Genomic DNA, 72,089 nt, shown 5'->3' with positions numbered 1-72,089 from the left:
TGAAGGCAAGCGATCGTGAGACTCCGTGGACCTGTATATGTAAAGCCGGGAAGCCAATCCACGGAAACCTTCCACTGGTAAATATTTCACTGAGGTCCAGAAAAAGAGAAGAACCTTTCTCTGCTCTGCTGACATTCCCCCAACAATCTGCAAATTTTTTAAGCAAAGATAATTTAATTACCACAACAAATTGGGAACAACTATCAATCCATATTCATATAATTTTATTATTAGTAAATAATAGAGAGAACTCCAGCTACTACAAATTCAACATTGCTCAACTGTTTTGGCTCAAAGTCTGCTAAACACAGGTTGTTGACCTTTTAAGGCTTTCGATATCTACTTATCTATAAAATTGAGAGAATTGTTTGGAAATGCTACTGCCTTGTCAACAGGCAGGTCAGGGTCTTAAGAATTTACTAGTGGTGCAGTGCAAGTTACGCTGTCATTAATTATACCTTGCCATGGAGCCAGAGACAGTCTCACTTTGTAAACAATACACAAGATCAAACAATTGTCTACGCAAATTCAAGGTAAGCTTATTGATATTCTATCATCTGGGATTGGGCTACACATATCATGTGTTGTTACCATTTCTGGCCCAAATAACAATTCCTTCCTCCATAAGAATGGGTGAAATCCAAGTTCAAGACCTACAAGATGGGTTTCAACTTGGCATTAACCAATAAATAAATAAAATCTTGCAGTGTTGCTTGAATTTTATCTATGTCCGTCTCATTGTGGTTCTACATATTACAAGTCTAGGATAGTTATAAGTATGCTAGGCACCCAAAATATTCCAATAATTTAAAGCATTTCTGCTGAGGAGCTCTAGCTCAAATAGCATCTCCTTCCTGTGTAAGAGTTGGGTGGCGGGTGAGGCTGTTGGTATGAGACCCATCAGAAGCATGTGTAACACAAAGAATAAAAAAACAAATTAAATTAATTAATTCTAAAGAATTTCTGTTCATTCAGCCCAATCATTGGGTCAAACCCTGATTGAAAAGATACGATACGTTATCAGGTAGTATTCACCAATATGACAATGTCTTTTATTAATCTTCTAAATTCATCAAAAATCACGGAAAAAGAAAACAATCCCTTGTCCTTTACCCAAATGTTATAAAAGCAGTAAGTTTCATAATTCTTCTCAAAACTCACAGCAGAACCCTGAGAGCCTAATGGCATACCTTTTTTTTGGGGATAAAAACATACAAAGGCCTCATAGTATAACTTCTTTGTCAATTCCAAGCATAACATGGGTAAATATCTCTCTCTCATGCCTTTCTACTAGTCACCTCAATAAGATCCAATTCGAACACTTGAGCTTCAATTAAGAGAACATCAGTCTACCAATACAGGGCGGGCTGCCTCAGTAGCCCCAACTTGTTGAAATGGGCAGGAATGGAACAAAAGCACTATGACTGAAACCAAAATAGCTACCAACAAGCAATGACCAAAATTTTCAAAGAACTTCCTGGAACACTAAAGTTTAGGCATTCCTATTTGGGGTTCAGGTTCATCAAGGTCAAAGCCCTGTTAGGAGGAAGGCAACTAAGCAACTATTTGTGTGCCCCAACCTTGAACGGGCTACTAGATATCCTGCTAATGACAGTCTGATCCCTGCAACTCAACATGAGCAAAAAAATTCCTAAATAAAGTAGTAATTCACTATAATTCTCTTTGATGATGAAAAGTTGCTAGCTATTCCATACTAAAATGCATAGTGCAACACAATCAGTTTCAGCGACAATAGCAGATGCAACTTTTGAGTTTTATGACTTTATCTAATTCCAATTATAAAATTCCACAATATTATCATTCTTCTAAGTAATAAAAAATGATCGTGTTTGAACACATACAATGCTTATATGATTAACTTCTACATTCCTTTGTGTGGCACTATCGAATCAGATGTAAGCATGTATGCACACACAAGAAAACTCTTGCACCCTGCTTCTGTTATGAGAAAGGGAGCTCACCTTGTCAGAAGTGAACTCCCACATCTAATTCCCCTCTATATCCTTTCTTTTTTTTTGCTAATGTAGGCGTCCAGGACTTCTGTTTTTCCTAGGGTGCATCAGTTTGGTATCAGAGCAGGTCTGTCACTCTCAATCATTTGAATTTTCAACTACCATGGAAACACTAAGTGGAAGAGTTCACCAGAGAAGACTTTCTTTTTTTTGATAAGTAACGACAAATTTTTATTAAAAAATGAAGAACAGCCAACCCGAGTACATTGGGAATGTACTATGGGGGCATAAATCAAAAACTAAGATTACAACGATCAAGTAAAACAGGAAGAGAATAACAAGAAAAATGACAAAAAACCACACTCCAATCGAGGAGCGTGTGTAAAAAAAAGACTTAATCTCTAATATAGAGCATTCACAACTCTCAAAACATCTCGCATTCCTTTCGCGCCAAATACACCATAACAAGCAATGAGGCACAATTCTCCACAATTCTATATTTCTATGTCTTCCAAACTTACCTTGCCAAGACTCAAACAACTCAATAACCTTCTGAGGCATAACCCAATGAATTTCAAACAAGCAAAACACCAACGACCACAACTCACAAGCAATGGGGCAATGAAGAAGAAGATGATCCACCAACTCCCCACAATTCTTACACATATAGCACCAATCAAGAACAATCACACGTCGTTTACAAAGATTATCTGTTGTTAAAATCTTACCTAAAGAAGCAGACCATGAAAAGAAAGCTACCCTTGGAGGAACTTTCGATTTCCAAATCAACTTCCAAGGGAAGGATAAGGTGATAGGAGGGTAGAAAGAAAGATAGAATCCTCTAACCTCAAAACCTCTACTCCTTGCTGGCTTCCAACACAACCGATCCGGACCCAAACCCCTTACCGTCGAAGAGTAGACCATATCCATAAACCGATCAAAGGATTCTTGTTCCCAATCTTGTGGAGGACGACGAAATTTAGCATCCCAATGAATCCTTCCACCAGACCAACACATAACCTCCGCTACTGAAGAATCCTTTGTTCTACAAATACAATAGAGCTCCATAAAAGCCTCTTGAAAAGTACGATCTCCGCACCATACATGTTTCCAAAACTTCACTCGAGTATCATCCCCCACATCATACAAAATTAGTTTAGAAAAACTCATCCAACCACTCCTAATATGTCTCCGCAAACTAACGCCATAAGCACATGTCACCTTTTTTGTGTACCAACCACCCCAATCATTCCCATATTTCACTTCAATAACCCTCCTCCATAGAGCATTGGTCTCCATGCCATACCTCCATAACCATTTTCCTAACAAGGCAGCATTAAAACTCCTCAATCTTCTAATACCCAACCCTCCAACCTGCAGCGGCTTACAAACCTGAGCCCAACTGACCAAGTGTAATTTAGAGTCACCATTAATACCACTCCACAGAAAATCTCGTTGTAACTTCTCCATACGATTTGCCACCTTCCCAGGTAAAGGCAGAAGGGAAAGGAAGACTTTCAAACTAACAACAAGATGATTTGTTATTATGGATTGCTTAATAGCTTGAAAACCTCACTGATTGAGTTACTCATTTAGAAGTTGGAAAGACAACAGATTCTACAATATTGATTAATCAAGCTATGGCAGGTTACGAAGAACCTAGTAGGGACAATCCAGAGAGCAGCAAAGCAGGTGCATCTAGGAGATTCAGGTATCAAACAAAAGAAGTCAATCCTAGACGCTCCATTCACAACGACTATGGGGAGATAATTGAACAAGGAGTTTATAACATGGCCAATGATAACATTACTACATGAGAATTGATGTTCCAGATTTTTCTGGAAAGCTTGCTCCTCATTCTTTCTTTGATTGATTAGTTGCAATGGAAGATTATTGTGATTGGAATGGTATGAGATCGAAAAGCATGGTCAAGGCCTGAGCACACGGAGTAAAATATGGGGCACTCTAACAGAAAAGAAAAGAAGAAGATAGAAATCAGACATCAACCAAAATACAAACTATTTAAAAAAGACAATAGACATGAATCAAAGGCAGAGGACTGCAAAGAAGCCTATTCACATCTGAATAAATTGCCCACCATATGCGAGTGTGACATGAGCTGGATTACCAAGCATTCTGTCTTTAAAAATGTGGTAATTCCTTTGTCTCCAAGCAGTCCACATCAAGATTGAATAGCTCTCCAGATTTTCAACTCGTCCTTTTTCACACATAGAGCTGCCCAGCTTAGTAGTAGATCTGACATTCTCCTAGGCATCATCCAACTCACACCGATAAGACACAATAGGAAATCCCAAGCTCTCTAGCAACGCTACAATATAGGGATAGATGGTTAATGGTTTTCTCATCAGACTAGCACATGCTACACCAATCTGGCATAACAATGCTCCTTTCTGCAGATTAACCATAGTTAAGAATTTGCTCTTCATTGTAAGCCACATAAAGAATCTGACATGAGGAGGAGATTCGACTCGCCACATAGTTTGCCAAGGGAAATGTTGATCCCCTCCTTTTCTCAAAGCTTTATAATAAGTATTAACTTTGAAACCCAGAGCTCTAAAAATAGTCCAGGTCCTCCAATCCTCTCGAGACAAACATATCTTAAAAGAGTACAAATCTGTCAAGAAACAATCCATGGATTAGAAATCCCAATTATGCACAGCCCAATTAAAAGATGGGTTCCAATACAACCATTTGACACATCCAAATAGTCAGCCACCTTCGCCTCCTTGTCTAAGCAATTAGAAAAAGTTTTGGGTAATGATCCTTGAAGATCTCACCATCTTATTCCCAGTCCCCACCGCATATTTTTACAAATTTTGCACACTTGGAGCATCCCTTGCTTATGTATTTCCATAAACTCACACCATATGTAAGCCCCACACTCTCTGCACATCAACCATCTCAGCATATCCCATACTTTGTTTCTATCACCTACACCAGAGAGTTTGTCTCCACCCCACATAACCATTTCCCCAACAATGCTTGATTAAATAGCATCAATCATCTAATCCCAAACCTCCAACTTGATTGGGTAATACACCGAATCCCAATTAACTAAACGGAACTTAAACTCATCCGCCAAACCACCCTAGAGAAAGCCCCTTTGAATTTTCTACGTTCTATTTGCAACACCAAAAGGGAGGGGGAATAAGGACCTAAAATAAGTAGGGAGACTTAGGCAGCATACTTTTAATTGGGGTGAACCTTCCCCCTTTTGACAAAGACAAAAGTGGTGGCGCAACATTGAAAAACACATACTCATACTTGGTCAGCCTTCAATTATTCATTGGGAGAAAAATGAAGCTTACACGAAAAGAGATACCTTCAGCTTGATTATAAAGATTCTTTAAATGATCAGTTGATTCAATTGAAACAAGGATCTATTTTGGTTGAAGATTACACCAAGAAGTTCAGTACCTCCCAATTCACTGTCAAATTGATAATAATGATTTGTCAACTTTTATCAGGATACAAAGCTAGCCTTTTCCTGAAGTAAAAAGAGAAATGCCTATAGTTTGATTCCTTAGCATTGATGAAGTCTATCAAATGGCATTTAATTGAGGACCACGTCAAGCAACCATTGGCCAGGCTTTTTGGATCTCAATATGGAGAATCTGCCTCGAAGAAGCTGACTGATAGTTATCGTTCCTGTAGGCAGTATCCCAAGAAGCAGGACAAGTGCAACCAAGAATTTACAAAATAAAAACACGATTAGAAGTTCAGGTAAGAGGCTGGGGAAGGCGGCATTTTGCCCGTGTGTCCAGCCAAGAATCTAACTCTTTGAGACTTAAAAAAGCAAGTGCAAATTAGCAAAGAGAAGCAGAAGAAGAACTGAATGTAGAACAAGAAGCAATGCAGAAACCAGGATTCGGCGGCTCTCTTTAGTAGGCATCAAAGTACATTGAACAAGACAATTTTCCTGTAACTAGCATTGTTTCCAAAGGAAAAATTCTATTGGCCATGATTTGGAGGGAAGTTGAGAGATTCTTAATCATTGTCATATTTGTCAAGTTTCCAAAGGACAAAAGCAAAATACATGGTTTAATATGAGTATGGATTTTGTCCTAAGGCTTTTTGAGGTACATGCGAAAAGTAGGATCTTACAATCCTTGATTCAATCGCAAAAAGTAGGATCCCAATATTTTAACAACTTTGAATTTCATCTTGCCTACACGGACAAACACTGCCATGTTTAATTGCCAACTTAGCATGAAATTGCATTTTCGAGATGCGATTTCACTGGAAATGCCTTCTGAAGATGTCACATCTTGAAGATGCAAGTTTAAAAGGGGTTGTGTTCTTACACTATGTTTCAAGTAATGGGCATTTTAAACTTCTAAATTGAAGATACAATTTCTCACCAAATGACTCTTGTTAACATGAAAGGTGTAAAAATATGATCTGTGGAAAAAAATGTGAGAATCATGGAGCTCTTTGAACTCACATCTTCAAAATGGGAATTCAAGTAAACTCAGTATGTGCCTTAGAAGGAAATCATTTGTAAACATGGGAAAAAAACTAAGTAGAGGAAAACACAAATAAATTTAATAAATTAAAATCCTTCAAGCACATACCTTCCAGAACCAAAATATCTGAGGATCAGTTTCTTTGTAGCCATTGTACTCGGTATGTGCCTTCCAATCATCAACACAAATAGCAGTTTCACTTCCATGAAGCATCCAATCAAGATCTTCAAGCTCTAAACTTTGGAAAAAGAACTTCTGGAGCTTAGAGTTGGAAAGAATATCACCAAAACCTTGTGCAAATTGTGATACCTGGTCTGAGATAGATGTGACAAAGCGATGCTCAATAAGAAGCCTAACATATTCCTCCCTGTTCTGGCTATTCACAACCTTGCTTTTCCCACCAGGGCAAAGCTCCACCACTTTCCTGGATCCTAACTCTTCAACTTCTCTAACAAATGTTAGTCCTAAAGCATCTGAATCAATAAAATCAGAATCCATATCCAGAATCTGTTTGCAGCTATTATACAGGCATGGATCTGCATCCCTTATATCTTCCAACGAAATGTACTTCCCAGCCAATTGCAAGAAAAAGACACGATCAAAGACAATGCCTACTTGAACTTTATGCATCAAAGCTAATGCAATCACCCGACCAGAGAAGCTGAAATACTCAAGGTGCATGGGATCCACCCTTGATGCTGCAAACAGAAGGAAATGGATGAACAAATCATAATTGTCTCTGAAAAAGAGTTCTTTGCCTCAATATAATATTTACTTAAACAAATGATAAATATTTTTATAATTATACGTGTAGAACTCTTTTAGCAGAAATAGAAGCATAACTCAGGACTCTGAATCAGGGAAATTCTGCATGACGACACAATTCCCAAAAAAAATGAGTAATGCCAATATAGGTTCAATGGCAGTTTGATAGTGACCAAACTGAGTTTACAATCCAATATCAAACAGCTTGTTCCAAAAATTATTGTTTTGTAACTTGTTGAAGGGGGGCAATACAGCCTCATCAAAGGTAAATAATTCATTACGTAAAGTCGTACCATTTGCCCAGGGGACTCAATCTTGAGTATGATAACTGTGCATTCTACATACAGATTAGATTATTTGTATTTCTTAACCTACTGTTCGCAGGTCTGATTCTGTTATGATTATCTTCTAGTTTTCTTATTGAACTTTTGAGGCATATTTTTTTTGAATCAATAACATATCATCTAGCCAGGTTTACATTGACACATACCAGAACCAGAATATACAAAAACCACAACAGACTGAGAACCACTCTGTCAGTCCTCACCATCATTCTTCCAATCCTTCACAAACATCAACAAAACATACGACCAGCTCTAAAGACAAGAACTGACTTCTGTGAGACTCTTATCTCTCTATGCTTGCAGGTCTGGTTCTGTTATGATTATCTTCTAGTTTTCTTATTGGAATTTTGATGCATGGTTTTTTTTTATGGGTAATTAAATTTTTTTTGAAAGAAAATAACAAAGGTACATACTCCTCCCCTGGTCCACAGGTTTTGTATCAAGGGAAGTCAAAAACTATGCAAATGAACACAGATCTAGGAAATCCAACAGGGAAAAAATATGCAGACCACTCATAGCAATCATCCAGTCAAACAAGGAAAGCAAAAGGAACCATTTCAGCCCAATAATGGTAGCTCCTCCCCCTCAAAGGTTTGAAGATTCCATTCTCTCAAATAGTCCACATAATACACAACAGAATTGCCTCCCAAGTAACTGCTGCCCAATTTTGACCAACCCCTCTCCTCCAACAAGCCAGCAACTCCACCACATGCTTAGGCATCACCCAAGAGACACTAAACAAGCTAAAAACGAAATTCCATGAGCTCTATGCATAAGAACAGTGAAGAAGCAAGTGATTCACCAATTCCCAACTATTCTTACTCATACAATAGCGGTTAACAATGCAAATATTCCTCTTCCCCAAATTATCCAATTTCAGAATCTTACCTTTGGCTGCTACCCAAGTGAAGGGGGGAAAAAAACTCTGTGAGGAACTTTCACCTTCCAAATACTTCTCCATGCAAAGGACTGAATACCTCCATCGCTAAGGACTCTATAATATGATTTAACTTCAAAAGATCCCCTCCTAGTAGGCCTCCACGCCATTCCACCTCCCCCCTCCACTCAATATATCTGGAATACAAAAGAGCATGGAAATATTGTAGGTTCTCTAATTCCCAGTCATTAACCAATCTAGTGAAAAGAATGTCCCAATGGATATCCCCATTTTTCCAATGGATTTGATTTGCTACAAGCACATCCTTTTTCCAAGCAATACAATACTTTTGATTCATGATTTTTGTGTAGCAATAACACATCATCTAGCAGTTTACATATACTCATACCCTATGAAGCACCGACGCAGCATTTTGGCTGCCGAACTTGCGTCCAATGCGGCCTGACACGGGGTGCGGCGGGCGATGCTGCTGCCTACACGTCGGTGCTGTGTCCCTTTTCTTTTCTTTTTTTCTTGGCGCGTTACATGCCGACTCTGGCTGACGCGTGCGGAATCAAGTCGATACACGCTAATTCGGGCCGAATCGGTCCGTATGGGCCTCATCCACCAATACCGGCGCCAAACCGGCCCGAAATTCAAAAAAACAAAAACAAAAGGTGTGAAACGCACCGTTTGGCCGAAATTTTTTAAAAAAAAAAGGTGCAAAACGCACCATTTGGACAAAACCCTATATCTCAGTATCTCAGTTCTCATCTTCAAACTTCCGCTCTCTCTCTCTCTCTCTGCCTCTCTGGTCTCTGTGCTCCACGCCACGGCATCTTCCCTCTCTCGGTCTCCCGTCTCTCACACAATCTCACTCTCACTCTCTGTCTCACCTACTCTCCATCTCCCCTCAAGTATCAATCTCAAGCTTCCTATCTTAGTTTTTCATAGCTCTCACATGCTTTAACTTTTTTCATAGCTCTCACACTCTTAGTTTTTCAATCTTAGGTCTCTGTGATCTGATTTTTTATTTTATTTTTCTTATATAAGCTGTAATGTAATAATGTTGTGACTTGGATTTGATTTTTTATTTAGTTAATAATTATTACTCATTGTGATTTGTGATTTGTGATTGTGAATCTGTGACTTGTGGGTTGTATTTAATTTATGAACATCATGTTTTAGTTATTATCTACTGCTACTCTTAAATTTGGTATATGTTTATATAATGTGAAAAAGTATGCTTAGCAATATATTAAAAACATAAATATAAATATAAATAAAATATTTTTAATAATTTTTTAATCGCCGCACCCACACCCTACTTTTTAAAAAATTGCCGAGTCCCGCACCGCACCCGCACCCAAATCCGAAAACGCACCCGTGCTTCAAAGCTCATACCAAAGCCATAATATACAACTCCATACTGAGAACCAGTCTGTCAATCCTAACCACCATTCTTTCATTACTTCATAAACATCAAAAAACCATAGCACCAGCTCTAAAGACAAGAAAATCTTCCACAAGACTCACCATTCTATGATCTCCACTCTCCACAAGATTCTAGTTATCCACAGAAACTTAAGCAAACGAAAAATCAAACAATTAGACTCACACAAACATGTTGAAAATCTTCTGGCCTCATTACCTGTCATAATTCCAATTTCTACATAAATTAAACATATACGTCAAACACATGTTGATTGAAAGCCAAGTTCCAACACTCCAAAAATTTTGTATAACAAATTTATTTTTGTTCTCATAAGACGCAACTGAGAAAAATGAAGATTACAATTTAAGTATGATAATGATCATATATGGTTGTAAGGGATGATGCAACATATTACTGTTCTCTTACAGATACAACTTTGACATTTGATAATGTAATAAAACCAGACTGAAATCACGTGGGCTCAAACCCCCACCCCGGGCTGTGAAGGTGCAACCCAAACACACCACAAAGGATGGATAAAATTCCCTGCATGGGTTTTCCCCACCCTGAAGATAAACAGGGTGAGGACATGCTTTTTTGCTTCGTCTTGAGTGTGTGTGTGTGTGTGTATTATTAATATATATAATTTGAAATTTTCATAAATATTCTATTTTCATCCCCCAAAACACTTGGAGGCTGTTTGGTTCACCATTTTAAAATGTGTTTTCAAAAAGGGTAAAAACCAGTTTTGAAATAGGTTTCCATAAATATAGGTTGTAAATGTGAGAAACAAAAGAATTAAAAAATGTTTGGCAAAAGTATATCTCTTTCAAGTTTTTGTTAAAAACACAACCCCCAACCTTGAAAACATCTAATAAAAAGTTTCAGTCTAGGGTTTGCAGAGTAAATCTAAGGAACCATTTTTAAATTTGGTTTTTTGAAAACAATTCACCAAACAAGGTTTTTTTATGGGCCCCCACCACCTCATTTTGTTTTTTAAGTGATGAAAACAGTTTGTAAAATGACCAACCAAACCAGCCCTTGTTCTATCTATCTTATTACTCTCACTACTATCCCCACTTTTCTCTTTCATCTCTACATTATCAATGTCAAAAACACCTCATTATGGTTAGTAAAATATCTCCAAACCGCCTTGCCCAATTGCCATCCCCCCCCCCCCCCCACAGCACAGAAATTCTTGAATCTATATCAATATCAACAATTACAAAAACAGCAATGGAACAGAAGGTTATACACAAATGTCTGAGTCTATACTAATATCAACAGTTTCACAAACAGTAATGCAACAAAAAGATTTTGGTCGACCATTCATCATCCGTCATAATAACACTTAAATTCTTGAGTCTATTCCCATATCAACAATTACATAAACAGCAATGCAACAAAAGGTTTGAGTATATCATTCATCATATGTAGTAACAACCCCCCCCCCCTTCCCCCCTCCACAAAAAAATAATAATAATAATAATAATTCATCACATGTGGTTATACCCCCCACCACCCCCACTCAACACGTATTCATGGGTCTATACCCATATCAACAACTACACAAACAGCAATGCAACAAAAGACAATTCACAAATTCCTGAGTCTGTACATAAATCAACAATTACACTTAACAGCAACAACAAAAGGTTTTTGGTTGATCATTTATCATACGTCATAACAACACAAATTTTCGCATCTATACCCATATCAAAAATTATACAAACAAAAATGCAACAAAAGCATTTGGTTGATCATCCACAATATGCAGTAATATCCACCCCCTGCCCCCTTCCCCCCACCCCACCCCACCCAAAAACAAAACAAAAAAAAAACAAACAAACACAAAAATTCTTGAGTCTATACCCATATCATTAATTTCACAAACAACAATGCAACAAAAGGTTTACATAAATCATTGCACATGTGGTTATATCCCCTCCAAACACAAATTCATGGGGAACAAAGTTTCTCTCCAACCTAGTTTGGGGAGAAACCCTTCAAGCTTATCATATATCTTTTTTTTAGGTGTGAATCTTGAAAATCTAACCGTTGAATTTCATGTTCCTTATGTTCTTAACATGCATATCAAATTTCATTCAAATCAGATTTTATTTACTATTTGATCAATGAACTTATTTTTTATACACAATTTTAGATTACAAAAATTTCAAATTTTAACATTTGTTTGATGACATAGCAATTGATTTTTGATTTTCTTGAAATTTTGCAAGCATGAATAATATAATAAGAATATGCAATCCAACGGTTAGATTTTCAAATTTCACACTCAATATAAAAATATTTGATAAGTTTGAAGGGTTTCTCTCCAAACTAGTTTGGAGAGAAACTTTTTCCAATCAACAATTACACTAACAGCAATACAACAAAAGGTCTTTGGTTGATCGTTTATCATATGTAGTAACAACACACAAATTCTCGCGTCTATATCCACTATCAACTATACAAACAAGAATGCAACAAAAGCTTTTGTTGATCATCCATAATAAACCCCCCCCCCCCCCCCCCAAAAAAAAAAGAAAAGAAAGAGAAGCACAGAAATCAACCAAATTAAATACAGATCAATAAAAGAATCTATTAGAAGCCAACTGATGCTTACTTGGATTAGGATAGAATCTTCTACGATCATTTGGGCATGCCACAAAAAGAGCGTTTTCTGGGTTAAATATAGCTTGGCATACCAAAAAAAACCATTCCCGCAATACACCTGGACCTGTTGCTTCCTCATTTTTGAACTCCATAAAGAGACCAGCATGTAGAGATTCGGATTCTGCCCGTTGTATATACTCAAATGATTCCGCCAACAATTGAGACCTGTCAATGAGCATCTCATGCAGCTCCTCGTAGTCTTCTTTAGCCTCTGGAAACATCATCATAGCCAAATGCCTTCTAGACTCAAAATCGGTTACATCCTTCCGCTCAAGAAGCCACTGATGATCGTCGGCACGCTTTGCATATTTAATAATTAGAGCACAAAGTGCAGTTTTTGAAAGCCTCAAAACCGCCCAAAACTGTTCTTCAGCACCCTGATAAATTTTTGAAATGCCATGCAGTTCCTTCAAAATGGCAAGATACTGAGACCATCCTGAATATACAACTTCGCCTTCCCCCTTCTGTTTAACAATCAAGTTCCCATCCATTCCTCGTAGGCACTTATCCATTCTTTTCAACAAATCAATAAATATAAGATAAAGAAACTCAAGCTCCTGTGCCAACACTGGATGCTTATATCCTTCCCCCTCAACAAATGTCACCGGTATGAGACCCTCAAAACTCACAAGAACCATAATCATAGTCCTCAAGGGGAGGACGAACGCTGTGAAATCACGAACATCGCTCGACAGTGGCCCTGCAGTACCAGGGGTTTCCATACTCAATCCTAAATCCCTACACAACCTACTCGCCATCTCGCTAATAAACGGGAAAATCTCTTCCATCACAATGGCTCCACCACCCCTAACACTTTTCATCGAAGGTCCAATGGACTCTAACATCATGCCAAATGTACTCCGGCAAGACAAATACAAAGGGTCCTCATCTCCAGCTCTCCTAAGCAACTTACAAAACTCTAATACTATTGGTGCACAATAATTATGATGACTTTTTGGCAACGAATTTCGACTAATATTCAAGAAATGCCTAATGGCACTATCAGCACAGTCCCTGTTACCTTTCTCCATGGACATGTAGAGCATGACCAACGCGGCCGGAGCCGAAGACGACATAAATATCTGCAAATGCCCCGCTGCCAGCTGCTCCTCCTCTTTCGGAGTGGTCGACAAGTACTCACTCATCCTTGACTTGATGTGATTGGAGGCGGCAGGAACGGCTTCGCCGCGGCAGAGCCGGCAGACGACGGAAACCATCTCGTCGATGACTTGCCAAGCGTGAGGATGCTCGGTGCTACGCATACGGCCGACGAGCTGCAATCCGGCGTCGTTTTCGATGGAGCACTCGGCGAGCGAGCGTTCCCACTGGAGCTGTTTGCCTCCGTATATGAGCCTTTGCTCATGGACCGGGATGCCGGTGACCAAATGGATTCGCTCGTGGAGCGATTTCACGGTATCGTGAGGGTAGGCTTGGATTACCCTAGTCTTACCCTCGGAGATCATTCGGATGAAGAATTGCAAACGAGGCGACGCGGAATGAGTCGACTCGGCCGAGTCGGTGGCCGATTGAGCATCGGAAACCCTAGAGCTGAATTCCACAGTGGTTGCAGCCGTAGCTGCGGTTGCGGTTGCGGTTGCGGTTGCGGTTGCAGTGGCTGTGGGGTGAGGATGAGAATCGAAAGAGGAATTGACGGCGTTAGGTTCATCTTTCCTCATTCTAACGGAGACTAACTCTGCAAAAACGTCGTTGTCTTCGTCGTCGTAGTCGTCGTATGTGGGACCACCATAATCGTCCAATTTGCGCTTCGACGACAATCGCGGCTGATCGACGGTGGTGACGGCAGCTGGCTGTTCTTCAAACAAAGGAACAAATTCTAAGGCGATTGTGGTTGTGGTTGTGGTTGTGGTTGTGGTTGTGGTTGTGGTGGTGGCGGTTGTGGTGGAGCCGCTGCGCTGAGGGACGCAATCGACGGAGGGGGATTGGACGAGAGACATTTACGGTGGCCCCCGCCGCCGCCGCCGCTAGTAAACAGTGATTATCGAACGATAATTTGGACCTGATCACATCGGAAATTGGAAGAGGTTTTTGATTTTTTTTTTGATCAAAACTTAGAAGCTATATAGTAAGACTAAGAGAGAGGGAGAAAGAGTCTAAGACAAGGAGTTAGCTTAGACAAGAGAAAATAGTAAAGTTTTTTTTGAGAAGGTTTTTTGGGTTTGGGAAGGGAAAAAGGAGGTAGTTTGATCGGAATTGTCGTCTCGGCTTGTTTTACAGCCGTCATCAACAACAACAACAACAACAACAACATAGACTGTCATATTACGCTACTCCCTTCTTTTTTTTATTTTTTTTATATCTACTTATATAATTTTTTTTTCCGCTTTCTTACAAGGGTTTTTTTTTCCCTGTGGCGTTTACACTATTTTGACGGCTCGGATCTCTCTTGGTTGACGGTAGAGTATTTTGGTTTTTTATTTTTTTCTTTTACATGAAAAACATTTGGATTTTTATTTTATTTTTGAAGGTACAACTTATCTAATTTAATCCAATTTAGTTTTCTAATATTAGATAAATATTATGTTCACAATATTTTTACCATATTTTATTTTATGTAAGAAAAAAAACATTTATAATTTAATACAAAATTATATATAAATTTTATTATAAGTTTATTAACGGTCTATATTAAAATTAATTTTATTGTAATTTTGTAATAAAATTAGTAAAATCATCTATTTTTAAATTATATGTAATAGAGTACAAATCATTTGTTTCTAAAAGAAAAAGGCATAAATATTTAATTTCAAAATAAATTAAAAACAATTTGATTTAATTAACAAATGCTTGGAAAACTCAATATAGTCCGCTACTATTTTAAGTATGCGTTTGGGTACTACTTATTTTGCTGAAAACTAAAAACTTATTACTGAAAACTCTGTAACAAAATATTTTTTATTACTCATATTTACTATTCACCCGCAATTTGCACTTGGCTGGTCCATGAACAGTGCCATGGACCAGCCAAAAAACACAACTTACTCTAAACACAAACGCAATCAGCTATCCAAACGAAGCCTAAGATTAAAAAATATATGTCCACAACATTTTCACAACATTGTTACAACAAATTTTAAGTGGTAGGTTGTTACTGGTTGTTATTATTGGGGCAAAAAATTAATCTTATATATATATATATATATATATATATATTTAATTAGCTTTTGCTACTTCTAAATATAAAGAAATCTATCAATACTTTAACCAATTTTTAAGAGCACCACATAACAAAAACCTTTTATAATTTATATTGATTTTAAGAATTCTAAAGCTACTCTTAAAATAATATAATATGGTGATGAGATGGTACCCACTATAGGGTTGCATAAACCATTCTTATATTTTGGAAGGAATTTACATGGATGATAATGATGCCCTCGCCTTTTCTTTTCTTTTCTTTTCTTTAAAAAGTTATTTATGTTAAAGGTTGCTTAAAACTAAAGTCCTCTTAATTTTGTAAAAAAAAAAAAAAAGTCCTCTTTTTTTTTTAATAAGAAAAAAAGCCCTCTTTTAATTACGCATGGATTTTACCTTTAAACAAAATTACACATACAACTATCAACTAAACTATGCCAAGAAATAACAGTAGACTCATAAAAAATAAAAATAACAGTAGAGAAATGAACTTTTCAAAGAAGATGTAACTTTTCGAGAACATTCCAAGGCGTGGAAGTCTTCATCTGCCACCTCTAGGCTTTAGTCGACACTACATTGGCCATTTAACTTTCACATTAAGGATCAATTCAAAGGCTTTCAACTCAATCCCAACTTTTTTTCCTTAACCCACGATTGTTTCTCTTCTTTTTTCGTTCCCTTAAGAGAAAAGTCCCTTAATAGAAAAGCAGAGAAATACAACTAGGAGGGTCTATGATCATCTTTATCTATAGCATGAACTATACTAAGCGATAGGTTGGAGACAAAAGCTGTAGCAAGAACTATACTAAGGTGCGGTTTGGATAACTAAAAGCATTTCGCATTCAGCGTTTTCAGCTTTTTCTTTCTTTATTTTTTCCCCCTGCGCGCAGATTACAAAGAGGGACAAGAGATACTGTTTATTACTGTGTGATACTATTCATGCACCGTTTATAAACAGTACACGTACTTTTCAATTTTTTTTTAATTAAAAATGAGACATGCGACACTATTCATACATTTAAAAATTATTTTATTACAGTGTTTTCAGTTTTCAGCTGTATCCAAACAAAGCAATAGGTTGGAGATAGAGGCTAGTCCTGACCAATTCACAATAGCAGTCCATTGGGCTACCACGTGGGTGGAATCATTGTCCTCTCTTAATACAAAAGAAAAGAAAATAACTAAATACAAAATGTCCTCTACGGCAGTTTATTTCTCTTCTTTAGTTTGGGAATGTATACGATGTATAAGATATATGTATTTTCGCTCTCATAATATGCACTACAGAGAAATAATACAAAAATTCGGTAGATTGTGAAAATTGTGCCACATAAAACTTACTTTTTACCAACTATCAGCTCAGCATCCTCATCTTTAACGGCAAAAAAAAAAATGTTTCGACAACTAACAATCAGCAAATTATGTGGATGTGCAATAATATGTTACATTATTTGAGATGCGGAATAGTTCTTTTTTATTATGGCAAATACAACTATAGTCTAGCAATAAAATGCCTATTTGGTAGTGGTACTCGAACTACCAAATGCGTAATGACGTCTTATAGTTTTTTTTTTTTTTTTCTAATAAACAAATGGTATTGATTTTTGATAGAAACATTGCCGGAAAAAGTTTACTTTTTGATAAAGAAATAGAGCAATTAGATAAGATTTTATTTTCTTGTATGCTGAGCTGACCTAGTCCCAAAATTCTGCGTTTGCAATTATAGGTTATAATTAGCACATCATGCCAATCTTCTATCATTTTGTCGAGCCTTCAAGGTGTATGTTCTTGAACATTGCATAGAAAGAAAAAAGAAGAAATTTCAACTCTGTTTCCATGGGATAGTTTTCAGGAAAATTAAAAATTGTTCTTAACTCTAAAAATCAACCATGCTGCTTGCTTTAAAGTTCACCGAACTTTGCCCATAATTTAAACTTTATGATTTATCGGTGCCCCTTTTCATACATGATCTAAAGTCAACTTGGTTGCCCATAGTAGGTCGCAAATCACTCACTCTGTCATGTATGACTGCTTGTCGGTCCTTCACCAATGTGATTCACACAACAAAAGCGCGGATGAATCCTTTGGTGTAATGTATGGCGGCTAATAACACCTTCTTCTTCTTTTCTTTTCTTTTTTTGGTTAAGGAATATTACATGTTTAATACCATTAATTGGACAAGTCCAAGTGAACTAGAGATGCAAGAAACTGTGACATAGACTTGTCATGTATAATATAAATAATTATGAGAAAAGTTATCAAATGTCCTAAAAATATTATTTTTTGACATTTTTTTTATAGAAAAAATATATATTACCAACTTTTTAAAAAGCTTTCTTACATATATCATAAAAGTAGTATTAAAATTTACTTAAAATAGTTCATTAATAAATGTTTTAAGTGCATCCGTTAACAAGACCATATAATTGTACAAATCAGAAATTACAAATGCTTAGTAACTCGTGCAGGCAGGCATAATGGTCAAGGAAGTCAAGTGGGTAATACACGGTTTCAAATTTGGGAGTATTGAGGATTGAAATGCGTTGAATGTGGCAGATAGGCTCTTACTAGGTGAGCTAACTTCTGTACTGCTTCTTCTAGTACACCAGGCAGAACCCAAAGATACAATAGTTCAGAGCTCATTATGCTCTTTTCTTGCATTTTCTTCTCAAAATAACTCAAATTTGAGGAAAGTAGATTGTACTACTCAATGTTGTTATTTACTAATTTTTCATTAATACTTCTAGCTGAAAAAAAAAAAAAACCTCTTTTTTGCTACAAAATTAATCCATTTGTAACTTTGTAAGTTTTGGAAAGGTGAGGTTAATTTGTGTATGTCCCATGTAAGGTAAGTTAAGAACAACAGAAGCCCAAATTTTAAGCACCAATGTTTAATCAATCGTAGTCATGGAGTTCTCCTCTAGTCTTAATAATCCCACTGTTAGGTATTGTTGACTAAGGAAGACTTAACGGTGATGTTTCTAGCCTCAGAAGCAGACACGGCACAAGTACGATACAGTGACACAACATTTTTTTTTTATAAATGATATATGTACGGTGGAACACGCCTATTAAATATATTTTTATATTTTTATATATTTTTAAACATTTATTTTTAATATAATATTAAACATATATCAATTTAAGAGCAACAATAGATAATAAAATGAATTCATGACTATTATAGAAGGTTTAGAAATTAAAATACAAACCAGGAATAAGAATATTTATTAATTTTCGAATGCATTGTTAGTTTGTTACAATTAGAGCATGGGTGTTCTATTTGTTTTGTGAAAGGGTATTTAATTTCTCTTGTTACTGTGTCTAGCAAATTTTTTTTAAACAACCAGTTGGGACACACATAAAGAAATGTCACCAGGGTGTCTCGTGTTTGACACATGTACAATCCCTAAATGAAGTGTTTGTACTTCATCAAGGACTAGCTAACCCCAATTGTGAAGGTTGACTAGTCACTGAATTCCAAAATTGTTAAAGCTAAATCAATATGTTAAATCCAATTGGGAAATAAGCACCAATAGAGAATTCTTATCATCTTGCCTAATAAGCAGCTGCCGACAGAAGCACAATTATGCTTAAACCTACACGTGAAGTGAAGAAGGTTTTTACTTGGATGGCCGATCGTAGTTCCACTTCTGCTGTATGCACGGGGGCCTGTCTGTGTTACTTGGTGCAGCAATAACTTGTCCCTGTGCAGTTGGGCATCTCAAATTATCGCTTCGCCCCCAGATCGGCCCATAACGTTAAAAAGGGCTTCATCGAAGTTCAATTTCTAACATTCATTACCACACTTCTAGAGCTTCGTTGCACGTCTACCAGGCATGAATCATCGTTTTTTATAAAAGGCCACATCTTGCCTACCATGCAATGGCAATTTAGGATTTTTTTTGAAAGATCAATTAGAAACTTAAATTAAATAAAATTTGATAAAAAGAGAACTTGAATATATCAAGTTATTTATATATATATATAATAAAATCATGCAAATATATGACATTTGACTATTTTCATTTACAAGTTTTTATATTTTGACATCATTATGAGTTATCATTATCTATTGTAAATGTGAATAGGTGTAACAATTATATTTTGTAAAGTTTGTATAAATTTTTTTTTTTTTAATGCAATTGTCATTGTGTTTATAAAAATATTTTAATTTTTTTTTTTTTTGAGAATGAACTTGTGTGATTTTATTACTGAAAATCAAACTAAATCTGAATGAAAAAACAAAACAACATGTGGTGGAACATCTTCCATCTATAATTGAAAATCTGGTATGCGTATAGCATGTTTCGCTAGATTATGAGCTATACTGTTTCCATTTCTCTTAATGTGAGAATACGACAAACTTACAAAAATATTTGCAAACAACATGACATCCTCAACCAATAAACCCAATGAGGACAGATTATGGTCTTCTTCCTTCAAAGCTTGGATTAGACCCAGCGAATCCCCTTCGAGTATGGCATTTTGGAAGCCGAGGTCATACGCTAACTGTAATGCTTTCAGTGCTGCCAAAGCTTCTATGTCCTCTGCCTTGTAAACTTGATTTAATTTTTCTGCATAAGAGGCCATAACAGCTCCACTATGGTTCCGAATTAAACCTCTTCCCACTCTTGGAACAACCCATCTATGATCAACCTCTAGCCTTGCATCGTCTATAAGTGTCTCCGCTAAAAACACCACAGTGAGATCTTTTGCCCGTATGATTTCGACGAGCTCCCTCCCTGTACATAGGTTCTCAAAACTCGACTCATGTGCATTGTATTAATTATCAACCCAAAGACAAAGAGCCACACATATCCATACATATGTAAATAATACATTATGCATCCACTTAATCAATCAAATGTTTGAAGAATCACTAACTTTATGACAAATACCAATCTTCTGATAGAGAAAAGAGATTCATGAGAGAGAGATTTGTGATTTATGTTGTTGGTTGGTTTTGGGAGGGACTGATTTGTGTTGTTGTTTAGTTTTGAGCTAAACTAATTTACGTCAGAGTGTACAAGATTTAAGTCAAGGTGTGCAAAAATATTTTAAAGTTAAATTAAACTAATAAAATAATATTTTATACATATATTTTATAAAATAATAAAATATATGTATAAAATTATATTTTATAAATATTATACATATATTTTAAAGGTAAATAAACTCCCTAAAGCATAAGTAATGCTGCTCTACGACCAAGGAGTAGACACCTATTTTGCTCCTCAATTATTATACATATCATTTCGCGTGTATATCTTCCCAATTTTATATATATATATATATATATATATATATATATATATATATATATATATATATATGTAGCATAATCAGTACCCATTATAGTCTTTTTATCCATTGAATGGATTTCCTCTTTGCCAAAGAGTTGACTAGTGAAGCCAAATAGTTGACTAGAGAGGGTAATATTTGGATTATTAGCATGGCTCCTATGAGCCTCATTTTTTGAAACAAAGTTAGCAAGGTAGTTAATATAGGTCTCATTTTGAGCAGTAAGGTCAGCAAGGTGGCTTGTGGAGGCCTCATATTGAGCAGTAAGGTTAACAAGATGGATTTCAAGTCCTTGAATAGTTTTTTGGAAAAGGGTGCGCTGGTTTAAAGTAAAAGCAGTTTGGAGGTCGTCAAGAATGGATTGAATGGATTTAATGGAGTCTGGTAATTCACTGTAAACTCCACTATGGAACTATAGTGTTCTAGACAAAACTTCCTGCAAAGCAATTACCACGTCACCACTGGAATATGTCACCTCTGCCGGGACAAATTCCTGAAGGGATATTGCATTACTAGGTTTTACCCTAGAAGATGCGCCTTCATGCATTATAAAAGGATAACCCTGTGCAGGTGCTTTCCCCTTGTTCTTCTTCTCTGCCGAAGAAGCCATTATATTCCACCTACTAGTAATATAGATAATCTTAATCCATTTGTTAGTGGAACTTATACTATATATAAATATATATATATATATATATATATTTGAAGCCAAAGTTAAGAAAATTTAATTAGATTTCAATTGGATTTTAATTTTACGCCACATCTCATTTAAAATTTTAATTTTTGTGCCAAGTAAGTTGTTAGTGCAAAACCAAAAGAATTTATATAAAAAACTATACAAATGCTATGCAAAACCCAAAGTGATTATATCAAAAACTATATAAATGATGTAATGGAGATACTGGATTGTCACAAAAGATAAACTATTGAATTCTTCCTCTTTAATGGAAACCATGAAATATTTGTTGAAGAAATTTTATACAAAAAAATTAAAGCAAGTAACTTTGTTATTACTCAAAGGTTTTAAAGAAGTTTGTTGTCTTCACTGCACCAACATTCTCTACCTTAGGTCCATTCTCTCTCTCTCTAAATAGTTATTTATGTTCAATTTTTGTCTATGGATTTGTTTGTTTATTCCTTTCATTGTTTTATCATTCTCACTAAGGTTCATATCTCTCTCTCTCTTTGCAAATTTCCCATTTAGTTTTGATTCTCTTATTTGGAACACTAATGAGTTTGTGTCAATTTAGGAATTTTGCAGCTTCAAAAATTTAATTTTTATTAATTTTCATTCTTTTTTATCACTGTTGTTTAATGTTCCTACGAGTAAACAAGAGTTACAAGCTAGTGAACAAATAAAAGGATGTTGTCCTCTCTCTCTCTCTCTCTCTCTCTCTCTCTCTCTCTCTCTCTCATTTGTCTTTTTAGCTTTGATTTTGATTTTACTTTTATTCATGGTTTAACTTTTATCTATATATATAATAATAGGTGAAGCTGAGAGAAACTCAAATTAGAATTCCAAATTAGAGTTTAAATTTTGCGCCATGTGTCCTAAATTATTTATTCTTAAATAGTTTTATTTTTAAATTTTAGTATCAAATGTGGGACTACATTATAAATATTCATTCAAATGAGTCATTAAGTAGAAAAACCAAAGAGTCTAGAATAAATGAATAAAAAAAGTTCTTCACAATAATAAATAAATAAATATGGACAATTTTCATTTTATACCTAATAATATCCTTACAAAATTTTTTAAAGAGTTAACAAAATATCAAAATGACTATCAATAGTATTTAAATTATATATATATATATATATATATATATATATGAATTATATCATGCATTTTGTTGTATATCTTTAAGTTTATCCATGCATATGCATGGGGTTACAAGCTAGTTATTTTAAATACATGATGCAATTTTAAAGTTCATTATAAATTAAATTTCAATTATGGGCTAATTTTGTGTCATGAGTTCACTTAAGTTTTTTAATCTTTATGCCAAGTTAATTAATGAGTGTAAAATACTGAGTCTAATATTAATAAACTAAAAAAAAATCATATATTTATTCAATAAAAATCACCACACATTTTATCTTATCAATTATTAGAATAAAAATAATCATAATTAATAATTAAACTTAGGTAGAAATTTTAATATGAATCTAATTAGGTTTATTGTTTTAATAATTTGATTAATTATGCATATTTTATGATAAAAAATGTGTTTATTTTTAAATGCATTCATGCATATACATGGGTTATAATCTAGTTTGTGTAATGCATGGCAAAATACTAAAAGTTAACTTTAAAAAAAAATAATAATTTAAAGTTAAATTTTTTATAATAAAGCTAAAACAAAAAGGAAGGTGAGACCTACAAACTGCAAATAATTTAATAAAAGAACTAACTTTGCCAAAGAACACTTTATATATATATGTGTGTGTGTGTGTGTGTGTGTGTGTGTGTGTGTGTCTCAATTTTCATCTCTATCTCATCAAAATTCTCAATTCAAAAAAGAATCCAAAAAATATTATTGTATTATTCAAGGCACAAAGAAAATCCAATTGAATCTAAATTATATTTCAATTAGAGTATAATTTTAATTCATGTATCCCAAATTTTTCCCTCAATTTTGGTGCCAAAGGTGGAACCACAATAATTACACTATCCTAGGTAGGTAATATCAACTCATTATCACTCTATCAATCTCAATAAACTCAAATTATTATTATTTTTTAATTGAAATATTGTCATCTTTGTTAAATAGATAAAAAGAATACTTCAACTTTTTTTTTCACCATCTTTGGTTAAGACAGAATACTTCACTAAATAGTAATTTAAAGAATATTTTTCCTCAAATTATTATTGTATTAAAATTATTGGATAAATTTTTTAATTCTTTTAATAAGAAAATTAGAGTGAAAGTGGGATTGGGTGTCTTAGATCCTATTAGGACATATGTGGATATTGTTAGAGACATATGTTATGTAAATTGGCTAATTCTTTGACAAAACGCACTTTACTTGTAATTGGGTAAATCTAGAGTGGTTTAGTACTTCAAGGAACAAAAGTTCAAGTTTAGTATTGAAACATGTAAATCTATCCAAGAAACAAGTGAAAAAGTGATATTCATTAAATCTTGACAGATAGCTCAACAGATTCATATCAATCGAGGTTTAATGACTGATGCTCGACAGCTGCTCGACAGAAGCTGTATCTGTCGAAAATTACGAATTTTAGATTTCCAAATTAGTTTTCACGCATATCCAAGTATATTTGTGTAGGGTTTATTTTCTCACAACCCTAGATATATATATGGATTATTTTAAGGGCCGTCAAAGGTGATGCAAAATGATGCAATTCAATGCAAATTGATTGTGCATGCAAATTGTGATCGGAGATAAAATTTGCCTTAGTTTATCATATTCCTTGTAGAAGCTGTTACGTCTTTGCGCCAAGGGTTTTATATCAAGGAACTTCTTGATCTTCATCGTTTGGATGAATTGAAGAACTTTGCAGCCAACATCTTTCTCAAGTTGGTGTGTTAGTCACGTGCTTGGATCCGTGTATCGATTGGTTGGTCACGTGCTGGGAGCCGTGCATTGAAATGAGAGATTGTCACTACATTACAAGTCCAATTGAGTATTGGGGTAAAAGTTCAACTGTAGGTTGGTATTAGGTACTAGGATTTCTTTTACTTGTAACCGCTTGTTTTGATAATAGTGGAATCTCGAGAGTGATGACCTTAAATTCACTTGGTGGGGTTTTGCTTCGATGGTTTTCCTCATTCGTAAACAAATCACCCTTGTCAAATTTATTTTTCGCTGCATTTAATTTAGTTGGTGATTTGTTTGTGCTATTATGTTTATTGCATGCAATTAAATCTAATTAATTCACTTGGCTAATGAATTGATTAATTTACCAAATAGGTCAATACATTCTTGGCCTATCAGATCCAATTAAATTGCGAAATTTTTTGACAATCTCTCAATTTTTTTCAATGGTGATAAAAGGGCCTTACATGCATTTATCATGATTAAGCAGATAAAAGCCAAATTAAAAAAAAAAATCTAATTTTATACAATATGTCCAATTTAACCTTTTAAATTTTTGTGTCAAATGAGTTATTAGTTGCAAAAACCGAAAAGGCTCTACCACACCTAACTCCATAATCCTAGAAAATGTCTCGGTCTTATCTATTGAGTAGTAGAGATTATCCGTCTCCCCACCAAACACAAAATGACAAATCTCTCTCTCTCTCTCTCTCTCTCTCTCTCTCTCTCTCTCTCATATATATATACACACACACTTTTGCATTAAATTTAATTCACTGTTTTCAGCCCTATTTTGAACTTTGACGCTATCTCTTTCAACTATTCCTCTCCACATCAAGATTCAATGTCACCCCTTTGGATTTAAAATCTACTAATTTATATATACATTTTCATTTGGTTTCTCCCCACCTCTATAGAAGTCGCCCTATTACAGGCCGAATTGGGGAAGTGTCTTTGAGGTGAGTTTTTTTCTTTCTTTTTCTTTATCTGATCTTATATAGTTTTCCCTTTACAATTTTGATAATTTGTGGTTGATTTTGTTTTGTGGGTAGGTACCAACAAACTTTATGCTAAGATTAACAACCATCACCCTCATTCATTGTTACTATCACAGCATAAAATCATGCATCATTTTGTCCCATGTCATAGGGTAAAACCTAAGGAGTCTTGGCCAAACAATGGCCACCTCAAAACTTTATTTTTTTAGCTTATGCAAGTTTGAAACTAAAATAATTCATATTGCATCACTACAAAACACGCGGGTCTTAGGTCGCGTTTTTTGCAGCCGCATTTGAAAAAATGCGGCCTAAGACCCTTGTTTGAGCCGCATTTCACTAAAATGCAGCTTCAGACGTTAAGTATAGCCGCGTACGTTGAACGCGGCCCAAGATAAGGTCTGTGGCCGCGTGAAGGTGTGTTCCAGCTGCGTTTTAATGGGTTGTGCTGAAGCCGCGTTTTTAAAATGCAGCTTTAGACCCATCTAAAATGTTTTTTTCTTTAAATATATGTCCTGAAGCCGCGTTTATTGAAAAAAGCGGCCATAGTCATCCCTGAAGCTGCGTTTATGTAAACGGGGCTTCAGCACCAAGTATAAATAATAATAAATAAAAAACCTTAAGGCACTAAATATCAAACACCAAAAAAAGAAAAACTCTCTGTCTCTTCCCTTCGAACCCTAAGTGACTCCCACTAACACTCACCACCGATCCTACACACCGGCGCCGACAAAGCCCAGTCGTCCATCGCTCCCACGCCTCCCACCTCCACCACCTCCACCACCTCATAAGTCTCCTTTCTCTCCCTCTAGATCTCGATTTTTTTTTTCTCGAGAAACAATCAGATTTCTATGTATTTGTTTTTTGGGTTTAGGGTTTCGATTTTGTGTTTAGGGTTTCGATTTTAGGTTTAGGGTTTCGATTTATTGTTTTTTAGATTTGACAAAAACAAGGTAGGAAAAAAAAAAAACTAACGAAGTCTCTTTCTCTCCCTCTTTCGCACTTGGCTTTTGTCGTTGGTCTTGGATTTCTAAGGGGGGAGAGGGGTTCGTTGATTGGGTAAATTGCATGTATTAGGAGTGGGCCACGGTGAAAATAGTTTGGCTAAAAATTGAGGCACCACTTCCTTATATCCAAATAATAAAAAAATTAAGGAATTTGTAGGTTCGTAGAACAGATGAACCAGAATTGGGAAGCTTGACCTCCCTCTCTTTCACTCTAGATTTTCTTCTTGCTCATAATTGAAAACCCATTTCGAAGATTTTTAGTTTATTTTCACTTAAATGGAAGAGAAGCTTATAGGGAGTATTTCTCTATTTGTTAAAATTGGGTTGTCTGAAGTTTTGTTTAGAATGTTATTTTCTACTATAACAAAGTAACCGAGATAAAATTCACATAATTAAACCCAGCTGATTTCATATGTGTGAGAATTTAGTATGTATATATGTAATATGTTACTGAATTCAATCTCAATGTGTTCTAATTAGTAAAACGTGTTGTTAAAAGTGATGTATAATTCAATAATTTTCTTTATTTTGTGAAAATTTACATTTTAATTGGACCATAGTCCACTTGTGACTTGTCGGTTCCAATTAACCCAACTGCTAGAGTCTCTCTCTCAATCGTGTCATTGCTTTTACGTGGTCTCATCCAATGGCATTGTTCATAATTCATTCATAGCTTTAATAGATAATAGGAGGTTAAGCATCTAAATATTGACCATAACTATTGCAAGAATACATCAAGAAATTAGAAATAATTTAATTTGAAATGAATTCATTTCTTGATTCAAAGTAAATAAATATAAATCTAAAAGCATATATTAACACTTAATTTTAAATTTTAAATGATATAATTTCATATACACTCTTATACCCACAGGTTCTAAAAATCAATTAAAATGGAGATGGAGGGTAAATTGTATGTATTAGGAGTGGCCACGGTGTTTGTTCTAAGTTCGTGGGTTTCATGGGTTAATTTTTGTTGGGTCGTAGTTCCAATTTGGGTCAGGGTGGCGGTGGTTGGTGGTTCCGATTTGGGTTTGGTTTGTGGCTTGCTTCGTGGTTTGGTTTGTGATTTATTGGTGGGTCCAATCATTGTGATTGGCTGACATTAGACATGGTGGTTGATGGGTTTGGGTGTTGTGGATTATAGGGTAAATTGAGTACACCCCAAACAATTTGCCTCCACTGCCGAAACCTAGTTAGCCTTTTTATTTCCTCTTTTTTTTTTTTTTTTAATCCTCTGTTTGGTTGGTGAGAAAAAAAAGGGAAAATGAAAGAAATTACAACTTGAAATTTTAAATTAACTTAGTTTTGGTGTTATGAATAGGTGGGATTCTGAAGGGCCATTTAAGCCATTGCATGTGATGAATCCTACAAGACTTGCTTTCATTCGCTCCACTCTTTGTTGAACTCTCAGGTAAAATGCGGCCATAGTAATGGGCTGAATCTGCGTTTTGAAAACATGGCCATAGTAATGGAATAAAGCCGCGTTTTTAAAAACGCAGCTTTAGCTCACAATTATGGCCGCGTTTTGAACGCAGCTAATCTTTCTTCCTGGCAATCAACATTTGATCTATAGCCACATTTTAAACGCGGCTATAGATTGACCCTATAGCAGCGGTTTTCAAACCGTGGCTAGAGTATGTCCTATAGCCACATTTTATAAAAACGTGGCCATTGGTCCTGGCCTATATCCACGGCTATAAAAATGTGGCCATAGACCCCTCAAGCCTATAGTTACGTATTTTAGGCCATGGGTAAAAACATGGCCAAAAAAAACGCGACTATAGACCAAATCGTTCTATGGCCACGTTTTAAAAACGCGGCTATAGAACCTTTTTTTTGTAGTGCATGGGGAAGAAATAAGACATTACAAGTTCAATGATACTACATCTCTGATGGCATAACATGCTATTATATAACTGCGTTTACTAAAAGAAGCTAACAATAGTGACTCGACAAAAATCTCACTTGCATTTGTTCCAAAAGTGTATGTCCTCTAAAATGATTTTTTTCTGAACAAAGTTTCTCTCCAAACTAGTTTGGAGAGAAACTCTTCAAACTTCTCATATATTTCTTTTTTGGGTGTGAATTTTGGAATCTAACCGTTGAGTTTCATGTTCCTTATGTTCTTAACATACGTATCAAATTTCGTTCAAATTGGATACTATTTACTATTTGATTAATTAACTTATTTTTTATATACAACTTTAAATCACAAAAACTTGAAATTATAACATTTATTTGATGACATAGCAATTGATCTTAAATCTTCTTGAAATTTTGTAAGCATTAAGAATGTAATAAGAACATGCAATCTAACGGTTAGATTTTCAAAATTCACATTCAATATAAAGATAGAAACTTTGTTCTTTTTTTTTTTAAAGGGTGAACTTTTAAAAGCATGTTAATTCTCTTTTTGTTTTCTACGCCCAATATAGGGGAAGCCCATACATAAATATCAGGCCCAAATATTATTATACCCATTCTTTTGTCTTAATCTTCATCCAGTGCCCCAAAAAAATGTACGACTCTAAAATGAGACACCCAAGAGAAAGGAATGCCATGAAAAGGAGGGTCTTTTTCTAGGTCCCAATAAAAAGCTTGCAAAGTAGGCTTGACTCTTGAGCTGTTGCAGTACCCATGGCCATGAGTGGCTCATATGCAAGCCAATTAGATCTGCAAAGATGACTCCAAAAACTTGCTATATTACCATAATTCTTCAGTCAAAATGTCCCTAACCATTTATTGTTTGTTTGCCATCATTTAATGACTGACATAATCCGTTAAATTTAGCAACTTTACGAGGGACCAATTTCTTTGGAGAAACAAATTAAGGGTAATTTGGCAAACCAATATACCCAAATTTGCATCAAACTAGATTACCTCAACCTCCCATGAAATGCACTACTCAAGGTTACCATCACTTTAAAAAATAGCATCCAAAAACCATCCTTACTGCCTAAAGGTGAATCTTAGATGTCTTTTTGAACTTTATAAGAGCATTAGCATTGGGGTATAAAACCCTCCAAGTTGCTGTTTTTCCCACCAAATCTACTAAAACAAGTTCCAGTTGAGTTGCTGTATCTAAAAAAATTTGCAACCCAACTACAATGAGGTTGTATAAATATAACCTCACTATAGCAGTTGCTTGGCTTTTTAAATTATTTTTTTGCTTCTCAATTTCCCATGTTTCCTTCTCTCATAACTAGCTCTTCTTATTCTATATAAAAACCAATTAGTTTAGACAAACCCTAGTAAATTACTATTGTTGTTTAGTCATTAGTGTTGTTTGCCTTTAAGGAGTTACATTGATACTAATCTTTGAGTTTTTTTAATATATTTATATTTTTTTTTCTACTCAATTTAATAATAATAATAAAAAACAATTTGTCCAGCCCATGGGTTCAACTCGACCCAACCTGACCTATGTGGGTTGGTTTGGGTTGGATTTATGTGATGGGTTGGGTTGGATTGAATTTTTTTGACCCACCACGGTGGGTTGGGACAAAAAATTCTTTCAACCCGACCCATGCACACCCCTAGTGGCAGTCGAATAAAGTTTCTCTCTAACTAACTTATCATATATTGAGTGTGAAATTTGAAAATCTAATCATTGAATGGCATGTTCTTAGGGTCTGTTTAGATAGAACATATTGCTGAAAACTGAAAACACTATAACAATTTTTTTTTTAAATGTGTGAATAGTGCTGTGAGACTCATTTTTAATAAAAAATTGGCTGAAAAGTGAAGTCTATAGGTCCCGTGAACAGTGCACGGGACACACTTATGCATTGAAAAGTGGCTAAAAAGTCCACTATTGCGGCTACTGTTCATGCACAGTGCATGAATAGTAGCCTTTGTCCCTTAAAAGCTGCAAAGCTGCGCAGGACAAAAAAAAAAAAAAAGAGCTGAAACGTGAACATGCCAAATGTAAACGCAATAATTTGTATCCAAACGGATACTTATTATATCCTTCATGCTTGCAAAATTTCAAAAAGATCAAAGATCAATTGCTATCTCATCAAACAAATGTTAAAATTTCAAGTTTTTGTAATCTACAATTGTGTATTAAAAATAAGTTCATTTGATCAAATAGTAAATAAATCCGATTTGAACGAAATTTGATATACATGTTAAGAAAATAAGGAACATGAAATTAAATGGTTAGATTTTCAAAATTCACATATGAAAAAAAGATATATGATAAGTTTGAAGGGTTTCTCTCTAGACTAGTTTGAAGAGAAACTTTGTTCTTGGCTGCCCCTTTCTTGTCTCCTTTTCATCTCTCTCATCTCTCTCATAAAGGTGTTTATATTATTTTATTTAATAGTTATATTATTTTATTGAGATATATGTAAAAATAAAAACTAGAATGTATGGTGAGTTGTAAAATATGTTGGTAAAATAGATAAAGTAATGTTTAAATATGTAAAATAAGGTTTTTTTTTTTTTTTGGCATCTCCGGATGCTAGTGATCTAAGCATATCCAAATGAAAGTATCAACAAAGTTTCAACCTAACCTCAATGAACCACATGTATTCCCTCAGTTAAAATTAGTTCCCCACTATACATACATCATATTCAAGTGTAGACTTTTGCTTCCACCCCCACCGGCCCCTTCCCCTTTTCGTATATTTTCAAATTTTCCCATTAAATAAGCGATAAAAGACTTTTCGATTGTCGAGAATGAAGGGTTAGTTCCTTGTCCATGAGTTTATTGTTTTGAGTGAGTCTCAAAGGCATACCACTAGCCATTTCCATTAAAAAGGATTTATGTGAAGAGTGAGTATGGCGCTCATCTTAGACCTGAATCCAACGGTCCTACAAAGCTTAGACGCTGCTTCTTATACACTGAGCACTAGCGAAGAACATTACAAGTTGCAGCTTGGTCATTCCAAGTAAAAAAAAAATATTGATGACCTAGGTAGAGAAGACATCATAAATGAACTTGTAAAGATCGGTACAACCAATGCCATGGAAAATGTCACCATACAGCTGTATCATCATTGTTTTTCAACTTGAATAGTAACTCTATTTCCATGCTTGACAGTATACTCAAATTTGTTTTCTATTCCAGCAGTCAGTGGATACCTTTGACTTGTGAGTCTGCCAGTCATGCAAATTGAAATCAACATAAGTAGAAGTACGTTTGGATTCTTCATTAGCTGAATCAGTTTTCTGTTGTTGTGGAAGGTGTATCATTTGCATCTTGTTGCTTGTTATTAGCAATTGATTCAAATTGATCAATTTGTTGTAGTACAACATTTTGAAAGGTAGAATGTTTTGGCCTTAGTGCATGTTTAAACCATAAAACCAAAAAATAATAATTAAAAAAATTAAGTTTTTTTATTTTTATTTGAGAAACACACATACATGTATAGGGGAAGAGAGACAAAATAAGGGAATACACTCACATAACAATATTCGTAGTAGAATGTTTTGAATACCGTTTCGAATCTTATTCCAATTTGTAATTGGAATAGAATATTTTGATACTCACTTATTTTAGTGATTTTTTTTGGAATTACCCTTCAGGGCAAAACATAGATACAGTACTTAAGTATTATTCTCTAGGTTCCTCTTTTAAAATTTAGTCATGTGACTGTACTTAATTAAAAATATACTTCTATCCCATGAGTAAAAAGTCATATAGTTAAATCTTAAAAAGGAGAATCTAAAAAACAACATCTAAATACTGTATCTAAATTTTGTCCCACTCTTAAATATATATATATATATATATATATATATATATATATATTGATTTTAATATAGTTTTTCCTTTCAAAAAAATCTCAAATAAAGTGAGCATATCGTTACTGCCCTATGTCCTATATATCATCTATTCCCACATATAATGCTCCCTCTTTCTACCTCTCAAAAACATTTTCTCTAAAATAGACACCTGCCTTAGGAATTCACTTGGGGCCGCTCTGAAAATAGGAATTCCTACTATCCTATGTCCTGGTCCAAGGTCTGTAAGCCTACAGATAGAGGGGGGTTTTGGGAATTAGGAGGATGGAGGAGGCAAACATTGCTTTATTAGCCAATTTGGGATGGTCTGTAGCCTTAAACCTGACAAAGCTTGAGATATTCTTCCTACCAAAGCCACCCTCAATAGAAGATGGGCCCAATCAAATATGTCTTGTATTCTCTTCCAACATGATATAGAAACAATTGATCGTATGCCCCTTCACAGCTAGCATCTGGTCCTTTTCACCATGGCCAATCCGCGCAGCTACTCTTGGGCCCATGTCTCCAAGTGACATAGTTAGATTTGTTATTTCCCCACAGCATTTTTTGAAGCTTTCTACAAAAGAAGGGCTTGAATTCACCTAAATTGCCTCAGTTTTATTTGATAACATATGGAGAATTCGAAACCAAATCACCTTTGCAGCTGCAGGGCACATTCTAGATCCAAATGAGATATTCAATGTGTATCAGTATCATGACCACTTCTCTGCATGGTCTTCTCTACATTGCACTTCAATCTCATGTTGGCTCCCTCCACACGCTAGGTGGATGAAAAGAAACTTTGATGTTGCCATTAGACCCCATCACACTTTCGCCTCAGAAATTTGTAGAAATGAGTTTGGTGATATTGTGTTTGCTCATTCAAGTCTCCTTCCCCCTACAGACCCAACTCAGGGAGAAGCCCAAGGAGCCTTCCAAGCCATTAAACGCTGCCTCACAAGATTCAATATATTATTTTTAAAGGGGATTCCAAAGGTGTCATTGAAACCCTAATGAACCTATATGTTTCATTGGTTCCTTGTTCCATTGTTCTCTGATCTAAAAGCAACTCTTTCCTTTTTATCTTGTTGGCATTTCAATTTTTGTTCTTAGGCCTGTAAATTTTTTGTTTCACAATATGATCCGTTGGGCAGCCTTTTGTAATTGGGATGGGCCGTATCCATCTCTTTTCTTCCTTCTGGTTACATTGCCATAAACAAATGAGACAATACGGGTAGCCGCTCCATTGTCAATTTTTAAGTTCATAATGACAGATCGGAAAAATATAGGTATCTATGCCAACAAAATGAAATAATATCATGCACTAATAAGTGCATCCAGAACACCATGAAATAATATATGCAACTAGATCTAAAATGAATTATACATATTTTTCTTAACTTGTCCTAGGTAGAAGAAGATAACAAAATGTTAATGATAGATAAATTAAAGATCGCTAGCTACAACCAATGCCAAGGAATAGTCACCCTACAGCTGTATGATAATTGTTGTCTACATTAACACTGATATCTAATTTAAGGATGTGCGTTTCTCTTGAGGAATTGAAGAATCATAAGATATATTTAGTTCTTTTTGGTATGCATTGTGATCCTCATTGTAGATCACATTGGCATGATTGACTTTGATTAGGGATGTTTTTTTCTTTTTCTTTTTTTTGGTTCTAAGAATCATAAGGAATAAGTTGATTTTTTTTTCATTAGGGTTTGGCAAGCACTCCCTGAGTTGGGCTTAGTGCTTGCAAAACCCAAATATATATGTAGCATGCGTTTGAATTGCGTTTCCGGTACCACATTTGTGCTTTTGCTTTTGTTTTATTTTTTATTTATTGAGAAGCGCGTTTCACGTGGGATTTTGTTTGTCAGTGGGTCCCATGCACTGTTCATAAGATCCACAAACCTTTGTTTTTAACAAAACTTTCATTAAAAATAGGTCCTAAGATACCATTCACACATTTAAAAATTATTAAATTACAGTGTTTTCAGTTTTCAATTTTTAATTTTCAGCGAAATAATCTGTATCTAAACTCTAATTTGCTCATCCCCAAGAATGGTCTTCGACACAAAGCAAATGGGCTTTTAAAATGTGCCGACATAGAGCACTATTTCCTAAACTAAAAAAGAAAAAGAAAAAAAAGCCTTTAGGCCTTGGTGCTTGTAAAACCCATAAAACCGAAAAGAGAAAAAGAAAAACATTTCACGAATACCCTTTCCAAATAACAATAATATTCTAACAATTTCGTTAGTTGCCCGGGTTTGAAAGAATGTGTGAAACTAGCATCTCGAGTTTTAAAAACTCGAGATTTAATTAGAAATCGAGTTTCTGAAGCTTGAGTTCAGTGGTTTTTGCTCCCCTTAGCTGGAAAAAATTGCCACGTGGAGCCACGTAGAAATCGAGTTTATAAGACTCGAAATCTGCAGCATAAAAACAAATCCACAGCACTTTCAAACGGCTTTTTACAAAATCCTCTTCAAGTTCAAATCCACAGCACTCGAACACCCTTTCGCTCTGCCCTCTCAAACTCACTCACTCACTCTCAAGCAATCGTAGCCCAGTGCTGAAGCAAAATCGTAGCCCACTGTCACGAAGGTAGTCACTCTCGAGCAATCGTAGCCCATTGTCACGAAGGTAGTCACGCTCGAGCATTCGTAGCCCATTGTCAACGCCGTTCGTAGCCCACCGTGCCGAAGGTACTCTCTCTTTCTTCTCAATACTTTGTCATTTTTGTTTCTTAGATTCCTCTGTCTCTCTCTCTCTTTCTCCAATTTTAGATTTTGGAATTTCATGATGTGACCTAGGGTTTTTCGTTTTTCAATTTCGGATCTTTTCGGGTTTTTTTTTTTGTGTTTTTTTTATTGGTGTTCTAAGAATTGATTGGTGTTTTGAGAATTGTATGTTTTGGCAATGACATTAGTTTTTATGTGATTGTTAAAATTGAAAAAAAAAAAAGAAGAAATTTTAAATGTGGTATTTCAAGGAAACCCAAGTATCCATTTTTGGATTTGATTCAAAGATGGCATTTTGGAACTTTGATTCACTTTTGAGGCAAATACTTTGCTGAAATATTGTTTACTAAGCTTATTGGGTGTGGATTAATTCAAGCTGTGTAGAGCTTGGGAATTGATCTTACACAATTTTGGCCAAAACTATTAGGCTATTGGATGATTGGGTGACAATATTTGGTTAAAACCTTTTTTACATTTCATTGGAAACTCTTTCCTTTTCTTAACTTTTCATTGGAAGTGCTTGTTTGGGTTTATTTATTTTTTATTTTTTTTATGCTTGTTCATTTCTAATTATTATATTGTTCAGCGTTTTTTTTTTTAAGACTAATTCATCTTGCTTGCGATCGATTATTCAAGTCTTTATCTATAAGATTTAGGACTTTTCTATTTATTTTATAGTTATCATAGGATTTGAAACCATGACACCTGCTTACCACCGGACCAATACGTCAATGGGTTTTTAAGTATTGGTGGGATTCAAACAAGGTCCCTTTGTCGATTGCAAGAGACTTTACTAATTGAACTCTCTGGAATCTACAACTTTCCAGTGTTTTTGATTAATTAAAATGAATGGTTGGTTGAAGGGTACATATATTTACTTTTTTTAATTGCTTGGACATTGCAGGTTCTTGGAGTTTCTCTTTTTTTTTTTTTTTTGGACTAAAATTTTGTATTAAGTTTGTGGAATAAGGCAATGTGCCTTTTATCCATCTAGAACCTAGTTGATTAGTTGGTGTTTTCCCCCTTTTGTTTGTAGTTTTGCTGTTGTCATTTGGTTCTCCCTAGCTTGTTTCCAATTTGGTTGTTTTCTCTTGGAATCCAATTTTTCTGTCTCTGTTCTTAAATTCCTTTTGATATGTGTTGATAGTTTCCTCAAACAAACTACTGGGTTTTAATTTGCAGATTTGAGACTATTTTTTCTCTTTAATTAGAGGACTTATTGGTTAGTTAGCATGTTTACATGGAATTCTTAGTTTTTATTTATTTTCTTGGAGTGGACTTGTTGGTATCATTTTGTGGGATACATTGTTCTCTGTGTGTGTTTTAGTTAGGATTATGGTTGGTCAATGATCTTTTTTCCGATTCCATCAATTTTATTGTTTACAAACTTCATTCTTCTTGTTTCTTGTGTTCAATCTTAAATAATTCCAATTTCTTGTCAAGTTAAAATTTTGAAAGGTTTACTCTATCTATTATTTTGTACTCTTGAAACTGCCATTTTTAATTGTCCTCTCTCCTATTTCTTTTTGTACCAATGCTTTTAGTGTGTGTGTGACAGATGTATGTTGCATGTTTCCTTGATTATGAGTGTTCTTGCTATGGTATTCTTCTATAGTGTATAACAAATCAAATACAATTGGTATTGATGATAAGATTCTTGGTTCTCATAAAAGTCTTTACATTCAAGTCATAAGTTCTTGGGCTATGTTACCTATCCAAAAAAATTCTTGGTCTATGTATTGCACTTTTGTATTTGATTTCTAGTTAGGAATCTTCTTTAAGGTTTTTTAGAATAAAATGGCAACTTTTGGTTCTCTTTGTTAATATATATATATATATATATATATATATATATATATATATGTGTATGTGTGTGTGTGTGTGTGTGTGTATTTTATCACGTGATGTACTGCGTTATTTAGAGATGATACTTACCTAAAAGGCTAAAACAAATAAAAAATATAAAAAATTCTAGAGATGGTATTAGAAGTTGAGACGAATTCTGATACGCTTTCTCTTTTTCCTTGAATTGTACATTTGTTGTTAGCTTGTCCAATTCAAATATTCTAGTCATTCATAAATAAGTGCTCTCTTTCATAATTCTTGCAAATATATTTTTGATTTGAACTTTATAAAAAAAAAATCATGACTTCAATAAGTAGACCTAAACTTTAGTAGCCTGATGGATGGCTTAACACTAACAAAACAAAGTTCTATAATTCACAATATTAGTAAATTAAGTAAGTTATGTTAACTATCTACAAAATAAATAGTCAATCAAATTATGCAAACCCTTACCTGAGATATGAATTTGCTGAAAGGGAAGAGCAGTGAGAGTGGACAATGTGGTTTTGTGAGAGTGAGAGGCAATATGGTGTGAGAGTTATGGGTGAGTGAGAGTTAGTGAGGGTGAGAGTTAGTGAGACTGGGAGACTACTGAGGATGCTCTGTTTTTGGGTTTCTCTGTGAGAGTTAATACGAGCTGAGTGTGAGAGTTAATATGGGCTGAGTGTTGAGTTTTTATTATTTTGTCCCGTGGAACTTGAGTCTATAAGACTCGAGTTCTATGAGTTTTTATTATTTTGTCCAGTGGACTCGAGTTCTATGAGTTTTTATTATTTTGTCCAGTGGAACTTGAGTCTTATAGACTTGAGTTTTATGCGTTTGATAAGATCTTTTTGCCTATAAAAATCAAGTCTTAAAAACTCGATTTTTATTTGGCGCAAAACGAGTTTTTAAGATTCGAGATCTAGGTGGCATTTTTGTCCACTTCAACAAGCACAAAGCGAGTCTTTGAGACTCAAGTTTTAACATGGATCTTGAGTTTCAAAAACTTGACATGTTAATTTTCTTTATTTTTTCAAACATTGCCTAACTTACTACGTAGATAGCCCCACACAGCTAATCTGCACATTCCCCCACATTTCACGGTGTCTGATCGCAGACACTCACACAGTCACACTGTACCTGTTTGAAAGGAATGAAATTGAAATCTGGAAATAGCAATCCCTAACCTCAGAGCTCAGCATCACCATTGTCACCTTCATGATGTCGCATCTTCCGATAGAGATAATCAGTGAAATACTCTCCCGATTACCAGTGGAGTGTCTCTTACGCTTCCTCTGCATTTCCAAGTCATGGTACGCCCTAATCAAGCAGCCAGATTTCATCAAGTTGCATCTCCACCGCTCCATCGAGACTAACAGAGATCGCACCCTCATCCTCGAGAAAGTCACTCATGGTGTGCCTCGTTATTTCTTCTCTGTCCATTTCCCAACCGAGAATCACTTCGACAACGCCTTCAAACTTTATCAGCCGCTGTACCGTCGAGGTAAGCTAGTTCACATTTTAGACTATTGCCACGGCTTGGTTTGCATTCATCACTGGACCGATGAAATTGCGATTTGGAATCCATTGATCCGAAAGTATAGGGTATTGCCAAAGGAACCGATTTCGATACCTTCTGGTTTCACGTATTACAAATCTAACAAAATAGCATTTGGGTACGACTTGTGTAATGATGACTATAAAGTGTTGAGGGTTACAGCTTTTTGCAATAGAGGTCAGCCTCTAAAGGAGTTTGAAGTGAAGGTATATAGTCTTAGGTCTCATTCTTGGAGAAAGATTGAAGATCAATGGCCAAAAAAGGAATGCACAATATCTTCTAATTCGGTGTCGTTGAATGGAGCGTTGCATTGGTTAATAGCTGAGGATACTCCATATGATACGGATTCTCCGCTAGGTGCAGAGTGCCTTCTTGCTTTTGAACTTGCCACCGAGAAATTCCGGGTCTTTAAAACACCGGTTCAACAAGAAGTTGAGTTGGGGACACGTTTGGAAGTGTTGAAAGGACAACTCAGTTTTATTGTAAGTCCTGATCTGGAGGCTGAAATAGAGCAGGACTATAATGATGTTTGGTTGATGAAAGAATATGGGGAAGCAAGTTCTTGGACTCGGATTTATAAAATTGAGCGACCGATGCCTTGGGCTTTCCAATATTGCAAACCTTTAATGTTTTCAGAGAATGAGAAGAAAGTTTTATTGGAGATGCGCCAGTATAACCAAACAAAACTTGTTTGGTATGAAATAGAGACGAAAAGGTGCCAAAGGGTTAAGATTCAGAATCTGCCCAATTGGTTTAGGACAGCAACTTGTGTTGGGAGTCTTCTTCTGCTTGATGGTGATAATGTGATTGATCCGGCAGAGCAGAAGAACAAGAGAAAGAGGTAAAATGATAAGAGTCCAATGAATTTGTTTTTGTTAGCTTAATTGTTGGTGTTAGTATTGGCGTCATCATTTTAGGTTGTATAACTATCTTGACGACCAGTCGTGGGTATTGTTAAAGTGTAAGTTAAGTTGTGTTGTGAATAATGCAGATGCATTATGTAATCTTCTGGAGAATTTTGTTTTACACATTCTGTGTACATGAGGTATTCTGTGTACTCATTTTCTAACACATTTTGGTCTTTGTTTTTGCCAGGAATGAAAGCCCATCAGAGGTTCCTAATCCTAAACTGTTAGGGAAAGCAGTAGATGAAAATGAAAAGCAAGAAGGATAAAAGGTGATTGTAAAATCTACTTGACTCTTTTAAAAGTAATAAATACTGTTCAATTTGTCAATTCAATGTGTTGATCAGACAAACTTGATCATTTTTACCCTTATATAACAGAAGTTGGATTGCTTATCTTCTAGAATATTTAGCTGTTTTCTCATTTTGTAACGTGTTATGAAACTTGTACACATATTAGTGTGTTGCATATCTCATATGACAAATTTTTTTTGTGGAGGAATATTGTTTATCAGTTGTGTCTCAAGTCTTGAGTAGTTCTTATTATGCCTAGATGCTTAGTGGCAATACTGTGGTGTATATTAACTGTTGTGGTAGTTATTAAGCATCCGTAGGGGCTCATGACTGCATTGATACTAGGAGTTTCCAAATTGCAGTGCTAATATTTAGCTTGATAAATTCAGAAAGTACTAATTGTATTTAGGAAACAAGTTTTCGGCCATCTTCTTATAAATGAGTCTGTAACTTATGCCTTGAGATTTCTGAATGGTTTGCTTCCTTCAAATCCTTGTGTATTTGTTTCCTATATTAGGGGATGTGAATGAATTTTACTGGATTTGAGGTTCTCTTAACTTAATGAACGTCTATGTATGGTGGTTTTCAAATTATAATTGTCTAGCCATATCAAAAGGGTTCTCTCAAGTGTACATGTGATAATATGTATAATGCTGCACAGTGAAAGGTAGAAGCTAATCTATATGAGTAAATATGATTATATCTAAAATGCTGCACAATGAAAGGTGGAAGCTAATCTATATGAGTAAATATGGCCTAATGTATTTCTAGTTGAGGTGTCAATGTTTAAGGGGAATTATGGCTTATCGATATTGACTAATTGTTCAATGTGATCATTTTCTAGTACTTACAAAAATGATCATATTTTGAAATTTTTAATTGGAATTAGAATAACTCAAAGTTGCATTATTTTCTTAGCTAATCGTACTTTACAGAACTATGCAATTTTAGTGTAGACTAATTAGCAGCTTTTCATCATCGAAAAGAGGTCCAGTTAATTCCTTCTGCATTAGGTAGGAAGTTATTTTTTCATGTAATATAGGGGTGGTTCTAGGGATAAGAATGACCTTCATGTAGATGTTCTTCAACTTAGAAAAAGTATGTCATCGGATCTGTGTTGTGATAATGTGGTGGTTTATATATATTTATTATCAGTTATTGACATTTCTCGTGTAGATGTGGCCTTGTGAGCTGCTTAAGAAGTACTAGAAGAGAGCTTGTGAGCTGCTTAAGAAGTACTAGAAGATAGGAAAAACTTTTAAATACAACATTCTTCCATAGATTAGACTTTTTTTTAGATCACGTCATTGATCAGGAGGGTCTATTTTTTAGTTCGTTGTGGGAGAAGTTGCTAGATCAATGAGATTTAGAGTTTCTTTCCAGAAAGTTGTGACATATTTGAGTAACATATAGATCAATAATTCAAAGGAAAAGTTATGAGATGGATTCAAGAAGTTTCTTCCCTGGGTATTTGTAACTTTTTTTTCCTTGTGAGGTTGGATTAATTATTTTACAAGAAAGTCTGCAAAAAAAAATTTCCCTGCTAAATCATATTCGTAGATACTTCATTTGCGTCTGGTTGATTGTGTTAGATTGGCCCCTTAAGGTTAAGTATGTATTGGAATTGATCATTGCATTATGGGTTTCTATAAGATGGTAGATCATGTTGGATTCCTTGTTTTTTGCCTCTGACATTTAAGGTTCTAGTTGTGCCTGAATGGGATGACTTGGGAGCTTCAGTTCATTCTATGTTGGTGGAAGAATTTTTGAAGAATGACTCATGAACTTTTTACTTTTTCATTTTAAACGTTTGGGAAGCTTGAGCATTTTTTAAGAATTGCAATCATCTGTTCAAGGTGGTGCCTTTGGCCAACGCCAATCGCCTTTGGGCAAGTGGCATCTCTTATAAGGACAGAAGTGGTAGGTGATTTCATTGATTTTTTTGGTCCCTAAATAGTCAAATCTATCAATATTTATAAATTTTAAGAGTAAAACAATAATATATAGTGACATGTGGTCATGCAAAATAACCAGAAATATATTTAGTAAATTGGTAGTGAAAACCATAAAGTTATGGAAAACTTATGTCAATCCTTTTTAAATATATCTTATTGAGGGAATTTATTGAAGAGAATGTAACATGGCGTTTCCGGTACCTTAAACTCAATGCATCAAGTTTCTTTAGTGAATTTTTTGTATATATTTATCATTGGGGGTTATTGGCTTGTATATATGTTTTGTTCTTTAATGACCTTCTGATCATATATTTTCTTTATGCACATGAGTACCCTTGCAAATAATGATAGGAATATAGGATGTGTCCAAGTTTCATAAATTTTTCAGGCTAAGAAGTAAGAGGAGCTATTAATGTCTTTTGTTCTATTTTTCTTTTATTTGTTGAAATAACTTCTTGCTGCAGCATAGTTCTTATGTTTTAATGGTTGAATATTGATTATTTTCAAAAAAAATTTGCTGGTGTTTCTTTTTTATGCTAATATTCCCTCATATCTCTACAGCATGCTGGATACGACTTTTGGTTTTATAAAGAACTTGCTAGAGTGTTCTGGTGGAGGAATGAGAAAGGCTATCAATTGTTTACCAGTAGCATGGCATGTATCTTCAAGTCTCTTCAGTCTTAGTTTCTTTGTGGGGTTTGTAGTTCCCTGTCAATGAACTTGACTTATAATCATGTAGTGTAGTTATAGCTTACATGCTTTTGTAACTCTTATAACTTCCCCTTCTTCAGATTGGTTCAAAACTGATTTCAATGCTGCTTGAAGTCATTTGGATGGAACTTAGAAGTAGGTCTTTGGGTAGGGGCTCAAGTTTTTGATGTGAAAACTGCCCTGTTTACAACTTTGACATCCTAGTACAGTGTGAATAGGCTACCACTAATGTTCTAATGAAGGTTTTTCACAATGTAAGGAAACTTCTTATAAAAAACATGTCTAAACTGCTATTTTTCCTTTTTATTTTATTTTTAATAATGTTTGCCTTGTTGAATGACCAGTTTTGGTTAATTTATCTATTCATCCTGTTCTAGGACAACAGAAAACCAATTGATGCAATTAACATTTTTAACATATACTATACTTTTTTTGGTCATGCAAAATGTTGATTGTTGAACTCTAATTCATATATTTGAGTGTCCAAACTCGCTTTCCAATGGGAGTTTGTAATCATCATATGTTCAATTATGATTCTCAACTATTGCAGGGCATTGTAGTCCAATGATTGTGCTGGGGTGTTTATAGGTTGGTGTATTGTTCAATCTTGCTTGTTTTAACAATTTTCACATGTTCTGGATGTCTGGAAATTGTGATTTCAACTTCCTTTTGAAATGGAAATGGCTGCAGCTAGTTTTATGAAACTCAACATAGGACTATGGTGTTTATTTTGGTAAAGGAGGGTCTATTCATAGCGGCTGAAGCTGCTGGTGTTAAAGTCACTCCCACTTGAATTTGTCTTCATGAATGTGCCCAGTCTAGAATTATCCATTGACGGTCACAAATGTTATGTGATTTTCGTGGATGATTTTAGTCATTATTGTTGGATTTTTCCTCTCACCTTCGTTTCTTAAGTTCATGAAGTGTTCCTTAGTTTTAAAAGACTGTTTGATGGTAACATTAAATCATTACAAGGTATGATGATAAGAGTTTTCTCTCCACTTGCCATGCCACCATACTGTATTGAAAGCAAAGTTATTTTGAACACTGTATTGGAGGCCCATTTGGATTTGTTTGAGAAACAAAATATTTTGGTTTTGGTTAACATTGGTGTAACGTTTTGAAGTTATATATACGTATATCCACACACACATAAACATAATAACATATAAGTAAGTGGCAGCTCCAGAAATTTTTTCCAAAGTGGTCATTAAGAAACTTAAATTACACAATATTTAATAAAAATATAATTATATCTTATTATCAATACTGCAAACTATATCTCTTTCAAAATTTTAGTTAAATAAAATTTTTCTTGGATTTCTATTTTTGTTTGTAAATGCCCAATATATTGTTAAAAAAAATCAAAATTTGACTATAAACTTAGTTGTGTCTTAAGACTATAAGTTTCACTAAACAAATTAACATAATTACATATTTTGAAAATCTAACCGTTAAATTGTATGTTTTTTATGTTCTTAAAATACATGTCAAGTTTCATGTCAATCGGATGTTATTTACTGTTTGATTTATAAACTTATTTTTTTTAGTATAATTTTAGACTACAAAAACTTGAAAATTAAACATTTAATTGATGTCATAAGCTATTTATCTTTAATCTTTTTGAAGTTTTGCAAGTATGAAAGATATAAGGAAAAAAAAAATGTAATCTAAATTTGGAATTGTTAAAATTCATATTTAATAAAAAAATATTGAGTGGAGTTGTAGCCTTAATCTATAACTAAGTTTGTTGTTAAACTTAGTCTGAAATTTAATTATATTGGACCTAAAAAAAATTTAGGGGGGTCACACATTTTTTTTAAGGTAAAAAAATCATAAATTTTTAAATTTTATATATAATGATGACTTTTTTTTCCAGGTTATGTGACCACCCTGACTCTAACTTGGAGCCGCCAGTTTATAAGTATAGTAAGTTAGCGACTCTCAAATTAATTATATTTATCACCTCATTATAGAAATAATAGACACCTTGAATCAATTTAAAAGAATCGTTTTCCTATAGTGTACGGCAAAAACAATTGGTACGAAACAATTCAGTACTAAAATTATTGAATAATATGACTAGAAGTGTGCATGTTTAATTTCAATGCAAACAGTGCGTAGAACTGAATAATATTACTTTCTAGCAAAGATACAATTTTGGTTACATTGCCACCCAGACACAATACAAGTTTTAGCCGCCCCATTGTCAAATTTTCAAGTTAGTGATACAGTGAGTGGGAGAAAGAGTAAATCTCTACAAGTCTCTTTTTCTTCTTGAGGGTTAAATGAATCAACTGGATCTTTCTAGCTAGCATTATTATGCCTATTAATGTTTGATGATACCACTCTAATCTTGGGATTCAACCGGTTCTTTTTGGCCTGCATTTTCATTGTCACTTCTATTACTTTGAACAACATTCTCTCTTTCATTCCTGGCTTCATCAGCATTGGTATCTGATTTATGGGTGTGTTTCTATTCGAGGATGGAACAGTTAGAAGAAATATTTGGTTCTTTTTGGCATGCGTCTGTGTTGTCATTTGTGTTGCGCTTTGTTTAGTATTGTAGCCCACGTGAGCATTCTTATCTATGTTTGTGGATGCATTTTTTTCTTGGTGGAATGAAGAATTAGAAAAATCAACTTGTTCCTTCCTTGTGATTATTGTCAGCATTGTCATTTGTGCTCGAGTATAAAATATTTTTGCATCTATATTGATAGAATGCACAAATTTGTTTTCTATTCTAGCAGATACTTGGGCTTAACAGTCTACGTATTTTGCACATTGGAATCAGCTTTAGTATTAGTATCTATGGTGCATTCTTAATTTATCATTTAGGTGTTAGTAATTTAATAGTTACAATGAGAAAGAAAAATCTAAATTATGAACGTTTTTGTTAAAATTACAAAAAAGTATCAATTAAGCTCGTCCAATATTCATATATATATGCGTACATAAAAGTAGTTCTTACACTACATTATATAGAAGGTATATTACTCAACTGTGGTGAAGATCTCCCATTTTTGTTGCATTTGATGATATATCATATACATGAATTTCACGTTGTAAGAGCATTCACAATAATTTATATAAAAATTCATATTTATTATAGTATTAGAACTTACTTTTCTATTTTATATAATCACTTTTAAAACACTATATATCAAATTATCTATTTTACATTATATTTCATCAAAATCTCATTTTTATTTATTTTTAAAGTTATTTATCTTTCTTAATAGACAGCAACCATCATTCATTTTCTTTCTACATTTTCAGGATACGTAAAAAAAGAATAAAAAACTAAATATAAAATAAATAATATTAATGTAAATTTATACAATTATACATCAACTAGTATAAGTCATATTTAGACAAAATTATATAAATTTTACGCATTTTTCTATTAATCACCCACTGTGTGATGGACTTAATTCTTCAGAAGTGATGCGCATAGAATACAGAACTAACAGAAGAAAAAAAAAAATATAAAAAAATTCTGTTTGTAAGTCCTTTTTCAGTGTCTAAAAAAACAGCAAATCGCTAGGAATCTCTAGGTAAGTCAACTAGTCAAGCCGCATCAAAATTATTCTGTCCTGCTGACGACTAACATGTGATCTAGCAAAGTTCTCATATCAGTAGAGCTGTCATAGATCTAAGCGTACTCTTTTCATAACATGCTTGTTTAGAAAGAGCAGAGCTTATAACTTTCACAGTGAAACGGTTCACCACTTTTGATTGGCAATGGCATGTGATCCATCCTCTCTTCCTTCCACCCCAAGTCCCCCATATATTCTTATCAGTCTTCTTTTGATCTGCCAAAAGGGTCCTGAGCTAGTTACATTAAAGAGGCTTCATGGGAACCAGGGATGAAGGAGAAAATGCCAAGTGCTTGCTAGCTGGTGAATACTTAGCAAATTGATGGTATATATTTCCTTCCAAATTTTCTTTGGATAGGATAACAGTTAAATCTGCAGCTTTTTTATCCTAAACTTGCCAGCATTATATTGTTGTATCCTGTTAGATTCCTCCCCTCTTGCTCTGTACAAGGGCATGTGAGAGATCTACTTCTAGGAAACTTCGTCTGTTGCATCCCTCAGGCATAATCAAAGCAGCCAAATAAATTCAGAAAAAAGAACATGTAAAACAATAGGATCAAGTCTGTTCTATTGCTTTTTATCCTCGAGCAAAAATATCAATCGGTTTTCGATATAAACGAGATTTTTACTACGAGCAAAAATATATTTTACCACGAGCTAACTGGATCTCTCAAGAAGCAGTAAAATATAAATCTACTTTATAGTAACAAAATCCTGGGGGGCAAAAAACCATAAAGTTCATCCTTTTTTTTGTTCTTTTTGAGGAACACAAGGTTCATCCTCTAAGCAAGAGAAGAGTCTTGATTTCTATGAAAACATTAGCCGTACCAGGTCCCAAGATGTCAACTCCTTTTGTCTTATCTACAGCAACAAAATTGATGATTAGTAAAATTGCTACATCAACAAGCATCAGACATCATGTAATTGAATATTTCTATCAAATAAGATTCTTATTTGCTGTTGCATCTTAGCTTCTCCAAACTTTGGGACAGAAACTATCTCTAGCTTTTACCCCTCATCCATTGTTTTGGAAAATAATAATGATAAAACGAAGAGTAATATTAAAGATACAAACTTTTTTATAAGAAAATTTACAAATTGCTCATGCGCGGTGTAGTTATTAGTAAATGAAAAAGTGATGTTAATAGTAAATTTAGATATTTAACTATAATAACAATTTACAAAATGTTGTAAGATATTTTGTGATTTTAGCGTTACTCTTAAAAAAAGAAAAAAGAAGCTAATATTCAAAATATTACTTGGCAAAGATGACATATTTTTACCAAATATACATTAGAAGTAATAGTTCAGGCAGAGTTAGAAGTTCACTGAAGATCCATAGCTTAAAAACCATGATTAGACAATGAATCTTTTTTGTGTATAATCTCAAAATCCACCTGTAGCTATCCCCCAACTTCCCCGGGAAGTAGATGCAGAGGGTGCATAACTATGGTAACTGTTCAGCAACATAAATTAAAATTTAAAGTAGAACACCAGTCACTTACCTCCTTGTGACTGTTTCACACCAGGTCGTGACTGTTACACACAAGCAATTGATCAGTTATCACTTGTGTAAACATAGAGCATGAGAGACAGAATGAAACCTTGAGCTAAACAGTAAACAGGGCATGAATATGACACCATATTATCATTCATGAGAGATTCTACAATCATCAGAAGTATGCAGTTTGAGAGTTCTATAAACTGTTTGAGTAAAAGCTGTTCACAAGTGCATCTATTTCAAACCAAAATTTCATCACAGCCATAGTTCATCAAATCGACAAAGAACACTCAGTTCCAATCAAAGATTCAAAATTCTTGCAAGATGGAATAAATGTGAAGTTCATTAATGGCAAGTGTTGATTCAGTCATTCGTAAAAGTGCCCCAACAATCAGCTGCTACATTTTTCAATCCTGAGGGGGAAAACTCAGAAACAATAATGGCATAGTACTAAAAGTACTATAACAGGAAACAAGAAAGAATCTTTGTCCTCCGAGATTCAATGTATTTATTGTATCAAATAACTTAATTCTCGCACTACTAAAACACCTTATATTTTGATAAACTAACCATCAAGAAACTAATTCTCAATTCAAGTATTATGGTAAAAGTTTACTACCTTGTCACTCTTCACTTTGCACCTATTTGTATCCTTTCTTTGTTTATAAAGTCAGTTTAAAGCCTTTTGACAAGAAATCATCCCTGCAAAATGGTGACCAATACATCGAAGTTGTAAGTTAAACGAAAATAAAACTAATAACATATCATCACAACCATCCAATTCTTTCAAATAATAGATATTATAGACTACCCTCAAACACCAATATGTGAATCAAATTAAACAAACTTGTAAGCTGAAGAGAACCAATTAAAGAGACCAGCTGCTAACATGATTGGTAACCTATCAAGTTATTTAAGAAGGATAAATTCACACATGACAAAACTTCGAGAAACCAGGTAAAGAAATTGGCTTGAACTAAAAATAAATAAATAAATTACTCAAGTTTATGTTATCTCACATCTTCTTTCTATAGCTTTTCTTCATTTCCCCTTGTGGTTGCTGCCTCCTCTGATCCATTCCATCACAACCTACAGGAACAAGACTTTCCACATAAAAATCCGCACCAAATGATTTTGGAGCCCCTTCAATCCTCACTTTCTCGGCTCTCCTCTTTCTAATATTATACCAAAACAGCTTCCTCTTCTCCACTGCCAAAAGAACCTTATCACCACTCTTAGAATAAGCTAGAGGCACAATGTGTCCAAGAGGCCTTTTCAAACTGGAATCTGCAGAAACCTTGAATAATTTGGTCCAAGATTCCTTCACCCCATACTCTTTCATTACCCATATATCAAGATAGACATGCCTGTAATTCAATATCATGCAGAGCCTTCCTTCCAAGACCCCCACATCCATTTCAAAACCATTATCAACCTTACCAGGCAGTGGTACATTTTGAAACCTCTCAACCCCAAGATCAAAAGCAACAATCATATAAAGTCCAAATCCTACAGATGCCACCCAATGTACAGAACCACAAGCATATACACCATACCCTCTTCTATAAAAAAGCAGATAATTAAGTTGAAATAGAAAACGAACATAATAAGGAAGGTCATTGATTTTCCTCCATGAATTACCCTTCAAGCTATAAACTTTAACCTCAGCATAAAAAAACCCATCTTCATCATCACCAACTACATCTCCCTCATCATCTTGGGCAACAAATTGCACCATCCTCACCACCTTGTAATCCTCACTAATGGGGCTGTACCCAAATCCATAAAACGCAAAACGACGAAGCTCAACACCACCTGGGTGCTCAACCGGCTCAAAAGGCAATCTCTGTGATTTCCTAGTCGATGGGTTCCACAAAGCCATTTCGTTCTCAGAATTGCAAACAGCAACCAAGCCATTACATGACCCAAAAACTTCGGTTATACCCCAGATCACTTTCAATGGAGGGCTGAGTTCTATGGCGATTTGAAGCGATTCGAACTCCACCATGTACAAATACCATTTCTTGAGAATAACGTTGAGATTTGTTCGGGTGGCTAGGGAGTGGCTAAGCTGTAGCTTGATGAAATCTGGACCGTCTATTTGGGAACACCAACGTTTGGATACGCATCTGAATCGTACGAGAGTTTTCACAGGAAGTTGGTACAGAATGTCAGAAATCACATCAGATGGGAAGTTAGCGTTCAGAACCAGGTTAAGGTTAGGTATCATTTGGCCAAGGTTAGGATTGGCTGCCATTGATAATACTGATAAAGCTTTTTTCTTTCCCTTTTCCATTTTCTGGAATTTGGGTTTGTGGGTGCGAGAGATTTTGGTATTGAAAATACAAACGAGAGTGAAAAATGAGAACGGGGTTTTTTTTTTTTTTTTTTCAGAAAATGTTAAAGTCGAGAATTATTTTACAAACAGTTGATTTGGTGAATTTTATTAAAAAGTAAAAAAAATAAAGTTAATGGTATACTATCTAAATAGGGACCCGTGAATAATTTATAAAAATATTATAAAATTATTTATGCTCACTACATTTTTCTCCTTGTTTGCCTTTTGGTTATTTCCATATCTCTTCAATCTATATTTGATTATTTTTTCCTCTTTTGGATGGATATCCATCTGGACAACTGTCCTTTCTGTACTTAGTATATGCATTTTAGTTTTTCGATGGTAAAATTGTTTATTCAGATTTCAGAAAAAAAAAATTTAGGATAGCTTAATGAAGATTAAAAGTGTATTTATTTAAAGAGAAATGATATGTCCACAACATTTTTACAATATTTTTACAACAAATCCTAAGTGGCAGGATGTTACTGGTTGTTATTGTTGGGGCAAAAAAATAATCATAGTGTTAGGTTCAAATTTGAACCAATAACAACTAACCACCTATGATTTGTTGTAAAAATATTATAAAAATGTTGTGGACGTAGCACCTCTCTTAAATACCACTTATTTGTTAAAGAAATATATTTTAATTAATAAAAATACTGTAACAAAATCTTTTCGCACTTTTTTAGTGCTTGACTGGTCCATAATCAATATTATGAAACCAGCCAAAGGCAAATGCAAAAAACGCAAACCATCACAAAACAAACGCACGCTAAGGGTGGAAATGGGGCAACTCGAAGCTGAACAGGAATGTTTAAGGGTTTGAAGGAGCCGGTACATGGTGTACCCGGCATATATGCCGGGTCACTCACACAGTGGCGAGTCCCACACACTGTAGAGCCCGCCCCTGTGTGAGACACCCGCATATATGCCAGTTACAGCATATAATTTTCGGGTTTGAGGGGGGCAACTGTGCAGTAAAGTCAGAACTTAACTTTTTAATCTTGTGGGTCAGATTTGATTAAGAGAACACTGCAAATTTACGAATTTGGATTCATTTGGGTCATGTTACAAACTTTACATCTCAAAAGTTTTGTATCTAGTTTTTTCGACAAGGTTCTTATCTTCGGGGGAAAAAAAAAAAAAATACGAAGGACAAAAGATTATGAACAGTAAAAAAGTCCATTTGGGTTGTGTAATACAGGCCATTTGTTATTGTTATTTAAACAATAATTTTCATATTTTTACATTTTTTTTTTGTTATGAACAATAAAGAAGTACATTTCAGTATTTAAACAACATTATACATATTTTTTTTATCTATATTTATTTTTAAAAAATATAAATAATATTACAAAAAATATCTTATAATACTATTTAAAAGAGACCGGAAGAGAGCAATAATGAAGATGGCTTCAAAATGAAGGCTCAAATTCAAGTCAACATAAATTGAGGTCCTCCTTGTCTTTATTCAATTTTTGGAGCTTGTTTTCCTTAAAATGATGCCCTTTTTTGGATAAATTTTGAGGCTATCTTTGTAAATGAGACCCCACCGCACATAATCTTTTTATTTTTTTAAGGAATCTTTTTCTTCTTATTAACTCCAGAGGCACACAACACGAGAAAGAAAAACCATCTTTATAAGCTCATTTGCCGGCAAATATTAAGAGAATGAGACCACCTCTTTAATGGGATTGACTCGATTGAGATCTAGATTTCGCATATTGGACAGACTCAAATTCACGCCTGGTATCAAATTTTTAGGGTGGCATACACTCCTAAAAGAACTGCTTCCAGCATTTATTCGCAGGACTACGACTATCATGGGTATTTGCCCAAAAAAAAAAAAAAGGAAAAATTTAAGTGTACCGTGAGATTTGCTTCATTTTTTATTTTTGAATAAATAGTAATACTTATTAAAGTATATTTGAAAATAGTAATATAAATGTTTCAAATCGGATTTATAATACATTATCTAACTAGAATACAACTATAGAATGACATAATTTTTGTAGTTGTAAACTGAGATTATAAACAGTAGACACTAATAAATAAACACATATTTGGTTGTGTCAAAGTTCCATTTACATGATGTAATAATTGTCAAAAAATTGCAATTAAGAAATAAAAAATTAACTTTTAATCTCATATTTTTGTTTTTTTAGAAAGAATTTCAACCTATAGCGTCTGCTCCTGATAATAGCTTTTTATTATCAGACCAAAACACCAATTAATTTTTGGTGTAGGCGGAAATTGAACTCCAAATCTCTTATACATCTATCAGAGACTTTACTAGCTGAACTAATCAGAATCCACGTCTTAAAAGTTAAAGATTAATAAATATTTAATTATGATTTGTAATGCACACATTTTTTTTTTCTTTTTTGAAACCGTAGCCAAATCTCATTCAACAATTGTTAAAGAATCATGATACAGAGCATCCAAAGCTGGTGCGGGAGAATCCTCCAGCCAAATTACATCATCTAAAATGTTTTTTGCATTAAGTGCTAAACTATGGGCAACAAAATTTGCACTCCTTTTCACCCAGTGTGCTTCTGCCCCCCTTAGACCCAAGATGAGCACCTAGATATCTTCAAAAACGTGGCCTAGCCGAGACAAGTTAGCTTTGCTGGAGTTGATTGCGTTGATCACCTGTACACAGTCCCCTTCAATGACCAGTTCGTTCAGAGTCCAAATCTTCTGTCCCACTTTTTCTGCTCCACTCTATACTTCACCAATAAAAACTTGTCATGTGTTCACTTAATTAATTAAATACTATTATTAATTAATAACGGTAGCATTTAATAAGTCAATAATGATAATATTTAATTAATTAGGTGAACACGTGGTAAAGTTTTATTAGTGAAGTATAGAGTGGAGCAGAAAAAGTGAAACAGAAGATTTGGACTCGTTCAAAAAAACCATATGTCCACAAGTTCCAAAGCTCTACGGCAAGCAAGAGCTTCTGCCTTTATGGTTGTGTGCGCTTTTTTAGATACATGTGTATAGTAGAATTTTTAATTAAAAAAATATATAATTAATTAATTAAAAGCATTAATGTCTCTTAACTAGTTCCCTTAGATATTCATTAACAAAATCCTATATTAGAAAAGTTTTTTTTTTCTCACTTTTTAATCTTTTAACTTTTCTAATTTAAGGGAAAATTTTCAACCAAGGAGACAATAAAAGTGAATGAGACAGCATATGCATCTTTAATGGGGTTGAGATCCAGATTTGGCATATGCACAAACTCAAATTCACGCCTGGTATAAACTTGGGATGGGATTCCTTCTAAAAGAATATCTAATTGGATTACAATATTTATCCGTAGGTTTATCACATGTGGCGGTTCCAAGATTATTTTTTGGGTTTAATAAATAGCATAAATTATATAAAATTTAAACAAAAAATAACTTGAATGTATTGATATTATAAAAAAATGATATAAAAACTCAAATACATGAAGTTTTCCAATTGCCTTCTATGAGATTTTATATTTTGAAATCTTGGAATAATATATTCATTATCAATTTTACGAGCTTCATCTCTTTCAATGTACACAATCAAACAATCATTCATCTATTGATCTTCCATTTGATTAATTTATTTCAAATTTGTTAAAATCTAAATGGGTTTTTACTAAAGTTTAAGAATTAAGATTAAAAATTTATACTTTTGTTGTTGGGGTTCCCCCCCCCCCCCCCCCCATATTTTAGATCAAATTAGTTGTTATTGGGCTTTTTTGTGTGTTTAAAAAAGTCAAGATATTGTTGAAATGATCATATTCAAGCTTATTTTAGTTGGACTTAAAAAAAAAGTGTGTTAAAAATTTTATTTTAGAGGTCAAAACAAAACAAAATAAAATAAAATAAAATAAAAATTATATATAATATATATTTTTTCAACAGTTCAGCGGTTCAATTGAATCCTTGGGCTTTAAGAGTGTGTTTGGTTGGAATGAAAGTAAGGAGGATGAAAAATAGGGAGAGGAAAATAGGGTGAAAAATGTTATTTTCCACTGTTTGGTTGAGGAAGGAAAATAAGAGAGACAGAAAATAGAGGAGAAAGTTTTCCCTCCTAGGCCCACTTTTTTTATCCTCCCAAATTGGGAAGAAAATGAGGAGTAAAAAGTGATGAGAAATCCATTTTACACAAATACTTTCTCACCTACTCCTTACATATTATGTAATAAGGGTATAATAGTCAATTTATATAAATTACATTTTTCATTCTTCCCTTTTTTTCTCCAATCAAACAAAAGAGTTTTTCACCCTCTCACTTTTCCACTCCTCCAACCAAACGCACAAGAGGAAAAACCAAATATTTTATATCCTCACACTTTTCCATCCTTTTACAATTTTCCATCCTCACACTATTCCATTCCTCCAACCAAATAGATCCTAAGTGGAGCCACCCCCAACTATCACAAGTATTTACCAAAAAAAAAAAAATTTATATGTACCAATCACAATATGTCACATATTGTACATTTGAGTGTATATTTGACTGTGTCTAAGATCCATGCACATGATGCAATAAATTGGCTTACACATGCATACTTTTTAAAACATAAAATACACATGTTAAATATTTATTGGTTTACACGAAAAAATTAATTATGACTGTATGTGTTTTTATAGATACATGTGTATAGTTTGACTTTTTTTTTAAATGTATTAAAATTTACTGTATTTAATAAAGCATTAAATGCTTCTTAACCAATGTAAATTCGTTAACAGAATCCTATAATTAAAAAAATAAAAAAAATAAAACTTTTTAATCTTTTAACTTTTCTAATTTAATGGTAGAAATTGAAAATTCATCTTCTTCAATGTCTATAAAATGTGAAATGCAAACCCCGTCAGAGTTTGAGCTTATCTTATAAATCGATCATTTCTTATATGTGAATTAGTTCACATAATTTGCAAGCTTTATCTCGATGCCTTAATCAAATTTTCGTTTTTACTCCAATATCAATAATCCCTCCCACTTCCATCTCAACTCCTACTCATATTTTTATATATTAATAATTGTTATTTTGATACAGTATGTCAGGTTTCTTCAATTAAACTCAAAGATTTAGTTGTACTGAATTTAATTACTCTTAGAAAAGATAATTCTATTTGTACTATATTGAATCAAGCGTTTGGAAAGTCTAACATAAATTGTACTTAATTTTTACACTTTGATCTTATGTCCAATTTCTAAAATCCCCAATAATTCCGATTCAAATATTTCTTACAATCAAACCGATTCAAATAGAATTACACCCTAGTTTTATACTTACATAAAATTAGCAAAGAAGAGTTACATGTACGTGGTGCCTTACCATTAGTTGAAAGAGATAATAAGACCAATTAGTTTGGTTTTACGTGAAACTTAAACATTGATGGGAATTTGAAGATTTTGGAGAGTGATTTAAAGAGAGAAAAAAACGAAAGTAAGATTTTAATGAAGTTTGGCTTAACGACGTACGTCTACAAGTGAAAGTTCTCGGTATATTTTTACTATATGACTTTTGTTTACAATGAGTCTAATATAGGCTTCATACATACTAGAAAATCTTACGTTCTAAACTTAGGGTTAGTGTCCTTGCTCTACAAGTACATGGATTTAAGCTATTGGGTTGTAATATCTCTAAAACCTCCTCAAATTTTTCATGAAAAACCTTAAATTTGTAAAGTAATGAGTGAATAACATAATCATTCTAGAAACGCGTAAGACAGCTGTTGGTCGTAGCGAAAAACCACAAGTTCTGGTGACGGTTGACACTATGATGGTTTACCAGAAACTGTGTTAATAAATGGAAGCACTGTGTGCGGACAATATATGTTGTTAGTGGCCTGAGCAACGTGTGGTTTGTGGGGTGCGTCTACTCTGAAAAGACTCATAAATGATCAATGGTTATCATCAAAGTTTCTGTAATCTGCTTTGTGTCCTCCTTTTGATACCGTGTAAAAAGAAAAAAACAAATGTCACAATTCTAGTGCCATCCATTCACTACCAAAATTCAAAATCCCAATTAACCCTTTGGATGGTTGAGATGAAAAATTGAAAACATAACTTTTACATCTTAGTCTCCTTTTTACCCCCAAAAAAAAAAAAATACTTTTCATCTTGGTCGTCTGATCTGGTAAGGTTAAAATTTAAAATGTTAATCTTTTTATCCGATCGAACTACATCTAAAGGCCTTCCATGTGAAGCTCAAAATAAGGTTAAAATTTAAAAAGTTAATCTTTTTATCCAATCGAACTACATGTAAAACCCTTGCATGTGAAGCTCAAAATAAGGAGGGGCTAGAGGATTGGATTGAGAATTGCCTGCCTTTTTCTTCTCCCCATTGTACAAAATGATTTACTGGTCAATTAATTAATGAAAGATTCAACCATTTTAGTAAAACAAACAAAAAGACCTTTGTACTAAGAAGAGTTGTCGAGACCCAGTAAGATGCATATCAATCCTAAAATAGCCCTTAGAACATTCATATTGGCTTCTCTAAATAGCATCAGCCCTAAAATTTGCCTAATAAACCCAAAAAACACCCACATTAGATTATGACCCATTAGGCAAAATAAAATTTTGATATAGTGTAAGAAGACAAAAACAAAATGTCACAATTCTAGTGCCATCCATTCACTACTAGAATTCCAAATTTCATGTAACCATTTGGATGGTTGAGATGAAAGTTGAAAACATAACTTTTCATTTTGGTCTCATTTTTACCCAAAAAAAAAAATCATCTTGGTCGTCTGATCTGATAAGGTTATGATTAAAAAGTTTAACTTTTTTATCAAATCGAACTACTGAGATCAAAAGTGAAGTTTTAACTTGTCATTTGGCTATACAAAGTATTGCATTCTGTGCAATATCTGGATCCTCGATACAAAGCTTTGATTTTTCACATTTAAACATAAAATAAAAGAAGACCATGAATGGTTTGCCCTAGATACTTGATTTCTTACATCTTTTGCACAGGCCATATGTGTCTAAATTATAAGTTTAAACTTTTGGGTTAAGTAATAGTTCTATATGTTATATTAACCTCTGTTATATTAACATTTTAATTGACCTCTCTTAAGATGTTATCTTCCAATAGAGAAAAGAAAAATTATGCACAAAGAAAGATCATTGGAACAACGATTTTCTCAACTCTACTAAAAAAAATAAAAATAAACTTAAAAATCACATAGTTAAATTACTTCACAAACATCAAATCATTCAAAGAAAAAAAAAGTAAATTCTAGCATCAAAATCAACCAGTATTACATATATAACCGTAAGATCTTTCCAGTCCCAGAGAAAGATATCTTCAAAAAAGTACAAAGATGGCGAGTTGTTATAGCAATCCAATGCAAGTGAGTCCAGATTTTCTGAGCAGAGCTCTTGGTTGTCTCCAACAATGAATATGCTGTTAGAGTTGGTGGTTAGAGAATGATTCCTCTGCATTGTTTTGAATTTTGGGCTGTTGATTATGGCGCAGATATCCTTTGATAGGCACTTGAAATGCTGAAGAGACTTGAACGGTAGTCGGCATAGAATATCAGTGACCAGATTGTAAGGTTCTCTTGCCATTGTCAGTGGTCAAGGACTTAGGTTTAGGCTTTGCGTTATGTGTAGCAACCGAGTTATAGGTGAAGGACTTAGGTTTTTTTTTTGAAAGGGGTCATTCATTCATAAACTCATAAAAGCAAAACATCGTAAGCCAAGGCCTCCACAGCCGGAGGAGGAGAATCCTCCATCCAATATACATCATTATCTAGAGAATTCCTAGCATGCTGAGCAAGAACATGTGCAACCTTATTCCCATCCCTCCTAGTAGTACTAATGCTAGCCCACTCCAAACAATAAACCAAATAGCGAATATCATCCACCACATAGCCTAGCAAAGAACAATCTATCTTTGTCGATGAAATGGCTTCCATAACATTTACATTGTCTCCCTCTATAATCAGCTTGTTGAATCCAGCATCTACAGCAAATTCCAATGATCTTCGACATGCCAATAATTCTGCTTCCATACTAGAGCGCACTGGTGGCCCACTTGCTGTCATTGCCGCCATAACCTGACCATGCTCGTCTCGAATAATTGCTCCTATACCAGTTCTGTCCAGGTCGGAGAAAATAGCTGCATCGAAATTTAATTTATATACAGAAGATGGTGGGGGCTTCCAGATCACATTGTAATTTTGTTCTGGCTGCATCACAGTCAGCTGCATTTGTGCTGATTTATACTCTGTCAGGTACTCCTCTGCTCTCTTATTCAAGTGCCTCGGGTCCATCAGATTTCCACCAAAAACCACTCGGTTTCTCTGATTCCATATAAGCCAGGCTTGAATCCAGAACAGCTCCACTTCCTCAATCATTAACTTATCAATTAAATATTCCATAAGTTGCAGCACATCAGTGGAAGCTACACACCTCTTCTGCAATTTTCGACAACTCCCTGCCCAAATATCTTGCACGCAAAGCACACCTCCGGATTGCATGGATTGTACTCTCCCGCCTCCACTTAAGCACAATGGACATTTGGCTTCCGATATTACTCTCCTCGGACCGGATTAACTCTTGTGGGTAAAATATCGGTACAAGCCCTCCAATGAATACTTTAATTTTATTGGGAATTTTCGGATTCCACAACACTTGCCAGATCTTCTTTCTTGCACTATTATTTGATGATTCTGCCTTATCCACCCCTTGTATCCTCCTTGCCACCATATAAGCTGACTTCACAGAAAAATACCCATTCCTATTATAGCTCCATATAATAGAATCAGCAACCCGTCGTCTGCTCAGCTGAATTCTACATATTGCTTCAGCGTCATCCGTATGGAAACTTGAATGACTCATGTCGCTCCTCCATGCATTTATCTCCGGATTAATCAAATCTGATACAACCATCTCATCCATTAATTCATGATTAGGATGTAGCACCTTATTTGTAGGATGATTTGGTATCCACCTATCATCAACCACCCTAATTGAGCTCCCATTGCCAACCCTCCAACAATATCCAGCTTTAAGAATAGGTAAGGCTGCCACCAAACTCCTCCAAACATAAGAGCAACCCAGAGATTCTTTAGCATCAAGAAAAGATGATTAGGGAAAATACCGCGCTTTGAAACACCTAGATAATAAAGAATCAGTACCTTGAATCATCCTCCACCCTTGTTTAGCCAACATCGCTAAATTAAAAGCTCTTAGATCCCGAAATCCCATACCACCCTCTAGTTTAGAAGTTGCTAATTTATCCCAACTCTTCCAATGAATTTTTCTTTCATTGCCTACTTGTCCCCACCAAAACTTAGCACACATATTATTCAATTCATCACACAATTTCAAAGGAAGTTGAAACACACTCATCATGTATGTAGGTATAGATTGGGCTACAGCTTTTATAAGAATTTCTTTCCCTGCTCTAGATAACAACATGCCTTTCCAACCTTGCAATTTTTTCCATACTCTATCTTTTAAATAAGCAAAAGTATGGTATTTATCCCTTCCAAGCAAAGTTGGTAGCCCTAAATAAGAGTCAAACTTCACCACCTCCTTGACCCCCAAGATCTACAACATCTGTTGTTTCTGAACATCTGTGGTATTATTGCTGAAGAAAGCTGAAGACTTCTCCAGATTTATACTTTGACCTGAAGCTCTTTCATAAATTTGAAGAATTTCTGCTATCACTTTTCCTTCCATCGGTGTTGCTTGACAAAACAACAAAGAATCATCTGCAAATAATAAATTTGTAACTCTAGGAGCTCTCTGTGATTGACACACCTCGAATCCTCCCTTCCCAGTCCAGTTGCTTGACCAAGCAGTGAATCCTTCAGCACATAAAAGAAACAGGTACGGTGATAATGGATCTCCTTGACGTATTCCTCTGGATGGATGTATCATACCATATGGTCTTCCATTAACCAGAATAGAAAAAGATGGAGTAGTGATACAGCTCATCACTCTTTCGATCCACCTTGTAGGGAAACCCATCTTTTCCATAATTTTTTGCAAGAATAGCCATTCAACTCGATCATACGCCTTGCTGATATCTAATTTCAATGCCATAGTCCCTTTCTTGCCCTTCTTCCTCCCATGCATAGTATGTATGGTCTCATACGCTACCATAACATTATCTGTGATCAATCTACCCGGAACAAAAGCACTCTGGGTAGGAGAAATAATATCTGGAAGCACTTGTTTCAATCTGTTTGCCAGCACCTTGGAAATAATTTTATAAATCACATTACATAGACTAATAGGCCTAAAATCAGCCATTTTCTGTGGATTTTTCACTTTGGGAATAAGAACTATGTGTGTGTGATTTACCTCCGGTGACATATTTCCATTATTTAAAAAATCCAACACAGCAGAAATTACATCATCTCCCACTATATGCCAAAATTTTTGATAGAACAAGGCATTCATACCATCAGGTCCTGGAGCTTTCATAGGTCCCATTTGGAATAGAGCCACCCTCACCTCCTCAGCAGTAAAATCTCCCGACAAGACTTCCAGCATGTTATTTGTCACTTTATGAGGAACTGCATTCAAACATTCCTCCATTTGATCAGCTGCACCTGCACTAAAAATATTGTTAAAATACTCTAAAGCTACTTCAGCCACCTCCTCTACCTCTTCCACCCACTGCCCTTGTGCATTTTGTATACCACTTATGTGATTTTTCTTCCTCCTTTGTGATGCTTTAGAATGGAAAAATTTCGTATTCCTATCTCCATGCTTCATCCATGAAATTCTAGACCGTTGTGCCCAGTAAATTTCTTGCTTTTGTAAAAGATCATCCATTTGCTTGCTCACATCCAAAAACTCAACTCTATTTTCTTCACTAGCTTCGGCTTCATTCAACATGTCCAACCTTTTTTGTAGCTCCTTCATGGCTACCTCATCAGGTTTGGCCGAACCCCAAGCTGTCAATTCTAGCCCACATGCATGAATTTTATTTCTGATAGAAAACAGCCCATGTGCACCATCTCCCGACCTACCCCACGCCTCCTTAACAACTTCTTCACACTCATTAGAAAGTAGCCAGACTTCCTCAAATTTAAATGACTTCCCACGCAGCTGCCTTTGACGTTTAAAGGATTGAACTTGCAATATAATTGGTAGATGATCTGACGCATGTGTTGATAGATGAGTAATTGTGCTCATTTGAAATCGCACTCTCCACTCTTCATTTGCAACCCCTCTATCAAGTCTAATTCTTGTATTTGCATCACCCGGTCTCTTATTATTCCAAGTAAACGGATAACCCCTGTACCCAATATCTTGAAGTTGACAAGAATCCAACACTTCCCTAAAAGCTTCAACCTGTGCATAATTAGGTGGTCTTGTACTTTGCATCTCCGATGCATGTAAGAATGCATTAAAGTCTCCAATAACCATCCACGGACCCTCTACAAATGTCTTCAAGTGTTGTAACAATTTCCAAGATTTTTCTTTATTTTGTGCTTCCGGCCACCCATAAAACCCAGTCAAGTACCATTTAAATCCATCTTCCTCTGTGACAAGAGCCAATACATGGTTTACAGTATAATTAATGATCTCCAAATTAATATCTTTTTTCCACAATAAAGCTAATCCACCACCTGCATTCGGGTTTTTAACAATCACCTTATTCTGAAAAGGTAAGTTGTTGTATAAATTTTCAAACCCCTCCTTATCTAGTCTAGTCTCCATAAGGAAACAGACCATGGGATCTTTTTCCTTCACAATCTTACGAAGGCTCCGACCTGTCCAAGGGTTCCCAAGCCCTTGATAGTTCCAACTAAGAAGCCTCATTGCTCCCGGCAAGGGTGGCTATCCACCCCCGCCGATATATCAATAGAACTGCCTTCCACCTCATCTTGTTTACTTCTTTTATTCCTAGTTCTTCATGCTGCCTAGATTCCCCATCCCTTAGTTCACGTTTACCCAAACTAGGAATTGTAATGGCCCTAGCAAAACCTCCAAGCCCAAAATCCATTCTATTTATCCTAGTCCACATAGTCTTGGGCTTAACATGAGATGACCCAGAAAGTTCCAAACTCGTTGGACTGCTAAATTTGTTATCAAGCACATGAGTTTGATCACTATCTGGCCTACACTTCATTCTGCCCTTATCCACTGAAAAAAGAGCATCACCGAAATTCTTGGAGCAAACATTATTCACCTTATCTGTTACCATAATTTCCGGCCTTTCCCTTACTGCATTAGACTCCTTCCCCATCACGTTAGCTTCATCATGCAAAATTACCTCCCCTGAATTCACGGAATCTCCAGCAACCACCGTTTTGGAATTTTCTGGACTGTCCTCCATCGCTGCTGCTGTCTTCAGTGAGTCAACCACCACCGGATTTGCTGTTTCAGTATCCATACCTTCCTCCGGCTTGGTTTTTGGATAATTATATTGGTTTGGCACAGCCCTTACTTGACCTCCTACTGCCTTAAGAAAGTCACCATATTGATACTCCAATCCTCCACTGTTTTTCTCCGCCGCATAATGTGCTGCACAGTGCTTTTTATCATGGCCTAGTATTCCACAAAAATGGCAAAACATAGGGAGTCTTTCATATTTAAAAGACACCCAATGACGCTCTCCATCAGAACCAGCAATAAAGCCACCTCTTCGCAAAGGTTTTGTTACTTTTACTGCAACTCGAACTCGCATAAAAAAATTTATAGCATCCTTCTGTTTTCTCCCTTCTACTTCTTCAACCTCTCCCAATTTACTTCCAACTTCCTTTGCCACCTGTGGGGAAATCATATCAAGCGGAGCCCCCCAGATCTGAACCCAGAGCGATGCTGTCTCCATTCGAATATTTCCTACAGTCATACCTTTCCTCCATCGTTGTAACATAAGTAGTTGATTATCAAAAGACCAAGGACCCCCTCTCAGAACCCTCTCCATCTCAAATTCAGATTGAAACTTGAATTGAAATAGGTTCGGCCCTACTTCTAATATCTGCAAAGATTCATCCAGACCCCACGCTCTTCTTATTGTATTTTTCGCCGCCAGTTTATTAAAAGATTTGCACGTTAAAAATTTTCCGATCAGGCTCAGATGACAACTCTCCCGGGCTTCCATTCGTCCTTCATCAGAAATAGCTATGATTTCTTCTTCCTCAGTCGTCAATTTCATTCTATCCATACTATCAGCAAGCTCATCAGCCATGGTCAGGGACGGAGCCAGGATTTTAAGTTAAGGGGGGCGACTTTGACCTCTAGTTTGGCAGCTTCTTAGTTGTGGAGGTTTTTTTTTTTTTTTAATTTTTAATGTGTGCATTTGCTAGGTAAAAACAAAATTATTCTATTTAAAACTTTTTAAAGGGCAATTATTTATTTGAGTAAAATTGGTTAATTAGACTTAATTTTTTTTAGCTTTGCTATTGGTGATTTTTGTTGTTGCACAAATGTTTTTGGGCTAGTATATGTTGTTTTAGATTTTAGATCTATAAAATTTTAATGGCCTTTAAAATGAGAAAAGTGCTAGAAGTATATTGATGATATAGTGAGTAATTATTGATAAGTAAAAAAGTTATGCAAGTAATAAACCCAGATGCGAACCAATAAGAATTTCTACCTCAACAGTTTATAAAAATATTGTAAATAAGTTTGTATCTTTAACGTTACTCTAAAAAGATTCAATAATATTGTTAATAGGGTAAAATGTAATTTTATAGAACAAAATTGCTAAAATTAATGCATATATATATATATATAAATTTTTTTTTTTAATTAGGGGGGGCCACTGCCCCCCTTGGTCAATGAATGCCTCCGTCCCTGGCCATGGTGATTGTGTAAAAAAAGAAAAATCAATGCCCTTCGCTCAAGGCCAAGGGAGGGAGAAACTCGTGTAAACACGAGAGAGAGAGCTCCACGTTGGGAGAAAACTAACTTTTTCACTACAAAACTATAGTAATTGATTGAAGGACTTAGGTTTAGGTTTAGGCTTTGCGTTATTATGAGGCTAGCAGCCGAGTTATATTATATAATAAGATCACTATACATAGCTAGAAGCATGGATTCTAGTTAGCTCAAAATAAACTTTTACTAGACTTGTGGACCTCGTGGTTGAGTGCACTTCTAAATAAATGACTATTATGATGTAGTTTAAAAGAAGATAAACCTTTCTAATTTAAACCAATTACTGAAATTACTTGATAACTAATAACAACTCGTAATAACCTGCTACTTACAATTTTTTTATGAAAATATTGTAAACATAGCATTTTTTTCTAAGTAATAACATATCGCCAAATTTTTTTTTTCAATAAATGTTTTTGGTTCTTACTAACCATTTTTCAATAAATGTTTTTGGTTGTTACTAACCATTCTTTGCATGTAGACATGTAGTGGCAGTTGATTATGAATGTAATTTGAACTTTATATAATTTTTTAATGCACTAATATATATCTGGTTTAGATGATTGTTTGAAACTTTTGTTACTTGAATTTGTTATTTCTAGGTGGTTGTTTGTGATTTTTTTTTTAATTTGAATTATTTGTAGATGGTTGAAAGTTGCTTATTGTAGTACTAGAGTATTAGTGGCATATTTGATCTTGTGCTATCTTTGAGGGAGAAACAGATCCAGAATTTTGGCTTTTATAATGATTTTTAATGACTATGCAGTGTATCTTACGCCCCAAAATTGAGGGATACATCTATATAATATATGCAAAATTGAAGGCGTTTCATTTTTTATTATTAAATTCATAATATTTTATGTAGTATTATTACTACATAAGTTTTTAACACCTCACAATTTTATACGTATATATAATATATGCTCAAAGGATAAACGGTGTGAATGATCCAATTTCCATATACCCCAAACGTGCCACCAATTTACTTTAGAATCTAATCTTGCACCCAATTTATCAACTGACTCACTCATAGTTGGGTCCCTACTACTAACACGATATTCAATATATGTCTTAAATATATCTAGGTCATCAGAGTTTTTGTATAACTTAGAGATAATTCCTAACCAGAGATAGATGAATTATATCCCAAAAAAAAAAAAAATCAAATTCAATGATTTAATTTGAGAAATATTAAAAGAAAAAAAGAAAAAAACTACATATATGCCCAATGGATATCCGGTTTGAATTATCCAATTTCTATATGCCTCAAGCATGGGGCTAATTTATTTTAGAATATAATTGATTTCCACAAAGCCATCGATCTGAATAATGTATCATACCAGAAATCATTGGATATATCTAAAGGATTATTACACCCTCCTTTGTGAAAAATTTGAGTTTTATGTACGTACAAGATCCATGTGTGGTTCACATTTGTGTGAGAGAGTGACCTAATATATTAGGTACACTAAATAAATTCATGAAATACACACTACACATCACACAAAGAAAAATTATATGGAGTAATTAATTTATTATATAGCATGTAATTGAAGTGGCAAGATCATAAATATCAACACTATATTCCGAATAAATCAAAATTAATAATTTAATTTGAGTAATATTAAAAATAAATAAATGCCCAAAGGATATCCAGTTTGAATGAGCCAATTTCTAAATGTCCCAAGCGTGGCGCTAATTTATTTCAAAATCTAATTGATATTCACAAAGCCTTTGATCTGAATAATATAAAGAACCATAATTATTTGATAAAACTAAAGGATTAAACTCTCTTTTCACATAATTATGAGTTTTGTGGGTTCAAATTAGCTCGACTTAGTAAAATCTTTAATGGTTGAATAAAAGATCTAGGATTCAATTCTCGCCTACATAAAAAACCAATTGAAGTCTTAGTCTGATGATAGACTACATCAAAAACCGATTGGTGTCTTAATCTGATGATAAAGAACTATCATCAAATGTGAATGCCATAGGTTGAAATTTTTAAACAAGAAAATGAGTTTCAAGTACAAAATCTACATGTGTGGTGTACATTTTTGATAGAGAGTGATGTACTACTCATCACACAAATTAAGCAATTATTTTTGGAGTAATTAATTGCATAGGTAAATGAAGTGGCAAGATCACAAATATCAACATTATATTCCGAATGAAGAATTAATGATTCAAAACGAATACAATACAAATATAGTAAATGCTATGCAAAAATATAACTAACATAGTGACTCTAATGCTGGATTCCAATTCAGCAGATCAGAGATCTCTATGCCATGAATTTGGTATGAATGTCTATCAAACTCTTCTTTATCAACCGACTCAGTCTTGAAAACATGAAGCTGAGCCACAATCTCAAACCCTTCCTTAAAGCTGCACCCACTTTTGTCAACTTCCCCAAAAACCCAAGACTCAATCTGCTCTTTGAAGAACTCACACACAGTAGGGTCGAGGTTAAGTTTAGACAACTCCCTTGACAAGTAGTTGTGGCGAGCATAACGCAGCCCAGTAACAAAGAGAGGGATTTTCACCTGAGCATAGAACTGCTGTGGGGAAACTATGTCTTCAACAACGGTTTCAACGCCGCCCTGAGGGGGATGGATTTTGAGTTGGTAGCGTTGTGTGGTGTATAACCAGACGGAGATTGCGGTGGTGTCGTCTGAGTGTGTTTGACGCTTGGCTTCGTACATGTTCAAAGAGCACTGAATATCCTTCACCATGGTTGGTTTGTTTGTGTATGCCTGTTTTAGTGTTAGGGTTATGGCTTTGCTTTGGCTTTAAGAGAAGTAGGGTGTAATGTCGATATAAATTTTGGCATTATTATAATAAAACCAAATTAAAGAAGGATTAGGCTTTCCGCTAGCTATGAGGATAGACAGAGTTATATATAAACAGCAACTTTTTATTATTGAGACGAAATATATATATAAAGTCCACTTCGAAATAAACTCTTTATCCGACTATTTAAAATATGAAAAGTCTTAGAAAGTACTAGAAAACTAAAAATTAACCCGCAAAGGTCAAGAGCTTTTATATTTATTATTATTATTATTATTATTATTATTATTTTTTTTTAGGCCGAACGTTTTTTTTCCAGGTTAAATTCTTCTAAAAAGAATTCAGGTTAAATTGACTATTACACATGAAGTACTTTAAAGGAGAAAATCTCTTAAGAGTTTTAATTTAGGTTAAATTGATTTTTAGAGATTAAGTAGATCAAAGAAAAGTAGTATATCATTCATGCTTCTTTCATCTTAACCCCAAGATTGCATTTTCAACTGTCTAATATTTTCCACTTTGCATGAAACAACAGTCTAATATTTTCTACTTTGCATTGGGGCACTTGATGCATTTAGGGGCCTAAGGCAAAAAATAAATTTTAACCTTTTATATATTTAAATATGATTTTTTTATCTTCAAAAAAATATGATTTTTTTTGTTAGAAAAATTTAAATATTATTTAAAATCTATTATGTTATTTTAGATGTAAGATTACTAATTAACATAAACTACATTGATTTTTTTTTAATAGAAAGTTTATAGACACAAAATTTGTCAAAAGTTCACACCGTTCGATGCCACAGATTGATAGTGATAAGTAAAAAAGATTATATTAATAGTGGATTTAGAAAAGAACTAGTAAAAGTTTGTCAACTCAACTATTGGGAAAAATGTTGTGAATTTTTCGTGTATTGCTTCTTTTTTTTTTTTTTTAAATGTCACATTCACAATATTTTCACAACAAATTCTAAGTGTTAAGTTGTTACTTATTTTAATTTGAACCCACCACCGAAATTACTTTTTCGCCTACCAATAATAGTCAGTAATAACTTGTCACTTAGAATTTGTTATGAACGTGTTGTAAAAAAATGTTGTTGACCACTACAAGAAAATCGAGTTATTGCGACAGTTGTGAAAATTGCTGCTATATGTCACATATTGCAGCATTTTTTTGGCTCGTCACTGTAGATGAGATATATTGCAGCGTTTCATTGGACCGCTACAATAGATGTAGCCTTTTACGCCATACTACAACGGCACTATATAAACCGCTACAATATACTTGTTTTAGTAGCATTAGACTTAGTTATAGCAGTGCTCCATAAACTCGCCTTAATAAATATATCCTTTTGCGGCATACTACAATAGTGGTATATAAAATCACCACAATAAATAAGTTGTAGTGGCATTTCTGTTATTTATAGTAGCGGATTGGATTACCGCCGCAATAGATACTTTTTTGCAGCGTTGTTTCTTAGTTATAGCGGCAGTTTGGACTTACACAGTAGACCTTTTAATTACCCGCGTCTAGTCCAATGTACCCTCTGTTGTTTTGGCCTAAGCGCCATTTTGCCTTTTCATTTCCCTTCCCTTTTCATTTTCCAATGTATCCTACACACTCTCTCTATTGTTACTCTAAGAAAAAACCTACACACACACACACACACTCTCTCTCTCTCTCTCTCTCTCTCTCATCACCACTAACGGCCTTCATCGACCATCATTAGCTGCCATCACCACCGCCGGCAGTAACCAAAAATATAAATTGCCAAAAAACCCAACATATTTGATGGATTCGCGAAACCCAACAGACTAGCCATCACCTCATGGGTACCAAGGCTGATTTTGAACCAAATTTTACAAGACCAACAAGGTGAGATTGCAAGGGTGCGGCATTGATGGATTTGTGAAACCACAAGGTGTATTTTTTTTTTCCATTAATGTTATGGTTTCTGTATATTTGTTATCAAATTTGTTTTTGGACTTTATATGCCTTTATATTCTGTTTGGTCATTGAGAAAATGTGGAAAATAAAGAAAATTTAGTTCTATTGGAAAATATGGTAAAGTTTTCATCTCTTTTTGGGTGGAAAATGGACTGAAAGTGAATATTTTTTGTGTTTTAGTGAATGGATTTGTTATCTGTTGGTCATTTGGTTAATGATGTGTGAATATTTTGTGGGTAGCTTTTGTTTTATGTTTTTGTAGCTCAAAGATTGGAAATTTGATTGTTTCTGGTATGTGGAAAATACTGTAGAATTAAATATGATTCATTTATTAGTTCGAGGCATGGGAGAGGGACCTGCTTTAATTTATTGAAATTTTGTTTTGTTATTAGTTTCATTTCACTTTTCTTTTTTGTTGTTTTGGGGTTGAATTCAATGACCCTTTTTAGCTTTAATGGTTCTGATGCATGTTAATTTTTGTTTTACAGTTGTAGTTTGTGGGCTCCCTTATTCTGCTTCCTGGCAAGATTTGAAGGTGTGGAATTTTTATATTAAAAAGTAATTTGTAGATTTTTTATTTATTTTTTTATGTTGTTGTTTGATTTATATGGTTCGTATGTTTTTTGATGGTTAGTTTTCATTTCCTCTGGCAAATGAGCTCTAGCTTAAATTACGCATCTTTCTTTTTAAGAGTAAGTTGGAGGATGAGGTTGTGGGTTAAAGTTCCACTGGCTGCTTGTGTAGTTACCAATATGAAGAAAAAATCATTTCCTCTTTTTATATGGAAATACAAATATGCTTTGGATATGAAAATAGCTATGAGACTAGCTCATTATGTTTGTTGAAAATGCAAATTTTCTTATGGAAAAAAATTAGCATGTCTCATAATTTATTTTTAACAAAAGCATATACATGAATTATCTATAGTTATGCATTAATTATCTAACAGAATAAATACATTTATTTTGCTATATTAATTATTTTTAGTGCATTAATTATTTAAGTATAATGAAATTTTGTTATCATTTTTCTAAGATTTATAGGAGAAACAACTAATTTGAATTGTGGTATTCTTACTCAAACTTAATTATTTCAGCATTTGAAACAAAGTCTAACAAAAGAAAAAATAAATACAAGGCAAATAAGAAATGTGCAAACAACAAATGCTTTATTAGACATTGTCATTGTGCTTATATACTTGTTTATTTTAGACTGATAGTTGAAATGGCAAAGCGAAAGGCAAATATGTGCACGCGTTCCAAGAGTGTAACATTGGAATGAGCTTCTTCACAAGATGCGGATGAAGTGGGGGACCAAGAAATGCATGAAGCTTCTACACAAGGTGTGGGCTTTTTACTCCATAGTTTACCATTCATAAACTATTTTGTAAAATTACTTAAAAAAAAAAAACTACTGGGTAAAATTAGACAGAACTTTTAATTTGATGAATTGGTATGTAGTGTGAAGTGATTGGTGTTAATAAAGTGGTATGAATGGTAAGACCATATAAAAGATTGCCAAAAGAAATTGTTGGGGAATGGGATGCTTTTACTTGAGAATCTGGTATGATTGGCAAATGTATCTAAAATTTGTCTGCCTTTTCTAAGAATATTAAGATTTTGATCCTCACAGTTATGGGAAGCTCTTACAATTTCAAATTACCTATTGTCCTGGTTGTTCAAATCTTTATAGGTTCTACTGTTCTAGCCTCTTGATTTTAGATTGAGTTCATAATTGACTGATCACTGCCTTTCCCTAATGTAATAAAAAACAAAATTGGATATGGATATGTACATATGTAACATCAAAGCTTCAACCTTGATGTTTAACTTGAAGATCTAGTGTGTTATAGCTTTAGCCTTGTCTAGAAGCAATGCCTCCTAATTTTTTTTTTTTTTTGCTTCGTTAGGTTGCATTGTGGACTTGACTTTGTAAACATGAAGCACCAAATCTGAACATTTCAGATTTGAAAGCATAATAATTCCTATAAGATTTGAGTATTTGCTCTCGGTGCTCAATATTTTTTGATATTATGAACAAAATGCCAATTTATTGTAAAAACCAAATTCATTCTTCAATTGAAAAGTTGTTCCCTCTTTGCTGTCAGAGAAATTTTTTTTAGGTTATGCTAGGAAAAAGTCTTTAGCACGTCAAAACTATTGTTCATCAAAATAATAATAATATGAAAACCATGACTTGAATTTGATTTGAAGGCATTGACATGTATCCAAATTAATAGTGACACTAATTTATCATAAGGATTTGCTTTAAGAGTAAACCATAGCCTATTAGAAAGGGATTTTAATGATTTGTGATAGGTCAAAAATGTATTGACCCCTTGTGATGGATTAATTAGCCAAGTTTAATTAATTAATCAAATTAACATGCAATGTACGTGGCAACACAAACAAATTACCAAATAACTAAATATGCAGCGGAAATTAAAATGACACGGTTATTTGTTTACGAATGGGAAAAAATTTCGAGGCAAAAACCCCACCGGGTGATTTTAAAGTCACCACTTCTGATAATCCACTATTATCAAAACAAGTAGTTACAAGTAAAGGAATCCCAGTACCTTATACCAACCTACAGTTGAACCCTTACCCCTATACCCAATTGGACTTGTTCTGTAGTGAAAATCTCTTCTTGTATTGTACGACTTCCAGTACGTGACTAACCAAAAGATGCGCGGATCCTAGTACGTGACTTGATCACTAACTTGATAAGGATGTTGGCTACAAAGTTCTTCTGTTCATCACACGATGAAGATCATGAAGTTGCTTGGTCACAAAAACCTACGGTGTACAAACACAGCAGCTTCCTCAAGAGAAAGAAGAACTAAGGCAAATATTGTCTCCAGTCACAATTTGCTTGAACAGGACTTTACTCAATACTCGTGCAACCCTAGACAGCCCTTAAAATAATCTTTATATATGTTTAGGATTATGAAAAAAGAAAGCTCAAACATACATTCACGGATTTGATGAAAAATAGTTCTGAAAAACTGAGTTTCATAAACCTCGATAGATAGCCATCTATCGAGCTAGCTGTTGAGCCACAAGTTTTAGCAGTTTTTAAACCTCGATAGATACTAGTTGTCAAGATTTAAAATCCAGCACTTCCTTACTTGATTCTTGGGCAGACTTGCATGGCTTTAACACTTAAACTTGAAACCTTGTTTCTTGAAGTATTAAACACATCTTAGATCTACCCATTTGCAAGTAAAGTGCATTTTGTCAAAGGATTAGCCAATGCATAAAATGTTGACATATGTTCCTAACATCAAATCACATATGTCCTAACAATCTCCCCCTTTGGCAATCCGTGTCAAAACCACAATAAATAAATGAACATATGAGAGAAGTCATAAATCACTCAACTCATACTTACTTGTTAAGTACAACAAAATCTATCCTAACACAAACTCTTGAAAAAATTTGCAAGAAGAGAGTTCATGGCAAGGAAGACTTTGACAACCTATATTTCTAAAGCACTTAAACAAAACTCATCAAGACATCTTAGTGTGAGACAGAAATAAAAGATTGCATACAATATATAAGAAACATGTGTATAAAGAGAGAAAAGAAACAACACATGGAGAGATAGGTGAAATAACATACATCAAAATATATATAAACCAAATATAAGTACAGTGTATGTCAAATGGTCACAAGAACCATGTACAAGAGATAATGTATCTAAAATAGAAAGAAAAGAAAAAAAGATACATAAAATCCTCACTACATCCCT

The 72,089-nt window shown here is 34.4% G+C and overlaps 4 protein-coding genes across 6 annotated transcripts in view; 1 reads left to right on the top strand and 3 right to left on the bottom strand.

Annotated features, from left to right (window-relative positions):
* Nucleotides 1-14,847, bottom strand: part of LOC142633842 (E3 ubiquitin-protein ligase UPL5) — a 15,373-nt gene extending 526 nt beyond the window's left edge. Inside the window, exons 1-3 of one of the 2 annotated variants that reach the window (XM_075808090.1) lie at nt 12,508-14,847; nt 6,569-7,158; nt 1-147 (exon numbers count right to left, since the gene is read on the bottom strand). The exon at nt 1-147 is cut by the window's left edge and continues 526 nt beyond it. In XM_075808090.1, coding sequence (XP_075664205.1) covers nt 1-147; nt 6,569-7,158; nt 12,508-14,512 — 2,742 coding nt within the window. In that variant the 5' untranslated portion in view covers nt 14,513-14,847. Of the gene's footprint in view, nt 148-1,240; nt 1,624-6,568; nt 7,159-12,507 lie in introns of those variants that run through there. The other variant, XM_075808091.1, reaches the window with a different exon arrangement.
* A 23,103-nt stretch (nt 14,848-37,950) lies between these two features.
* On the top strand, nt 37,951-42,667 carry LOC142634003 (F-box protein CPR1-like). The gene is made up of 3 exons (XM_075808266.1): nt 37,951-39,280; nt 39,535-39,616; nt 42,154-42,667. Exons 1-2 carry the CDS (start codon nt 38,100-38,102, stop codon nt 39,611-39,613), a joined length of 1,260 nt encoding a protein of 419 aa, XP_075664381.1. The 5' UTR covers nt 37,951-38,099; the 3' UTR covers nt 39,614-39,616; nt 42,154-42,667.
* Nucleotides 42,668-46,406: 3,739 nt separating this feature from the next.
* On the bottom strand, nt 46,407-49,776 carry LOC142637176 (F-box protein CPR1). 2 transcript variants are annotated; one of them, XR_012844571.1, is made up of 4 exons: nt 48,423-49,776; nt 48,023-48,105; nt 47,408-47,438; nt 46,407-46,763 (listed from the first exon to the last, which is right to left on the bottom strand). XR_012844571.1 is itself a non-coding variant. In XM_075811457.1 (3 exons), the coding sequence occupies exons 1-2, from the start codon at nt 49,697-49,699 to the stop codon at nt 48,066-48,068; spliced, it is 1,317 nt and encodes a 438-aa protein (XP_075667572.1). In that variant the 5' UTR covers nt 49,700-49,776; the 3' UTR covers nt 46,407-46,763; nt 48,023-48,065. The 2 variants fall into 2 exon arrangements, 1 of the variants encoding a protein (XP_075667572.1); XM_075811457.1 differs by lacking the exon at nt 47,408-47,438.
* A 7,644-nt stretch (nt 49,777-57,420) lies between these two features.
* On the bottom strand, nt 57,421-58,648 carry LOC142635625 (uncharacterized). The gene is made up of 2 exons (XM_075809759.1): nt 58,160-58,648; nt 57,421-58,050 (listed from the first exon to the last, which is right to left on the bottom strand). Exons 1-2 carry the CDS (start codon nt 58,646-58,648, stop codon nt 57,421-57,423), a joined length of 1,119 nt encoding a protein of 372 aa, XP_075665874.1.
* Nucleotides 58,649-72,089: the final 13,441 nt, after the last annotated feature.

This window comes from Castanea sativa, chromosome 5 (genome assembly GCF_040712315.1).
Source record: "Castanea sativa cultivar Marrone di Chiusa Pesio chromosome 5, ASM4071231v1".
NCBI lineage: Eukaryota > Viridiplantae > Streptophyta > Magnoliopsida > Fagales > Fagaceae > Castanea > Castanea sativa.
The sequence above is the reverse complement of the archived record's forward strand: the minus strand, read 5'-3'. Positions and strand labels throughout refer to the sequence as shown.

Bases quoted from the DNA above. Each gene is read 5' to 3' on its own strand.
- LOC142635625 (XM_075809759.1), bottom strand. From the start codon at position 58,648: ATGGATGAGATGGTTGTATCAGATTTGATTAATCCGGAGATAAATGCA. The intron at 58,051-58,159 runs GTGTGTAGCTTC...ATATGGAATCAG, and splicing joins TGTCGAAAATTGCAGAAGAG to AGAAACCGAGTGGTTTTTGG.
- LOC142634003 (XM_075808266.1), top strand. From the start codon at position 38,100: ATGATGTCGCATCTTCCGATAGAGATAATCAGTGAAATACTCTCCCGA. The intron at 39,281-39,534 runs GTAAAATGATAA...TGTTTTTGCCAG, and splicing joins CAGAAGAACAAGAGAAAGAG to GAATGAAAGCCCATCAGAGG.
- LOC142637176 (XM_075811457.1), bottom strand. From the start codon at position 49,699: ATGGAAAAGGGAAAGAAAAAAGCTTTATCAGTATTATCAATGGCAGCC. The intron at 48,106-48,422 runs GTGAGATAACAT...ACCATTTTGCAG, and splicing joins AAAAGCTATAGAAAGAAGAT to GGATGATTTCTTGTCAAAAG.